The 64,157-nt window shown below is 41.9% G+C and overlaps 1 protein-coding gene across 1 annotated transcript; it reads right to left on the reverse strand.

Annotated features, from left to right (window-relative positions):
• Positions 1 to 8,448: 8,448 nt before the first annotated feature.
• On the reverse strand, positions 8,449 to 53,533 carry Jakmip2 (janus kinase and microtubule interacting protein 2). Its single transcript, XM_050131186.1, has 19 exons — positions 53,049 to 53,533; positions 48,659 to 48,868; positions 46,632 to 46,730; positions 43,161 to 43,307; positions 42,467 to 42,607; positions 40,442 to 40,498; positions 39,413 to 39,532; positions 38,086 to 38,214; positions 36,379 to 36,462; positions 35,565 to 35,627; positions 31,962 to 32,060; positions 30,764 to 30,862; positions 29,921 to 29,974; positions 29,079 to 29,144; positions 25,494 to 25,562; positions 23,130 to 23,207; positions 20,498 to 20,701; positions 14,231 to 14,296; positions 8,449 to 9,308 (listed from the first exon to the last, which is right to left on the reverse strand). Exons 1-19 carry the CDS (start codon positions 53,430 to 53,432, stop codon positions 9,225 to 9,227), a joined length of 2,253 nt encoding a protein of 750 aa, XP_049987143.1. The 5' UTR covers positions 53,433 to 53,533; the 3' UTR covers positions 8,449 to 9,224.
• Positions 53,534 to 64,157: the final 10,624 nt, after the last annotated feature.

The following is a 64,157-nucleotide window of genomic DNA, read 5'->3' on the forward strand; positions in this document are numbered from 1 at the left end:
TTGAGCATATTAGTTATAGACCGAAGAATAAAGCAAAACAATGCCTTTCTACTTGTACAATCCCACTATTAGTACTCATTGATTTTATATGTGTGGAATATTTATAGTGCTCCCTCTACCATACTGAATATAGCAGATTACAAATGTAAGTAAAACAAACAAAATTCAGTGATCATTCAATGAACAATCAAAGGTAATCTGTATGGCCTATTCCTAGTGTTTTTGGTGGTTTGCATGTCCTCCCACCTTAAAGACCTGATTAACTGGACACCCAGTGACACCTGCTATGCAATCGTGTGAAAAACGTAAGCTTGGGATTTAGGTCAGAGTTCAGATTCTGACTTGGCCACGTACTAGCTCAGAAGGTTTGAACAAATCCTTCACAATGTAAAATGTAAGTGCGGGACTTAAGACGTGGATGACTCATGGTGCAGTTGGTATGAAGCATTTTCTCTATAGCTTCAGTGCAGTCAGTTAATATTGAATCTTCAGCCTATCTCCAACGAGAATGATTGCTCAAATTGTAAGGAATTGAGCCTCGGAGATATTCAAGACGTAGGTCAAGGTTTTGGAGGTATTTGGGGGAATGACACTGGGTTTCAAAGGTGGAGCCTGTGATCTGAGATCCTGACAGTGGCTGCATAGTGATATCAAAAGGAAATGCATGGAAGCTCACTTCCTGTGCCCATCAGGGACCCTGCCATTCTAGCACTGCTGTGTATGTAACGAATGATAGATGATCGTATATGTTAATTGTTTTTGTAAGTATACTAGTACAGTTACATATCACACCACCTATGATTCTACAGTTTATTATAAAATGATACAGATGAGTTGATTTCATTATTGTTTTTAGTGAAAAGTTCTCTAACGTTAGAGTCAGATGGTCTGATGCAGGTTTGGCTCTGTTGCTTCCTAGCGCCCTCCCAGCAGGCCGGTCACTTGCATAAACCATCCGCTTATGCGCAGGCATGCCTTAGCCCACTGGAGCCACACATTACTCTTTTGTTCTGACTCTGCTGTTGCTTACTAATTCTCACCGCGGCCCAATGAAGCAAGTGGCATTATCCCTTCTTTTTACATGTAAGAAAACAGAAGGTGTAGAACGGCTAAGTTACTCATAGCTGACGGCATAACTAGAAGTGGTTGACATTAGTAGATCACGACTTGTCTTCCATTTGAAATGAAAAAGAAGCTGGAGCTCCTGGCATACGTGACGTCGTGCTTTCCCGAAGCAGAACCTGTGTAACTGGGGCAATGGGAAGTGCAGAAGCCGGGGTACTGTGCCTGCTACAGTACTGTGGAGAGTTAGGAAGAGTGGACTTGCGGAATTAAAGTGTATAGTGTCAACATTTGTGCAAGTAAATTATTGCTCCTTTTCATCCCCGTGCTTCTTGGGAGGTAACGAATGCCTTAAGGACCCATCCCTAATTCTTTTCTTTGAAAATTCCTTTGGAGAAACAGTATGTTTTGGCAATGACATTTTAAACATAATACTGTAATTTTCAGAGAAAGAGAAACAATCAAAGGTTCTCCCAAAGTATGAGAATCCTAGACACAATAACATGCCGTCCCTGTCTGTTTTTTGGGGTAGCTTATTTCAGAGACAGAAACTTGGGGAGTGACTCTGGCGAACTGCCTTGACTCCCTTTGTCTGTGTCTGGAGCAAGTCTGGGGTATTTGGAGGGTGTGCAATTGGTCACCAAGTTCCTCAGGTCTTTGTGTTGCCCGAGTGAAGACGGCAACTGAACTCCTCCTTCACGGCTGCAACTTGGGATGGTGCAACCATTGTAGAAGAGTGGGCACTCAACACTTGCTGTTAGGCTGGCACTTCAGATGGATGTGGGAAAGAAAAAAAATACAAAACAAACCCCACAAAATACCACAAAAGGTCAACGTTAGTTCTTTGGGTGCATGTTTTTTCCTGGACACATGCTCCCTCTGGTGGCCAGAGAGTAGAATACAAAAGAATAGAAACTAATTGGGAGGACAGCCATTGGGAAAGAGCAGGCATAGTACCCAGAAGGAACAGGCATACAGCACGGTAGAGAACCCAGAAGAAGCAGGTATAGGGCACAGTATAGAACCCAGAAGGAACAGACTCACAATACAGAATGGTAGTTTATCTGCACGTATTTTGGGAATATCTTCTGGTTCATGAAAAAAAAAAAAAAAAAAAACAAGACTTTTCAGAAGCACAAGATGGCAAAGCAAGAAAAGGAGAAGAAAAAGAGAAGGACAGAAAAGAAGGAAGAAAAGAGGGAAAGGACCAGAGGAAAGAAGAGCCTAACAAAACAAACCAAAGCCCGTTTATTTCCATAAAACATCCTGGTTTAGCTCTCTCCTCCTTCAGGAAGCCTTTCTCCAATTATACAAATGGTTATGTTAACCCTTCCTAGACAGTCCAATGCAGAAAACAACAGAACGGGAGTGATTTAGTGATATCCTGTTCAGGACAAGGGCCTGCCCTGGTTACAAAGGTGTGGTAGCTTAAAACAGCCCCCAGGCTTAATTAGGGAATTGAGTAAGAAAGCACAAGCCCAGTAACTTTCTGTGGGAAACTGCAATGGACAGCACTGGGGAAACATAAAGGCTATTCTACCCAAATTTGTGTTTTCAAACTTTCTTACTGATTCATATTCATTGAACACATCGCTGAGTTTCATAAAGACAATTTTGACCATATTCATGTCTTTTCCCGTCCTTTCTCTCCCCTCATTCCTTCTCTTACTGCCACCCCTTCCTTCCCTGTCTCCTTTACACTGTTCTTATGTATCTAAAAGGAATCTGGCCTCAACAAATGTTAAAAACCATATTCATTCAGTTCTTAAAGAAGGTGATGGCTAAGGTACATCGTGAATTGTAAGACTTATGCAGGTAAGGGGGAAATGGGAGAGAATTCCTGGCCAGGACAAGAATAAGTAAAATCTAGAACAGGAATTTGACTCAAAGCCTGTGCAGTTACCAGACCCTCAAACCTGCCATGGCTTTTCACCGCATCAGCTTGCAAGTTCCATGATATTTCACCCAGAGCTTCTAGGACATAGAATTCGACCCATGTAGAAGCTCGTGTAGAACATACCTGCTCCAGGTACTGTGTCATCTGGTAGCTCTCCAAAGCAGAGGGTGGGGATATAGGGCTAGGAACAAGGAAGCAAGATTAAAATGAAGGTAGCAAGCGCCTGGTACAGTCATCTGAAAGGGGATGCTAAGAACCTTAGCTCTTTTCAGGCGTCTGTAAATCCTGCCTTGGTCTCCTCTTAAGCGTGCCTGTGGCAAAGACAGCATAAACTGGAGGTCTCAGAAGAGTGGCAAGTGAAGATATGTGCTTCTTATTCTTGATGTTGAACTTATCTTACAAACTTATACTGTTCATCTTCATTTATCTCACCCTGCTCTTATAAAAAGGTTAAGAGTTGAGTTATAGTTTTTGGAAAAAAAATCAGGCAGAATACAAACCAAATGTTTTTTCTTAAAAATGCAGGTTGTTTTATTTTTCATAGAAACTAAAACACCAGAGTTCATTGATTGCTATATTAAATACATAAATTTTAAAATAACCATTCATAAAACTTTACATACAATAAATGGATTCCTGCCTCTATGGTGATACATACAGTACATGGACACGTCCCGTGAACTTCAGATAATCACTCTACTGCAACCAGTCAAGTTCTGTCTCTCATCAGTCAGCAGTGAAGCAGCCCACAGAGTCATGCGATGAGACAAGAAACACCCTGACTAATGAATTAATGCAGGTGACTGTGGGAATGCATTGGAAACAGGCCCCCTGGCTACACTAACTCAGTAGACACATGAGGAACTGTGGAGTCAAACCTATTCGCTCTAGACTCAAGTCCCCACAGATTTAGACATCGCAGGTTAGACCATGCACAAAAGCTTCTTGAGATGTAAGGTCAGTTGATAAAGCCATAGGACCTTCGACTGATATTAATACTGTAAACTGTGCTGGGTTTGTTTTTCTTGAGATCCCAGGAACAAAAATGTCTGGCTTGGGGCAAGGGGAGTCATTGAAAAGTCACAGGTAACAGGAAATAGTGGCAATGGGAGGAAGGTGGATCAGCCGAACCAAAAGAGGCAACCAAGGAAGGGTGAGTATAGACACCATATGCTTAACAAAACTAAGCTGCCTAGAAACATCAGAAAAGCATCTTCTTTAGAGCCTCTGTTCACGTCTGAAGTATATATCTGTTCATGCCCACACCATCATACTGGGTACAGAATACATACGTGTGAATATGTACATCTCATATTTATAAGTGTTTGGATGTTGTGGGGATACTGTGGGGAGATGGTACAGTTAGTATGGTAAATAGGCACATTTTGTGTGGTGTCCTTCAAACTTAAGTGGCTGCAGTTTCTTACAGGTTCTGGATTTGCTTCTGATTAGAAAATTAGATCATTCATTCTTTAGTAAGTACTCAGAGTCTTCACTGTGGGCAAAGAGGACTCCACATTGTTTGCCTGTTCCACAGCCACCCTGTAGAACTGTATATAGCAAAAATGGAAATACTATGGGTGTAAAGATTTTGGTCCAAAAAAGGCAAAATAGAGCCAGAACCCCTCATTCAGTCAATCATGTGTACCTCTGGGTTTGACACATTAGATTGAATGTAGTAAATTATAATCCATTTTCCTGTCCTGCCCCTTTACATACATCTTTTAAAATTCGAGTCAAGAATTGGACTCAGGCTCTCCAAGCAATAGAAGATTTTGTGTAGGAAGAACTCAATTACTAAAGTCAGGGATGGACTGGAACCTACCCTGCTCAGCTCTGAAATGTTATAATAGAATTTGGTCCTTCAAGAGGCTTCCTGTGAACCAACCCCATTCTCCCATCATGTTGAGTCTTTTTGTAGATATGTCTGGAATCCACTCTCTAGGCAGTTTTCTATATGGGAATTATAAAGTAGTCAAGAAAAAGGAGATCTTTCTCCTATGCCCCTTTTCCCACCTAGACCAGAAGTCCATAGGAAGACTGATGTGGCTCCATCCTGGAAGCAGTAGCTCATGCCATAAACAGTCATCTGAGATCTACTTCCACGCTGGATGGTGGAGAAAGCCTTTAATCCCAGCACTTGGGAGGCAGAGGCAGGTGGATCTCTGTGAGTTCGAGCTCAGCCTGATCTACAAATCAAGTTCCAAGACTACCAAGGCTACACAGAAAAACCCTGTCTCAGAAAACAAAGCAAAACAAAAACAAACAAACAAAAAGATCTACTTCTGTTACTGAAGTAATTCAAAAGTTATTTTTTTTCCACATGGTAAATCAAACTGAATCCCTAAAGCTTGTTATGTTACCAGGGCAAGGATCTGGCGAGATATGGTTCTGTGCTGTCTAGAACACTCGGGCACCTGGGCTCAACTTCTAGCACCACCGTGAAAGATAAAATAAAAGGAGGGAGGTGAGGAAAGGGTGGAGGGAAAAAGGGCAGTTAAATTATCACAAAAGCAATGTAATTCCTAAATGACATCATTGATTCCCACAATCCTTATTCCAGTACACACACACACACACACACACACACACACGCTCACACACACACAAACGTGCGTGTGTGTGTGTTCAGCTCCACTCTTTGATAGATAAAAAGAACACAACTATATGTTTAATATAGAGTACATTGATCATCTACTTTGATGTAACATTGCAGAGATGGTCAAGTTATTTAAATATCAACACATAACCAACAGATATTCTTTTTACAGTTTCTATGAAAACCCAGGCAGATTAAAACAGTAAGCATTTTTAAAATAAGGTGCTTATCAATTACATTGAAGATAAAGCATACACATTTTACAGTGTGTTTATACAAAAAGTTAACAATACATAGGCAGAAGAAAAAGTGGGCAAGGTTTGTTTAAAGTAAATAATAGAAAAATAAATAAGTTGAAATAAAATACTGCAGCACAAAATGATTTGGCAAATTTTATTTCTTCTATGGCAAGTGGAAACCCTTCCTGACCCCAGTGATGACTATACCTCCCAAACTGGGAGAAACCATATCCATCCATAAGAAGGTACTTCTAGAGTGAAAAAAAGAAATCAAAGGGAAGTGTATTCTTTCGTTCTTAAAACCTTCCTTTTAGCCACAGTTTAAGTGAGATGACCTAAGTCAAACAGGGTTATTACTAGTTTAATTCTTCACCTGGGATAGAAGTTAGACGGCGTTGAAAAGGAGAAGGTGAAGTTGATGACAGTTTTGTAGAACGCTCTCAGAAGGAGTCTGTGCATTTTTTCTCACTCAAGGGCATTTCACTATCCTGATGGTGCTAAATGGGAGCTTTCGCTTCTCTTGAACTCCTCAGTCGATTTCAAGAGACGCATACTCAGCTAAGAGAACATAGGTAAGTGAACTCTCACTGTGTTAATTTCCCCTAAATCTCTGGGCAAGTGTATCTGGAAGGTACAGATACAGAAATTCAAGGAATTGAGTGGGAATTATATTTTTGGAAGAAAATAAGAAAGTCATAGCAGAGCTCCCTATTACTCAAGTTACATTTTTGTCTATTCTGAACATCATATGCAAGAAAGCATTCCATTTTCACTAACCTGCAAATGAGCAGAACACATCCATAGTTTTCTCAACACCACTGTAATTGTAGATATGGATGGGATCTGTCAAAATATTTAAACTTCCCTAGTCTAAATAGTAGAACATTCATTTTAAAGACATAACCCAAACCTGATAAGGATATCACAATGTAGCTTACAGCCTAGAGAAATTTCCTTGGTATTCTGGATATTAAACAGAAAAAAATCTCACCCAACACACACACACACACACACACACACACACACACACACGTTTTAGAGACAATCAGCTGCTGCTCTCAGACAGTTCAGTATGGGATTGACACAATTCAAATAACATCAGGGAAGCAGGTATGGACTCTTATTAACATTCATAGTAATTTAGATGTAGTTCTCTGGTATTAAAATTTACCATCAGGCTCTTGCTAGGGAAAGCCAATAGGAGAGAAAGAGGGTGTGTTTGGAGCAGATTAAGTATGGATTTTTTTCAAGTGGGCCCCATAGTGGTAGACGAAATATCATTAAAGAGGTTAAGAAAAAAAGCCATTGGTATATTTGTATACATGACCAAGAGTTATCTGTGTGGCAGGCACAGTAGAAGTACCCTGTTTCACGTCAACTGCACAATGAACCTGCTAATTGCATTTGATCTGGAACTTACCTTAGTGGCAAAAAGAGTCCACGGGATAGTTATGATTTTGTGTTTGCATCAGGACACATCGTCTGGCATTCCTTGAAAGAAATATTCAGATTTCTCAGTTGTTCTTGCCAACCCTTGATTGCGTGGTCAGCTCTCCTGTGATGATGACGGGGTCTTGTTTGATGCGTGTTTATGCAACCAGGAGAGCATAGGAGTTGCTCAGCATTGAAATGACATAGTATGATTCAATCTATTTGCTATAGATGATTCACCATGGTTTTGAATCTCACAATTTATTGCTAGTAATGTCTTAGGTAGCTTGATGGGAAAGCTTCAGTAATGCTATGCTGTTTGAACTAAATTCAATAACTATTTCATTATATAGGGAAATCAAACACGAGAGCATTTATAACAGTTACAAAGCACTTCGTGCTACTTTAAGCACCTCTTGTTCCAGAATTGCAAATGAAACCTTATGAAGAAAAAAAAAGCATTTAACCCCCATTTTGCAAATGAGGAAACTGAGGCACAGAGAGGTTCAGTGACTGGGCCAAATTCTTGGATAAGCATTAAAAACAAGGGCAGAAATGTGGGCCCCAGCATTCTGTTTGTCTTGTAGATTTTTCAGTTGTTCTGGCTTTGAAAAGGCCAGCGCTCCAACTGAAGGAGAATCTGCGCAATTCCCATATGGAAGTATTTATGTAGCGTTTCATAGAAAGAGTTTCTGGCTCCCTACACACATTCTCTATGTGTGGAAATCCTAGCCCCAGAAAGAAAACATTGACTATCTGAAAACTTGAGGTTGTCTTGTTATCTATAGTAAATGAGGTGTAAAATTAGCCTTTCAGGAACATATATTTACTGTCAGTGCTGAATCCAAGACTCAGTAATGCATAACTTAGGAGAAGTACGAGTCATCTGTCTGCCTGTGGTAGAGAACCGCAGTGTCAGTAACGCGTGCCCTCTCTCGAGAAAAGTAGACCCATGGTGTCGCTGTTCGCTAGCTCAGAAAATAATGTTATTGTTCTAAATGACAAGAGTTCGGATTGCTCTGGGTACAGGAGGATACCCAATATCCACAGCTCCCTGGCAAACGCGAATGTTGATATTTGACTTTTCACCTCTACGATGTCACCCCAGTTGGAGAGTGTATTCATCTGCAGGCAATTCGAACTTGAAACTGGAGGATGCAGAGGTGCTCTCTGGCCCTAGTTCCCTATAGCTCTTGATGCTCTAAACAGAGCTAAGTCGGGGAGTTTGTGACTCGTGGGTATAATCTTCATCATTTTCAATATGGATGAGACCAGTCCGTCCACAGTGAAGAAACGCAGGTGTGTGATGCCAGGCAGCATCAGATTTCCGCTCGCATCCCACGTTACACACCCCAGAGTCACTTGACTTGGTCGCTTGGTAGCGTAACTGGGATCCACTTTCGATCCCCAGTTCCACCTTTAGGAGAAACAAAGTGGAGCCTGTTTTTCTACCATCCGTATCACAGATGTCTCTGTTCCTGAGTTTAAAACAATCATAAGGACAGAAAAGCAAATTCCTGGAGTAACAAACCAGACTTTTCAAATGAAACCTTTTATTGTAAATAGCTCCTCATAGGTATTCCTCGTGCTTCATTCCCACCCACCCTCAATTCTTTTTCTTATGTTTGTTTTGTTTTTTTTTTTTAAAATGATGTTTATTTTCAGGAATAGTGTTTCCATGGGGTGTGGTGTTACATTAAAATGACCCCCCCTGCACAGCAGGAGTTGAATGTTTCATTGTAACTTTGGTTCCATGCCCAAGACACGTCTTCTCTTGATCTGCTGAAACTGGTTCCACTGCTGAATTTTTCCTTCACACAATATATGTTTATAGTTCTCTTCTTCTGGTTCAACACACACACGTTTCTTCATTAAATGCAGCATATAATGTAGATTTTTCAACAGGGTCATTATAAACTGTCAAGTAAGAAACCTTGAATAATGGCTTTAAAGCAAGAGTCTTGGCTACAGGGTAGTTCTTAGCTTTTGATTTCCCTTACATCGGTGTAAACAATTTTGCCATCTTTGAAGGTTTAAAAGCATATGCCTTCTGGGGGTATGATCTGTGTTCTTGAATTTTCTGTAAGACAGAGGGAAATAATTTACCAACCATCATCTATGTTAACAGCTAAGTAAGAAAAAAAGCAAACTCTTAGACAAGACAAGTTTTGGTCAATTTCTGGCACCAGAACCAAACCATACTTTTAAAAATAAAGGTAGAAATATTATTATTCTTGTCTTTGTTTTGAGCTGAATGCCTTTTGGGAAATCATATAATATCTCTAGGCTTAGCTGCTTTAAGAGAGAGAAAAGAATGATTTATTTATTCCATGACTTATTGAAATAAGTTACATACAAAGTAATAACAGTTTTTATAGTTATGCCTCCTGGATATGTTAGCTCTTATTACTGTTGCCAGATACTGTTATGCTATCTACAACTTTCTGTGATTTACTTTTATGTCCCTCTTGCTGTTGTACAACTTTAACCACTGGCATGGTTTCTCACCCCAGAGGTTGTGGAATAACTTGCTGAGGACTCTGCAGTACAGACTTTGTAGTTGACTCTGAATTGTCCCTGAAAGTGAGCTGTGGCCACGGGGCTCTCTCCCTGCGCTTAGTATTACTGTCTGGATTTTCACTTAAACAGAACTCTCCTTTATAATGTCCTCTCTTCCAGTGCCATCCAGGGATGGCAGAAGAGGACGTGCTACTGTGCCTTGCTTAAGGACAGGCCTTCACTCTGAATGACATGGATAGAGAAAAAAATTCTTTGTTGTTGCAACAAGCTATTCAGCTTGCTTAAGCAACATTTTTAATCTAAATAAATAATGAAAATATTGACTCTGTAGAAAGATTATGCTACTGCCCCAGAAATGCTGAGCAAGGTCCAAACTGACAGATCAGGAGGTGTTTGTATCTCAATCACATTTTCAAATCACCACATGGAGGCACATTAAGTAGACAAACTCTTGCTGCAGGTTAAGCTAGACGTATCTGTAATATATGTTTGTGTAAACATTTCGCTCGAAACGTTTAGATTAGGATGGTGAGTGTAGTCACAGAGTAGGCGATGGCAAAGGCGTACAATGACTGAGGGGATGAGGTTATGATGAGAGAGGACACAGAAGATGGGCAGGCAGGTAAAAGTACTTGCTGCATAAGCCTGATGACCCAAGTTTGGATCCCCAGAACCCACAAAAAGCTAGATGTTATTGTTAAATAAATTGCCTACTGTTACATTTCTCACTGGCAGAATTCACACTATAATTGACGTCTGTAATTCTCAACCACTGCCATTTTGCCCACATACATTTTAAACTGAGCAGAGTCATTATCACACTCATTTGCTATTGTATTTCCACACTAGACCTTCAGTCTAGAGAGAATGACTAAGTGTCAATTGTGTGCTACTTTGAAGCACATAGCCAATCTTAAGTGTCCCCAGGAACCCCCAAACACTTAGCAGAAACCACAGAGAAAAAAAATAGTTTTCAGACTATAAAGAAAACCTCTTGGAAGAAGAAATACAGCCGGAGGATGGATAATCAAAGGACATAAACTTTCTAAGCCCCTTTGTTTCACTCTCTCCACTTCAGGTCATGCTAAAGCCTTACTTGCTTGTTTCACAGGGAGGCACTGAGGTTGACATTCACGGAGAGGGAAAGAGTCTCTCTTCTATCTTTCTGCTTGCTAGAAGAATAATAACTAATATGAAGCATAAAGGAAAACTCTGTCTAACATAATTTTGCAGAATAATCAAAGTAGAAGTGGTCCATGGAAGTATATTTAGAACGGCCCTTTGTAAACAGTAGTATTGAGATTTGTGGTTTCCATTGCTGATTGAACATTAGAACCACCTGCTATGCGGTGAGATGCAAACCAGTCCCTGCTCTCTATCATTCCCACCTCCCATCAACTCTCTCAGCTCAAGTGGTCTGGCTCATGAAGTGCACGATAAGGCTTCTATGCCTGTTATTTTCAGCACCAAGAACCACAAGCTAGAATGACTGAGGCAAGTGCTCATCAGTTTGGTAATGACCAAAACATGACTGCATTTTTTTTTTTTGAATTAATGCTGAAAGGTGTCTTGTTTTAAAACAGGATCCATGTTCACTTAATACCATGCTTTCCTGACTTCTGATGTGGAAAGATTGGGACAGAGTTGCAATAGTGTTCATAATCGGTTTCTCTGAGTCTTGGAATCAGCATTAGGAGAATACTAAAGGCCCAGTGACATTTTCTCATGTGGTAGATGTGGTAGATACAGACACACAACTCCTTCTGGGTGATAGACAGCCACAATGAAAACACTAAGAGTCACAGACTTTGTGACTTCCTAAGGTACTATAACTAAACTGAGAACATCAGTTTTACACCAACCATACAACTTTAAATTTTAAAAACAGTCAACCTGCATTGGACCCATTTTTCATTTTGTGGCTAACTAAATAAACTGTTTTGTTTGGAAAGGACATGTGATCCAATAACAACATGTAATCTTCTTCTTATCTGCTACCTCTTCGAGCCACAGTGTTGAGTTAAAAGGAGTCTTACCTTTAAGAGGCACCTTGACATCAAGGCCATAGAATGAAGGCAAGAGAGAAGAACAAGAATAGAAACAGAAACTGCAGAAGAAAAAGAAGGAGATTATGTAAATCTGAGCTCTCATCAGCATTCAGGTAGCACAAAACCTCAGCTTCCTATATTCCCTCCTAAAAACAAACCAAAACCACCCTGCATTCACCTATTGTCATGCATTTTAGAATTAATGACAGGGGACAATTGTTCTAGGCTTTAGGCTCTAACTTTCACACATGAGAAAAACCAATCATAGAGTCAGCAAAGGATCCTTCTAACCCCGTACCGTCTTGGAGCGCAATGAGAGCTTTGTACTTTACTGTGCGCAAGGTCTCTCTCTTTCAGGGATGTGAGGGTGTTTCAGAACTGTCATCAGAGATATGTGCTTATTAAGAGGACCACAACATTTACTGTGTCTCCCTCGTGGAATACTTACAAAAAGCACAGGAAACCACAACATTGGAAGCGCTTTGGACATGTGAAGTACTATGTGCAGGGGAGGCTGTGTTGCTTGGTTCGTTGATATCCCCTGATTTACACCCACTGTGCGCATGGAAAGGAGCCGCCCTAGCCCAGCAGGGACACGGTGTGCACTCACTCTGAGTAGGCTTTCAAGGGTTGCAGGAGGAAAATGAAGAGTGCACTGAGCCTTAGCTGTTCCAGTAGGCTGGAAGGCAGGAGGGAGTGAGGTCACATGGGCAGGACACCCAGTGGGAACCTCATCTCTCATTCTATCCTCTCAAGAGTCAACCAGCTTGTTATTTAAGTAGCTCAGTTCTCTACCTTAGGACGGTATTCAACACTAATTGCTGCATTACTTCATTATCATAGAAGACTAGGAAGTTCAGGTCTATAAATATCATGGGACAAAATGGTAGTGAAACAGCCTCATTAAATTCTGAGAGCTGATACAGACTTAGTTCCTCTTCTCCCCAAATTTCCACAGGATTTATTTAGGTAGGTACTGGAGTGGCAATCCAGTCTCTCCGCTTTTGGAAGCCTCCCTTGAAGGGAACCGAATAGCACCCCGAAGTTTCTTCACAGAATTGCCACAGTATCTTCCTGTTTGAGTCAGAGCAAGGGGATTAACTCCAAGGCAGACCAGACTGGGCCACTCCAAAATGTCAGAAATAGACGACACAAGGTGTGCTCTCCAACACGCAGGAATGCAGGGAGCAGCCTCTGTCTTCTGTGGATCTTTACACCAAGTGCAAAGAAACTGCATGTAGCACTTGGATCACTGTAATTCACCATGGCCTCACTCAGTCCTGAAAAACTGAATGGTTTGAAATGAGGGATGTTCTGATATAAAATTCTAAGGAGGACATGTACTTCAAGGATGGGAAAAATTCAGAAGAAGACTTTTAAATGTTTTTCAAGTTTCATATGTGACTTCATTCCTCATGGAACCCATAAGAGGAAGTCAGTTTGGGTGTTGCCACTGCCATTTTATGGACACAAAAGGCGTGTTTGTAGTCACTTACCCAAGGTGACATCAGAAGCAGAAGCTCATCGTCTATGAATGTGAGCGCTCAGGGATATGGCTTCCAGACTACACTAACTCCTGACCTCACATATATGGACCAGGACTCATGCATTTTTGGAGGAGCTCAGTTCTAGCCATAGTCTCAGGAATGCCAGATGGTTTGCTGTGGTCTTCTCGAATCCCGTGGAAGTTACAGCCAAACAACCTATTTCAACCCCGGGGTTTGGGGAGCTACTTCCAGTCAGGGAGGCAGGGACAAGAGAGGGAGAGAACTCTGCTCTCTTTCTGCATTCCCCAGCAGAATGCCTCTGGCCTGTCAGGTAGGACAGGTCTTTGCACCAGATGGAGCCATTTCTCTTCTGTCAACACTCAATCGCCCTCTTTACATCACTATTCTTTAGTTTCACCAAACACAGGACCTCTTGAAAGAAATTTCTCTTTTTTTTAATTTTTATTTATTTTATTTTTTTGTGGGGAAGTGGGTTCAAGACAAGGGTTTCTCTATGTATTCCTGGCCGCCCTGGAACTCTCTCTATAGACGGTTTCTGAACTAAGTGTTAAAGTGAAACTGAAGCCCAGGGATGAAAGGGGATTTTTATAAATAATGGGAAATGTTTGTGTGTTTGATTTTTTTTAATGTACTAAAATATGTTTGAAAGGAAAAGCAAATCAGAGTAACAGAAAAAAAGTATTGGAAATTAAGATGAGGAAGGCAGAGTGAAGGGAATCAAAACTACACATGGTGGAAATATCAAGACTGCTGATGGGACAGCAACCCCCCCCCAACACAAATCCTGGTGTCCTATTCAAGGAGGGCACCACCACGTTCCCCGAACCTATGTCTGCCTGTGCCAGACCCAATAACCGAGAAGAAAGAGATAGCAGAGAAGCCAAACAAGCAGAACTTTCAGATTAACAAAGGAGTTTAATGCGTACCTTTTCCTCCAAGTCCTTTATCTGCCGTTTCTGAATGTCCGTCTTATCCTCTAGGTCACGGATTCTCTGAATAAATTAGGGAAAGCACTGTTAGGTGCTAGGCTGTTGAGGAAATTGTTCACCAAACAAAGCATAATGTTTGCTGTGAAAACACTGATATTAGTGCCAGCGGATGGAAATAGCACAAATACGCTTTTCCCTACCCACAGGGAAATGCATGTCCCAACGCTTATCCAGACCTGTGTTGGGAAAATATTGTCACTGTTAACATGTTTGAGCCAAGTATTTTCTATCTGCTTTAGTTTAGATTTTTAAACACCTTCCCAAAAAAAAAAAAAAATGCATGCTACAGGCATGGTCATTAGCCCGTATGGCTGATGGGAGGTAGGGCTTTTTGGAGGACATTAGGTCATTGGGCATTCCCTTAATGAGGATATTGGGGACTTGATCCCAATCCCCTCTTTGCTTTGACTGCCTCAAGGTGAGCAGCTTTCTTCACTCCTGCTTCTTCCATGATGAACTGCCCCGAAGTAAGGAGCCAACTGTGATCATGGACAGGAACTTCTGAGCGCATGGGCACAGGTGAACCTTACCTTTGCTTTAATTGACTTTTGAGAATTTTGTGACCATAGCAGTGTATGAACAACCCACCTCTTTCTTTCCCCCTGGAGAGGCCTAGCAGGGGTGGGGTGCCTTCCACCACACTGCCGCTGGACTTGGCCAGATTACTTTTGCCCTGGGGAATGCGAGTTTATAGGAAGTGTGGGAATGTAACATCCTTGTCAGAGAGCGGTACGTCCCAAAACTAGTGAGCATGAAGGGGATGCTTTAGTCAGCCCTTTGGATTGATATTCTGGTTGCTTATCTGTACAGTAAAAATGGCTGGTACCGACTTGCAATAGCAGAATGCTGTTGGTCTTTCTTGTCTCCCTGCTTCAGCCCTGTTTGGGGATGAAATTTCCTCACAAAACATGATTGACCAATTCTCAAATGTCAGTGAGAGTACGCTTTAATACAACTTCTCAGAAGTAAGCTGATAAGCTGGGGATGAAGCAATTGTAACAGAACAACATAGCAGCCAAAAATGCAGAAAAGCCTATGTAACCACAATCCACACAGGGTCTCAGAGCACTCAGACTGGATGACTGGCATTACATAGATAACTGTTTGGGAGCAAAAGGAGTCTTCACAGTTTCTCTTGACAGTCTAAAGGCTTCTGGTACCCATGTGCGTTATGATGCATAGCAAGCTTGCTATATAATGGTCACTGTTTGTAGGAGCTAAAACAGTGAACTGGCCCTTCAGCTGGACGCCTACTAGGGTGATAATAATAGAGATTTTTATAATGCAGCATGAGGAGAAATAAGTGGGAGCTAGAAGAAAACATTCTAACATGGAAATCAAGTTTCCTCTCGAAAAAGGGCCAACTAGAGGAAATTTTCACCCTTTCCTGGAGGATGGCAATGTCTGATAATTTTTCAAGTTCATTGGCATGCTTATTTTTTTTTTGGTATGCTTGGCCATTTTATAATGCATAGTTATTTCATGTTTTAGTATAGTGGCAAATGTGTGTACCTAGTGCAAAACTGTGTAAATATTTCTTATTGTCACAACTGTGTTTAAAATATTTAACAGCTCTTTTAACTTAGTTGCAGTAGAAGCCATTAAGTCACATCCCACAATGCAAGAGACATCCTCCCACCCCAGGAATTCAGCTCGATCTAGATGATCTGTCTTTGTACTCCCAAGAGGGAGAAACCCTGCTGTCAATGAAAGGAGCTGAGGCTTGTGCTCTAGTTACCATCTCATCTCCGCATGTTGATGAACGATGGAGATGAAGGTGAGCCTGGTAGCACCAACATATGTGAATGTGTGATGTGTGCTGGAGTGTACTTCAGTGGTACAGCATATAGTCTAAGGCTACACAACCAAACAATAAATGTGCCAGGTATTTCTCTCTTCTTTATACACACAATTCCTTGGCCTGTGTCTATATACAGATATAAATATTGATTCAGGAAACCATACATTCATGAGAGTGCTGAAGCGCTTATTCAGTTTTCAGCTCTGTGTTTGCTGACCGCTTTCTGTCTGCACGTGTACTGAGGAATACAGCTAAGGCATCAACTAAGTCCTGGTCCCAAGGAGCTACGATGTTCTTTGACAAGATGGGATGTAAAATGGAGAGTAACAGAATTAAGAAACAAACGTGCAAAATGGCAAAGATGTAAAACACTGTCACCCATCTCCTGTGTTAGTCTGTAGACAGACTGTTTCACACTGTAGATGAATCCACTATTGTTCATTACATGTTGTAAGTTTGTTTTTTTTTCTTCTTCCCAAGCCATTTGTCATCCAATCAAGAGGAAACATTGTGAAACCCCAAAACATATTCTCATATCCTCTCTCTCTTTTCACCCCTTTCTTCCTCCTTTCGTCTCTCTCTCTTTCTCTCTCACTATTAGGTACATGAACTCACATTTATCTTTTATTGCAGCTGGTGACACAGCTTATTATTAGTTCTTCCTGTCTCTTATTTGGTCCATGCTACATCATGTCAAAATCTGTCTTGTTCACATCATCAAAATGTAGCTAACGTGAACTTGAAATGTGAACTACTCAGGTTGGGGTATGGCATAGCACCTGCCTAGCATGCATAAGACCCCCAGTACTATTCTTAGCTTCATAAGGTTAAGAGATGACAGCAATCCTGTGTCTTAGCGGTGGAGAAAAAAAAGTTAGCTGAGTATAAAACTAAGGCCTGGACTCTTGCAAGGTCCCACACTGGTCTTTATTCTTCATGGTCTCCAGCTTCACCTCTTAGCCCAACTCTGTGCACATCAGACATACCAACTTCTTCTGTAGCTCTTGAATGCACACCAGAGCTTAGTACTTGCTCCTTTTCTGAGATGGTGTGGGATTCCCCTCTGCATGCTGTGAATATGTTTTATTACTATTGGTTAATAAAGAAGCTGCTTCAGCCTATGACTGGGCAGAACAAAACCAGATGGGAAATCTGAACTATATATATAAAGAGTAGGCAGAGTCAAAGAGACACCATGTAGCTGCCGAAGGAGACAAACGCTGGAAACTTACTGGTAGGCCACAGCCTCATGGTATTACATAGATTAAAAGAAATTGGTTAATTTAAGATGGAAGAGTTACTTAATAAGAAGCCTGAGCTAATAGGTCAAGCAGTGTCGTATTTAATATAGTTTCTGTGTGATTATTTGGGTCTGGGCAGCCGGGAAGGAAAGTGCAGTCTCTGTCTACGCTGGGACCTTTGAGTGGTGGCTTCCCTGGTTTTCATGGATCTTCAGAGGTATTCTTGGACTACCTGTCCTAACATGCTTAATCCTTTCTGACTCACATGCACACCCATAGACACTGTCGAAGTTTTTTCCCAGCACTTAGGGACTTCCTTAGAGATATTTCCTGCATGGTTCATTTGTGCTGTGGCTTTGTCTTTTCCCATCTATATGGCAGATCTGATGTCTTCAGTAACTGCCATATTCACAGCATCTGGTGCACATCTAGCCATTAGTACATGACTCTAAATGATTACAAAACAAGGTTTTAAATGTATTAGTTTAAGAACATTTTGTTCACTTTGTTCATCCAGAAGAGGATTCTGGAAGTGGCAAACCTTTAGTAGGAAACAGGAAAAAAAAATAAGAATGTTTGAATGCCATTTTTTTTTTTGGTGAAAAACAGGCAAATAAAGGCTCAGGAATAGGGACAAGTGACACTAGGCTTTGCACCAGAAAGAACTCCTGTGTCTCAAGTCACATCTTAAGGGAGGGATGACCACTAATGAAGGACCTCAGGAGGCATACACAGGACTTAAGCCACTTCAAAAGGGAAATCACAGATGCCCTTGGGCAAAAAATTACCATAAGGAAAGGTGGGAAAAAAAAAACAGGGCTTACTTACAAAATGAAAGGGAGAAAAGTAGGAAGTTCCTACAGTGTGATTTCCATGGCCCCTGGGGGCCCATGGGCTTTTGTTAATGCCATTTATCAAAATACACCAGAATTATTTTCTTTATGCTAATGATCTCCGTCTTCAAATGCTCAGAGGGCAGTGTCCACGGTGAGTGCTCTAGATATCCAGTACATTGACTCTACCACTAGTAGATACATTGAAATGTCTGAACACATGCCTAGATGACAGAGTCAGGTTAGTACAGGGGCACCTGGAAGCCACTCTAATCATGAAAGATCCTGCAAATGCCTGTAACAGTGTGAGCAAAATAGACCCAGGATGCCCATGTCCATGTCTGTTGGATGTGGTGCTACCTAAATTCCCTGAGGGAGAGGACAGAGAAGACATAGGTGTTGCACCCTGAGTGACTTTGGATAAAGCCATTCTGCTGACCCAGCAGATGGAGAGGAGAGATGAGATAAGGACAAGAATGCATATTGTCTTCATTTTGGGGACATCTAAGCACAAATGTCTAATAAGTGGCTAGCAATGGCCTCTAGAATTTACATGTCATAATTATATCATAGTGTCTTTGATACATCCTGGCCAGTGCCTTCTGGAATAACTCTGCTATTAAGCTACTGATTAAAAGGGGAAAGGAGAGTAAGAAGTAATTAGAAAAGGTACATTTAATGCGAACATTTGTTAGAGAGGGGGAAATGTCAGGGAACTCTCTCAACTCAGTCTAATTCAGATAAAAAGTGGAATTCTTTCAAGAGAGGTACTTTAGCTAACAGATTAAAGAGGGACTCAAACTGGGACGCCAGGATTTTATCATGAGCAAATTTCGACTACTATTAGTCCATGCTAAAACAAACACATGCGTACTTACAAGACACAGCTCTCCATTTGCTAAACCCAATTAGACACTTTTGCAACTAAGGAATATGAGAAGATACCCTTATCCCCTGGTGGAAGTGAGACACAAAGAGACAAACAAAAAAATTCCCACGAACTAACCTATTGCCAAAAGCTTCAAAAACTTTCCACTAGGCAAATCTTTTAACTATAGGCTTTCTGTAAAACATATACACATGCTTGTCATCTTTGGGACAAAAGACTTGAGCGCTCTGCTATGTGGGGAACACACAGCCCCTGGTTCTATCCATGCTGTCAGGCTTCCGTGCTTTGCTCTTAGTGGGATCATAAAATAACCACAATTCCGTTTCGACTCCTTAACTTCAACACATGCTCTGTACCTCCTATTTCTTCCACCAGATTGCCACAGCTGAGGACCAGAGTACTATAACCTGGCACAATGAATTCTGAAAATCTCGTGAGTTTGCTTCCTAAACAGGACTCTGCTAGTGCTTATTGGTCAAGTCACAACACAAATGAAGAATCCCAAATATTTTTGGCTGAAAGTTGGTAAAGGGTGCCTACTTCTTGGCTTGCCAGTCACAAATGCCTTAAGCAGCACATGACAGCAGTGTGCAATGGTTAGAACCTAGGTCGCAGGGGCTGGCGTACCTGGTCTGTGATTTTGCTCTGCCTCTTACTGTCTTGAATAAATCATTTGAATACTTCTGTTCTCAATTTGAGATAATGCAAACACTTACCTCTTAGAGCTTCCGTGAAGATGAGCTGAAATGACGCAGGTATAGCCTGCTCTCTTCTTCACAATGTATTTTGATGTATAGGGGGATTTACCTGCATGTATATCTGTCTATTCAGCACTTGCAAACCTGATGTCTGAGGATGTCAGTGGGGGCATCAGAGCCCTTAGAGCTGGAGCTACAGACAGGTTTGGGCCATCGTGTGAGTGCTAGAAATTGAACCTTTGTCCTTTGAAAAAGCAGTCAGTGCTTTTAACCACTGAGCCTCTCTCTGGTGACAAAGACAACCTTCGTATCCCGACTGAACAAATGCCAGGCTGCACAGAGCAGCCTCCAGGTCTCGTTACTCCTTCTGCTTGTTCTGAGAATGAAGGGGCAGATGTTTCCAGATGTTTAACTCAGGCTCAGTGACTGACAGGAACAAGTACAGAAGAGCCACTACCCTGTTTCCTCACACAGATGAGCGATCAGGCTCCGGCAGATTAGTAGAGCCGTGACAAAGTCATTCTAAAAACTGATAGCCACATGCAGCCCCTCTGAAATGTCATTTTCCTCAAGACCAAGTTTTATTAGCAACCTGTCCCCCTGTACTGAGTGATAGTGGGGATGAATCACTCATCTCGCTTGGCAACAATCACTGGAGCTATCCCATTCTGACCTCGAGTGCTTGTTCCTAAATCCCATGTGCTCAGGATTGACCTACAGAGATGCGGGGCTTGATCCTCACCTGGTGTGCTTGCTGTAAGAGCTCCATCCTCTCCTGGAGGATCTGACAGTCGTACTCCCTGCTCTTCCTCAACATCTGCCGCCGTAACTTTTCAACAGCCGTCCGCAGCTCCTCCTGCTGCTTGTCACTTAACAGTTCACCGAACTTGATCACCGTCTCTTGCTGCAGAGCATTGTACAAGGTAGCCTCTAGCTCCTGGATTCTCTGGCAAATAGAATCAGAGAAGTCTGACTTTGGGACTGAGTATTTGGATGTGATGCAGGGAGAGTGTGCGTGGATGGATGAGTCAGGAACATGGTACCTCAGACTCAGAGCATTTTAAAGCTTCTGAGTGTCTCCCGCCTGGCTTCCTTCTGGACATTCCCTTTATGAGACACCACAAGCGTCACCCACACAATGCACAGACTGCTCTGTAAGTAAGTTCATTTTCTTTCTTGGGATTCTGTTAGTTTAGATCCTTGTTTTTGGAGTCCCTCTGTAATAATGATTGCACCTCCACATCTTCTTCCCTGTTCCAGTGTAGCCCAGAATGGGCTTAGTCCCCTTCCTGCTTGACAGACCCTGAAGCTTGTTGGAATCCTATGCCACAGTGGCTGTAGTATCAGGATTAAGTATAAGAAGGAAACAGAAACAAGTACTTGAAATTGAAGAGATGTTTCAGGCACAAAACATCATCTCTTAGTCACATGACAGTACTCTGTACTTGAAGATGTCTTATGGTCTCTAAGCTTTTTCCTTGAAAGAATGGGAAATATGATTCAAGAATGGCCTAGAAGTTTGGATGCTCACCTTACTAGACCTGGATGGAGGTGGGTGGTCCTTGGACTTCCCACAGGGCAGAGAACTCTGATTGCTCTTCGGGCTGATGAGGGAGGGGAACTTGATTGGAGGAGGGGGAGGGAAATGGGAGGCGGTGGCAGGGAGGAGGCAGAAATCTTTAATAAATAAATAAATTAATTAAAAAAAGAGAATGGCCTAGAATCTTGGAGTTTTCCTGGTGTGGTGTATGTATGTACAAATGTGTGTAGGTACACATACACATGGATGTACACTCCTGTGTGTGTGTGTGTGTGTGTGTGTGTGTGTGTGTGTGTCAGAGGTTGGCATTAGTACCTATCGACATGGGGATCTCAGAGACCCTGCAGCTCACTAATCTTGCTTTGGCTTTTCTAGCAGTGGAACTGTAGCACCCATAACTGTGCCTGGTTTATACAACAGAGCTGGGATCAGATCTTCATGCTTGGGTGACAAGCATTTGATCCATTTTCCCAGCACATGGTCCCTTTCTTTTTGCTAGAATGAGATTTATAGCTGCTCAAATGTCTTTCTCAGTTCCCCATTTGAGATATATATCTATATTTATATCAATATCTATATCTATCTATCTATCTATCTATCTATCTATCTATCTATCTATCTATCTAGAGAATCTTTGTGTCTGTGTGTGCTACCTATGTCAAATACAGTTGCCTAAGTCTTATTTACCCATAATTCGGAGAGAAGTGAGTTTCCAAGTCCTGACAGGGGATGATTCTCTACTACTGCTCCTGCACCAAGCATATTTCGTCTTTTGAAATTTAAATATGGCATTCTGAATGAAGCCTTAACAGTTTATCTCAGGAGCCTAGCTTGATTTGTTTTCTCAAGGCAGGAGAGACAACGGGGAAACAATAAGGAGTAGGGGGGGGAAGAAATTGCTGTTTTATTTTCTAATTAGTGCCTATTCTCATTCTCTTGCTTTCCCATTCAGCGATACCGGGGTCTCTTACTCATTTGGGAGAGGGCGGACTAAGCCGTCTTCGATACAAACAGGGATTCAGAGTTACAGTCTTTTCCCAGAATGATAAGAACATTATAAAACATTATAAAAACCTCTATTAGCAAGTTTTGAAATGTTCTACTGGTTTGTCTTCTGGTTCATTACTAAGAAACAAGGAGGGTATGGCATAAGAAGAGAAGAAGACCTGGGGTCCAATGTCAGGCACTTTGCAGTATGCATTTTGTAGAAGGGAAGGAATCTGTCGTGAGCCTCTCTAAGTAGAACCATCTATGGGGAGGAAAAGGCACAGTCCACTCACCACCATGGCCTTGCTTGCTGTGGCGGCTTTATGGACCTAAATTAGTCCACAGTTTCTGGAGGAAGGGCTATGTTACAGCTTACCTACCCTTCTACAAACTTGAGCAAAGGTTTTATTCTATAAACCTTGTTTTTCCTCATATGTAAGTTAAGACTAACAGGATTATCTGTGATTTGTATGCTCATTTTAAAAAATAAATGAATTAAAATATGCCTAACGCACATGAAATCCACTATTATTCTGTACATTAGAGTGCCAGATGATGATACTTGATTCAATAAAATCCCCTTGGATCTACACTAGCATTCAGTATGTCTTTCATCTAAATATTACTTAACAGTATATATTTAAGAATGAATTAAAATTATGTGTAAAATACAAGAATATTATAGCTGCCGCAATCTTAGGGTTTCTGTTCCAAAATCGAAGCAGCCATTAATAACTGCATGCATGCTGTGTGTACCCAACTACATGAAATGATGGATTAGATAGGACATCTTAGGTCTGTTGTGTAGAGTGATGGGCAAGCAGTGTTGGCCACTTACAGTACCTACCATATACGCCTGGTCAAGAGCTTGTTTTCTGTAGTCTAGTTCTTCCTCCAGGTAGCCTTTTATTTTGCAGAATTGTTCCTATAAAGAAGGGTCACATTGACAGATTAGGAGAGCATGCTCGGCTAATTAGAAAGTGATACATGAAAGCAACACAGATGAATGTTTTCTCTAGCACACAAGATAAATCACTAGTGTTCGGAGAACTGTTGTTCTCGTCTAAGAAATTAGTTTTGCTTTCACAGCCTCACACAGAGAATGTGAAAATCAATAGCAAGAAGCAGAAGGGGCATAATAAGGAACCACGTGAGAAGCTCCTAAAGACTAAGAGTGGGTGACTAAGGACAGTTGTTGGAATGGTTGTTAATTAATAAGTCTATCTGTGTAGTACACTTGGCTTTCTGTTTCTTCCAGTTTTATGTCCAGAGAGACTGATATTTGGGGGATGGAAGTATTTGCAAGAAATATCTGTTGACAGTGGCAATTGATTTGATCATCCCTTAGAAACATGGAGTATAAGTATTTATAAAGCAGTTACATTATAAATGGGAATGATCCATAATCACAATGTAGGAATGATTTAAGGTTCATAAGAGTCGTGTATAGGTTATATTAAAAGCTGTGGCATTTTATAGAAAGAACTTGAACTTTGGTCTGTCCAGGGGGTTCTAGCACCAGTTCCCTGAGGACACAGAGGAGAGTTGTGCATTGTTACAGTGTGTTTTTCTAAGAATGTCATAAAATTTAATACGGGGATGTTATAGAATAAAGAAACTTAACTTCTTTAAATCAATAAACACAAAGATGAAGGACATTCTAAAGAGCTAGGGTGAATCCACCACACTGCCCTTTGATGAGTATTTATTGGCCCCTGTTGCAAAGCCCGTGTGAGCTGAGAGACATAAACCTGAAGTTCCTTCACACATCCTCAGTTCATGTTCATCTCTCACTGTGTGACCATCTTGTCATTATTAGTTCAAGCTTTGTTTTGGCATATAAGATATTTATTCCCACATGCAAGTCAATACTTTCTGTGGGTGCTTAAGTGAAGAGAAAAGAACTCTTACAGCTAATTGGAGGCTGAAAACCCAGCTGTGCTTAGTTCTGAGCGCTTACAGCAATGCTGCATGGGGTTCCCTGACCATCGCTGGGTCCCGGTGTCCAAAGCACCCTGTAAAGGCTGACTGCCGCATTAATAGTCGAGTACTGAAGGGGCTTCCCATGGACACTTTGATGACAAGCAGTTCTTGTGTGCTTTCACTCTAGATCTTAATTTCTTGGTAAAATTAAGTGCTATGTATAAGACATTTTGATCCCCAAAATTGTTAAGTTCTCTAAAATACAATTTATTGTTATCATAGAAGTCTATATTTGGAGCTATCCTATTTTAAATTGTGTTAAAATGCATGTGAAATAAAATAATCACTTTAATCATTAAAGAGCATATTTATGTGCTTTATGTATATGGGTGTATGTGAAATACACCCATGCTGTTATGATTTTGCAAAAGAGAAACTATGCCCCTTTAACAATCCTATGTTTTTTGTGTCTCTCAACCCCTGACAACCACACTGTGCCTTCCTTTTGTATGAATTTTATGATGCTAGTTGCTCATACACATGGAATGATAGTGTTTGTCGTTTGGTGATAGTTGGTTTCATGCCTGTTCATCCACTTTGTACCTTTTACTAGACACTATGGATGCTTGTTTGCTTAGACTAAACTCACACATATGCATGCCATACTTTGTTCAACCATCTAATCATCAATAGGTATTTTGGCTACATTCACCTTTTAGCGACTGAATAACATTACTATGAGAGTAGGTGTACAGTGTCCTGCCACATCCCAGTTTCCATTCTTTTTGGTATTGCTGGATCATGTGATAATTCTGGTGGACTTTTAAAGCAATCCCCATGCTGTTTTTTATATTTGTATTATTTTATACCTTGGCAGTACCCTGGGTTCTAACTTCTATACTTCTTTGCCAACAACTGTCACTTTCTATGTTTTTCTGACAGCAGCTATCCTAATGGGTGTGAAATAGCTTACAGATTCTTAAAACCAGACATACCCATCAAGCCTGTATTTTTTTCCTTGTTAATTACTCAAAGCAGAAAAAAAATTATTCAGCTTGAGAGAAAATACCTAATTAAATGTCTTTCAACATCAGTTTTATAAATGTTGGCAATGTACGACATGCTTTGGGGGAGTGAGCTTGAAATTATCAGCTATTTCTGAGACATAGGCCCCAAGTCTCGACACAGATCAGTAGGGCAGTTACAAACTTCCACTGGTGCCAGATAAAAATGGCAGTAGTGATGTTCCGTTTCCGTTATGGTATAATGTTTTCCTCTTTACGCTTACCATGTCACTTTCCAATTCCATCATCTTCTGGTGTAGGGCAGCCTCTGCTCCTTCAATCTGCTGTATCCACTAAAGGGTTAAGAAGACAGAAACATTGGGCGTGAATGCTGCACATGGCATGAATTCTGTGGGTCATTCCCTGGAGTGCCTGGGTTTCCCCCTGAAAATGTTGGTTGAAACCTCATGTGAAGACTTAATGCCACCGTCTCCCACACATCATTCATTCAACAAATGTCCTCTGATGTCTACTACACATCAACTACTAAGGATTCAGTGGTGACTTAAGAGTAGCAACGGTTTTACACCCATGGGAGGATTTCTTGGAAACTGGAGTCTCAAGGAAGAGTGAGGGAATTGAATCTCAAGGAACACCATGCCCCATAGCTCAAGGTTATGAGTAAAGGTAAAATCTGAATATATGAAAATTATTCCTATAATGTGATAAAGAATAACATGTAACTTTTTTAAAAGCACACGAAGAGAACTTATTTCTTGATACTCAGAACGCACCATTTGATGTGGGTATTAATAACCCCTACTGTCTTTGGGTCCTATTATATGAGTATAGTGCATCCATGGATTAATGGAACCAGTTATCCGAATGGGTGTCCATCAGGGTGGATGCCGGCTTAGACCATAAGGGGGTAACTGGGCATAGCTGTGAGAGTGCTGGGGGAGCCCCCTTACCTCCTGTTCGGCTTTAGCGTTTCTTTGCTATGTGGCTTTGAAAGGTAGCCTGATATCCCTTGAATTGCAAATTTGTACATGTCAAGTGATATAAATAACAATGAAAAAAGTTTTCAAAAATTTGTGTGAGGTGACAGTCACTAAAGTGTCCCACTGTGAGGTTTTGTTTCTCTTCAGTGTGAACATATGGCACGGCACATCTAACAATTCTACATTCTAGAGCCTTTGTTCCTTGTGAAGACTGTGATAATGGTACCTAGATCCAGTGGTCAGGAGAGGCCAGTTCAAAAGAAGCAGTCCACAAGTGTTCCCTGAGCTTGAACCGACTGCAGCACACTCAGACTGGGACCAGGGTGAGACTGATGGACCAAACGCGGCACAAAAGCCTAGTTCTTACTGTTTTACCTTCCTAGCCCATGCCTTTCATAGAATCAGCCTACATTTTCTTTGCAGTCCCAAATCAAGGCAATTTCACTCTGCATTAAAGGACTGCCACCCCTCATGTCTTCAACTGCATAAGACTCTCTGATCATTGCCACCGAACAAAATACCTAGAACGGCTGATATGAAGTTTGCTAATTCCTGGGGTATCAATGGATTTATTCATTTACTTCTCCAGAAAGCATTTACTGATAATTTCTTCTCTAGATGCTGGAATGGAAATAGGGGAAATGAAGAGAGGAGGAACAAAGACCACATCCACTTCTTTGGGGTTTGGAGTTCACAGGAATTGTGCTGGTTTGAATGACAATGACCCTCCCCTGCCCCAGGCTCATATGTTTGAATGCTTGGTCCCTAGTTAGTGGAACTGTATGGGAATGATTAGAGGGTGTGGCCTTGCTGAAGAAGGTGTATCACTCTGGGTGGCCTTGGAAGTTTTAAAAGCCCAAGCCAGGTCTACTCTTGCCCTCTGCTTGTCACCTGAAAATCAGGAGGTAAGCTCTTAGCTACTGCCCTGGTGCCATGCCTGCCTGCCTGCCTTTATACTCCTCACCATGATGGTCATGAACTGATCCTCTCAAACTGTAATCAGGTTCCCAACTGAATGATTTATTTTGTATGTTGCCTTAGTCACAGTGTTTCATCACAGTGATAGAACGGTAAGTAGTTAGGATAGGTGGGCAGGGTGAAAAACAGAAGTTTGACCATTTAAACGCAATTGTCAAAACCCAGGGAGGAAAAGCACAGTCACCGTAAAAACATCAAAAGCTTAACTGGGCCTGACGGACTAGGAAGACTTGCCTGCATACGAGGTAGCTGGGTGGCTATTATAGCCAGGCAAAGGTGGAAAGGGAAGACATGAGCATCTCGGTAAAGACTTCAGGGTGAAGGATTACATGATGAGAGGAGGAAGAACAGAAATGCAGAGAGAGAAAAAGATAGTGAAGGAGGGAAAGAGAAGAGAGACAGAGAGGGAGAGACAGAAGGAAGAAGACATGGAAAGATGGAGGGAAGGAAGAGAGGGGGGTGAGAAAAGGGAAGGAAGAGAGACAGGAGGGAAAGAAGGAGAAAAAGACAATAAAGAGAGAGGATGAAGATGATGATGGAGAAATAATTACACAGGCCTTGAAAACCAAGGACCCTTTTGGTAAATTCTGGATTCTGTCCCTTCTGTAGGGAAGCTATGATGCCATTCCTGTGCTGGGGAGGGGAAAGAACAAGTGATCAGCCTTGAAAGTAATGCTGAGGGAAACAGGTCCTAAAAGAGCAACTTCAAATGCAAGCACTTCAATATGTGTTTCAGAGAGAGAAGTAAGGCCTTCCTAAATCTCAAAATAAACAAAACATCCATTTGTTTCATGTTTTTCGGAACCAACAGTTATTTCTCTTATTGTTTGATACTTGACCTATTAAATTAAAATTTTTCAAGTAATCAGCAAAATGCTTTTAGTAAGAACACATAAAAATGGTTTGTTTAAATGAATATCATTAAATGGGGCATGCCAATATTTTGTGGTTTTAATTCTATACCAACTCTTCTTTCTTTCTCTCCCTTTATGTTATTATTTTGAGAATTAGAACATTGCTATTAGAATTGTAGAATTTGATCATTTCAAATTCAAAAGAGCTGATTGTTGCTCAGGGTTTAATGCAACCTTTAACATTATGTCTACGCCTGTCAGAAATAAGACAGAATCTTAATGGATATACGCAATAAAACTTTCATGCTATTCAGGCATCTGCACACAACTCCCTGCTATGTGCAGAATCTCTTCAATTAAAATCTTTTGAGAAAGATTCTTGCTATATAAGCCAGGCTGGCCTTGAACTTGCCTTTCTGTTTTTCAAGTGCTGTCGTTAAAAGCGTGTACTACCACACCTAGCTATGGGTTCACAGACTTGGACACAACCAGGAATCTGGCTTCCCGGCTTTGGTTCTCCTCCGCCTGCCATGTCATTTACCAGCTTTAGACACAAGAGGTCAGCAGTACACCAGTATTGTGCTTTCAGGCTGGGGATGCAGTCAAGCCACAGAATCTATGAGGAACAATAGGTGCGCACGCGACACACACACACACACACACACACACACACACACACACACACACACACTAAAGGGACAGCCTGTAACTAGAGCAACTCTAGTTTCATCAGCTCTCAACAAAATCCTTCTTACTGGCTTCCCAGTTCGCTGGCATTGCTTGAATGATGTAACTGAGAAGGGTCCCCATTTTGATGGTGTATTTTGCAAGTGACTTTAATGTATAAAAAAAAAAAAATCCCCCCATCCCACAGTGGTCTATACATTTCTGCCTGGTCTCACTCTCCTGGGTCAAATCTCATCAATCACATATTCAGTAATGCCGAATCGGGTGCTCAGAGCAGGTGGTGCACTCTCTTGCTCTCAGACACCAAGCCTAACCCTGGGTGACTAGAAACGCCAGCTTTGTTCCTTACCTTCTCCGCCAGTGACAGCACAGTGCTGGCCTGAATTATGGCCACCTGTTCCTCGTTCCTCAAGTTCTGTAAAAGACCAAAGAAGATCAATAAGGTGAAAATGCTTGTGACACGTGCACCGTGGAAAAATGTGTGTGCCGTGAACGCGGCGTGTGTGCAAATAGCCTCTGCGTACTCTGGCTGCTAACAATTCCTCACGAAGAGTCCAGTGCAAAGTCTCGTGCTTGGTGTGACTCTAGGGACACCTCATTACAGTCACGCTAGGGAAGCCCACATTAAGGAGGAGCTGTCCCCTCAACAGTAGTTCTGACAAGATTTCACTGCTTCTCATTTTCAAAGGGGAAATGGCGCGCCATTTTTCCTTGTATGTTCCTCGATGTACTACGTGTGCCATTCACCTTATGCTGCCCTGAATTAACAGCCCTTGGCCCTGCTCAGAGCGAGCTGCTAAGAAGAAGAAGAAGGAAAAAAAAATTATAGCCTCCTGCTTCATTTTATAGGGCTGCCAACAACCCCAGTGTTTAGCCGTCTTTCTGAATGCCTGGCTGATTAATTTTACACTGGCTGCCTGTGAGCGGCAGTCAGAAGGTAATTGGCTGTAATCACTGCAGATGTGGTCTGCATGCCAACCTGAACCCTCGGCCGCATCTCCTTTCTACAGTGACCTTCCGGCCGTACCCATGGCTGTTGTGGCATGTGGGATTCTCTGTGAGGAGGTACATGCTTAGGCAGACATGCTGTCTGACTCGCTAGTGGCTTACACTTGGCACAGAGCCAAGTATTTCTTGACTTTGTGCAGGCCAGTCCACACCTTTGTCACATGTAATTGGTGTGTCACTTACCCCATTATCGCCCAGGATGTCAAGCTGCTTTATGAGATCAGGGATGTTGACATCCTGCAAAATCAAGGAGACTTCAGGTCAGGCACAGATGCGGCAGAGACAAGGGCACGGATGCAGGTACACTGGGCAGCTCAGAGTGGAAGCAGAAAGAGCCATGCAGAAGGTAAAAGGGGCAACCAGAAACAGCAGAAGGCACCCCAGGTGTCCCTCAGGAGGAAGTCCTCAAGTCTTTTATGAGGCCTCCCTCATACTTTGTGGGGAACAGCGCCACACTATCTCAGCCTTAGCATGTAAAATGTGTTCTGCTAAGTGCTAAAGAAAGAACCACATTTGATCATGTAGGCGTCACTTTATAAGGCCTAAGCACCTCTTAAAGAGCTAAGATCCTCCTTCAATTTAATCTATCAAAAGCAGCATGAACGGGACATCAGAAGTCTCATCTCACTCAAAAATCGCATGGCATTGAATTCTATAGCATCTGGGAAGAAGGAAGAGACTCGGGTGACCTGTTCTATCTAGTTGACTTGAATTGTGTTTCTTGAAGCACATGGTTTATTTATATTTTGCCGAGGTAACTAATACCAGTTATTTTACTACATATTCCGATCCTACACCATCCATTATGTTACTCTGATCTAAATGACCCACCTCTGTACTTGCCACTACCCTTTATACCTCTGTCAAACATTTCTTTCATGTCCTATTGACTTCCAAGAGATGTGTGACTATTTTTGCCCTGTACCTAGGGACTGACACACAGAGTGACCACGAGCAGCCGTTCCTTTCCCAGTTCCATTTTCCTAACGTCTGCACACACAGAGGACCCAGCGTCTATCTGCCTACCTTCACACCTTCTTTCATGCAGTAGATCTGCAGGGCACTCACGCCGTCTGAGAAGGGGTGAATTTGTAGATTAAATGGAGGGGATCTCCTTTCTCTCTCCTTGAAAAATATAAGAAAAGAAAAAAACAAAGGAAAGAAGAGAAGCGGTAATGGATTAAACACTAAGCCAGTCGTCTCTTTATACTGTCTCAGCGGTTTATCAATGTGTCATTTAGCCAAAAGAGAAAAAAAAAAACTTAAACTCAAGATGTGCATGCCTAATGGATGGAAGAGAGTTAAGCAGTCAGTCAACTACAAACACGGGAGAAAATTTATAGATGGTGTCATCCACCCTTGAAGATTCTTGTTCGGGGAGATGTGGAAAGTGGAGATGCAACTTCAACACTATGAATATGTATTCCCCCCAGCTATCCTAGGGTGGGCCGGCTCTGGAGGTTTGTGCCAGCACAAACCTCTGCACATCTGATCCTCCCATCCTTTATGGGCGGGATATATAGGCTGCAGGGATGACTCCCTCCTCTCCACTGGGGCATGACTTTACCTCCAGACGAATCTGAAACAACCTCGAGACAAAGATCACTAGCAAAGCAACAGAAAAGTCAGAGGAATCTGCCAGCACCCAGAACCTCTGTCAGATTTTGTAGAATACAATGAAAGTGTGGCATAATGTGTTTTATTTATTAATTTAAGATTTATTTATTTATTATGTATTCAGTGTTCTGCCTGCATGTATCCCTGCAGGCCAGAAGAGGGCACCAAATCTCATTCCAGAAGGTTTGAGCAAATGTGGTTGCTGGGAATTGAACTCAGGACCTTTGGGAGAGCAGGCAAAGCTCTTAAACACTGAACCATCTATCCAGCCCCACGTTGTGTTTTATTTAAGAAGCAAATCCTCTGAAACCACCACCTTAAGTTTGTCCCCATGAAACTAAGTACTTCCTAAGTCAGTCCCCAGCTGTTGGACGAGCACATTCACCATCAGAACAATTCTAAGCATCCTCAAGATTTATCATTACAGTCACATGGCGTGGGCAACAGTTCTAAGGTATTTAGCCTCAATTGTTACAACCACAAAATCTTGAGCTAATTCTGTGGTCTGAATGAGAGCGTGACTCTGAAATGCCTAGTTCAGGCCCAGACCCTAATGCCCTCTGCACATGTCATGATTGTGGCATCATTAGCGGCAGCGTTTCCTTACTTCTAGCTCTAGGTTGCGAAATTCCAGCAGTTCATTCTGGTCTCTGGCGTCCTGTAGTTCCTGCTGTAGCCGGTGGTTCTCTGCTTCCTGTTTCTCTATCTGATAAAGCAAACCCTGGAGTTAGGCAAGTACAGCAAGGAGCACCTTGGTAAAGCAAGCAGGGATGACCTTCATGCGCTCAGTAAGTGGGATTTGCTCTGGACCGTGACAGCCATCCCTAAGGAGATGTGGTTACGGTAGGGTTGGCTTTTCTTGTAGCCGTCTTTCAGGTAATTTTGGGAGGCACAAAGACAAATGTCAAGAAGAGTCTTTCTCTGAGTATGAAGGCTAGGGCTTCTGTGGTCAGTGCATTTGAAACATTCACATGTCCCTTACCAGTCAGACACGGTGTGCTGGGAAGAGATTTAAGGATGTTTATGGGAGCAGCTGACATGCTTATCTCTGAAGATACCAGTTGTCCCGGGGATAATCTGACCACTAATTTACAGCTTATAATTATAGATGTTTATGGCTACAATCTAACTAAATTATGCCTATCAACTCTAACAATCTTTTGTATGGTGACAAGATTTGATATATACTTTTGTAGGAATTCTGAAATACAAACTACTTGCTTTAAACAGCTCATATACACAAAACTAAGAGTTATAATTGTTGAACAGAGTGATGCGAGACTCCACTATATGGAATTCCAACCTTAGAAAACTGCCCAACACTTGATCAATCGGCTTCAAATAGTATCAGTGTCATCTCTACACAGGCATATGTGAACATGCACACACACACACACACATACACACACACACACACAAACACACAATTTAGCAGTCCTGATCTACACTATGAATCCAGGAGCTTTGATCCTCACCCACCTGGAAAACACTCCTCTATCTTCTTTACTACAGAAATCATTCACTTCCCCGACCACCAACCTCTAAATTCCACGCTAGTCTAAAAACTCAGAAATGGCATCTCCTTCCCTGTTGTCCTGTCGAGCTGTTTGCTGTTCTTTTTTAGTTGCTACCAAATTGGTTGGTTTTCTAAGACAGGGTATCTCTACGTGGATCAGCCTGGCTTCAAACTCTCGGTCCCCAGTGATCCTCTGGCTTTATGTTTCTATAGGGTCTATAGTACCCAGAGCCACACTATTGTCCTTTATGACCTTCTTAAGGGCACCCTGTACAATCTGATGAAGCGTGAGACATGGGCTGAAGTCAGATGTGCACCAATGTGCTTACCTTCAGGCAGGGATCACGGCTGAGACCCTGTGCATTTGAGGAAACCCGATGGTCTTTATGCACTGCCTTCTCTGTCTCTAACTATGAAGGAATCACTCCACACCATGGCAGTTTAAAAGCTTAAATGCAGCAATACAAACACAGGAACTTTCATTTTAGAGTGGATCTTACTTTCCAAAACATATAATTGAAAATAAAATATTTAGTGTGTGTGATTTCTTTTGCTGTGTGTGTGTGTTTCTGATTTTGATATAGAAGACAATTCTTTTTGCCAAAAAAAATATATCAAGAGACGAAAGAAAACCAGAAAGCACACTGGAATCAGTTGCTGATAAAGGACCATAACAACACTTCCTGGGACATCTCTGGGACTAGAGGATAACAGCAGCAGAGCAATGGGGAGGAGCTATGTGACATATGGCATTTTCTGATGGGATCAACAAGGGTTTTGTTTCACCATGCACCCTATCAACTTCTCTGTCTTTCTGTCTGTCTCTCTCTGTGTTCCTGTATTCTTCCCACCTCATGCACACACACACACACATGTGCACACAAATATGGGTGTGAGTAGCACAAGAGGCCAGAAGAGGCTATTGTATCCCTTGAAGTTGGAGTTACAAGCACTGTAGGTGCTAGAATTGAACGCTGGTCCTCTAGAAGAACAGCAAGTGTTCCTAACTGCTGAGTCAGCTCTCCAAGACCTTATCTTGGACATCTGTAGTCTAATGAAATTTCAGTTTTTTTTTTTTTATGAATTCACTCAGATCATAAAGGGGGTTATCCTTCTTAGAATCTTATCACTGGATCTGTGATCCGGTATTGGAGGAGATCACCGGATCTGGTGGCTACTGATACAGTCTGAACAGTTGTTTACCAATTTCAATTTATTGCTATGAGTGACTTTTCTTGTCTCTCCTTGTGTCTCTATTTCACTTTTTACTTGTTTTGTATCAGGGACTGAACACAGAGCTTTAGGTGTGCTATCACTACCACTGAATCCTTGTTTTGTTTTTTTTTGTTTGTTTGTTTGTTTGTTTTTTCTTCCACAACAATCTCACTCACTTGCCCAGACTAGCCTTGAACTCCCTGTGTAGCCTCGGGACACCTTCCTGTGTCAGCCACTTGAATAGCAAGCCACTTGTGCTACCAGGCCCCCCTAGCAACATTTCTTTATAGAAACCTTGAGGTCTGAATTTGGGGTACTGGCCACCTCCATACCTCAGTCCTGCTACATCTTCAGAAAGACAGGATGCACTAGCCCTGTCAAACTAGAGGAAAGCAGACAGCTTTTCCGTCCCACTCTGACGAGGACATAGTGGTAGATTTTCACTAGCTATCAGTAAGAGAAAAGATTGGAAAGAATAATGCTGAAATAATTTTGAATTGACCAGCAGAAAAATTCTTCTGTGTTCAAAAGCTTTAAAGTCAGTTTCTGTCAAGGGTAAGATTCTGTTTGAAATCTCTCATTAGACTGCAGAAAGAATGTACCGAAGGAAACTTTAACCTTGAAATGTTCTACGATGTTAAATTACCTCAGATCAAAAGCCTGGGGTTAATTATCTCTATTGGTTAGAAACATATCTTAGTTTGTTGACCAGTTTCCTAGACTTGGTATTTTTTTGTTTTGGATGCCTCTAAAACATCAATCCCTACCTTTAATAAGTAAAAGAAAAGAAGCTGGGCAGTGGTGGCGCAGGCCTTTAATCCCAGCACTCGGGAGGCAGAGGCAGGTGGATCTCTGTAAGTTCTAGACCAGCCTGCTCTACAAGGGCTAGTTCCAGGACAGGCTCCAAAGCTACAGAGAAACCCTGTCTTGAAAAACAAACAAACACACAAAGACCAGCAGCAACAACAACAATAATAAAAAAAAAAAGTAAAAGAAAAGAAAAGAAAAAGCCAAGCTCAGCAAATATGTCTCAAAGTGAGAATATAGTCTGTGAGAGTCAGAGCACAGACATATTCGGTCACTTTCTTATACGGAACAACATGTGCAGTGAGATTTCTTTTTTTAGGGGGGAGGTGGGTGAAGAACCACACAGGAGATGCTCATGAGCACGTGTGTGCACGCACACATCGTCTACACGCACACAGCACACAGCATATATACAGTACATATATATGGTCTACACATCGCTGGGGCGCAGGAATCACGCCCTCACAAGTCTGCAGCCATGCACGAAGTGCCACTTCACTGATGGTGATGGCAGGGAGGGATGGGATGCGGTCGAGCACGCAGCAGAGGACAGAGCAGCGGTGGGGAAGCCTCCCCTTCCCTGGCCCCTGTGCCACTCCTGAGAGCACCCCCTGCTGCTCCTGGATCATCATTCTCTCCTCTGCCCCACTAGGGTGGTGGCGCCCAACATACCTTTTCTAAAAGCTCCTGGTTTCTCTTAATGAAAAGTTGTTTCTCTTCTACCCAGTGTGAGTCCTGTTTGACAAAGAATATCGCGCAGTCAGCATTTCAGAGTGCCACGAAGGAGTCTGTGTGCTCAAACCAGCCGGCCGGAGCCGTGTTCTTCCCACCCAGTTTGCCTGCACAGAGTAACTGGTTCTGGCAAATGGTGCCCACCCTTGCCGGCTACGTTTTTCAAGAATTCTGGGGCCAGAATTTGCCGGGACAATTTAGCCCTGGTTCCAGCGTCACTTACTATCGCTACCTTTTCCAGTCTGAATAATCCAGGACCAGCCTTCTGGGGACTCAGAAGTGACCACACAGGCAAAAAAAAAAAAAAAAAAAAAAAAAAAAAAAAAAAAAAAAAAAAAAAAAAAAAAAAAAAAAAAAAAAAAAAAGTGAAACAGGTCAGAATGCACACGGGCTCGATACATATGGATGGAAAACATTAAAATGCAGAACCATATATGGGGCACGGAGGCAAAGAACACAGCTCGGGGAGGGAAGCTCTGCCTTAGCAGTTTGTGACCGCTCTAGGCCTCGTCCATCTGGGCGCCCTTTCCTCTGGCCTCTCTCTTACCCAACTTCACTCACCGCTGCGGCTGGGTTTGCACTCTGGGAGGATAGCAATGGGGACAGGAATGGTTTACATTCTGACACAGTTTTGAGAAAGGTCACTGTGGTGAGCCAAGCCATGTCCTGGGTGTGGCCCATGAATAAGGTGAGCCAGAGGAGAGGCAGCCTGAACCAGCTGCGCCTGCAGAAAAGCTAGCAACCGAGCACCTACCTGCCCCTTCTGAGCTAGCGTTGCCTCCAGATCTTCGATTTTGGCCTTGTATCTTTGCACCTCTGCCTGGAGCTGCTCTTGTGCCTGGGGGAGATCAAAAGTCCAGAGTTCAATGAGTGACATGGCCATGCCCTTCGCTAGTGCTCAGCAGATTTGTTTGTGTAGGGGCGGGTTATTCCTCTAAGTTGCCTTCACAATCAAAGAAGATCTAGAGTCTTGACAAACGTCCTTATGGTCCCCTTTGTCATCCCACGAACATTCACGCTCTCTAGTTACCACTAAAAAATAGTGGACACCCATCACACTCCAGACTCCACCTTGACTTCACCTTTGGCCCGGTGACATCCCTGCTTTTTAAATCCTTTATGGTAACTCACTGCTAATCTATTTAAATGAACTTCTTTTCTAAGGAGAAATAAGTCTTATTTTCCTCTCTGAGTTTGACTGTTTCTTTCAGAGCCAACTTTCTGCTCTGGTACCTAAATCTAAGTTGAAAACTTTTTATTTTACTTTTCATAATAGTCTATCTATCTATCTATCTATCTATCTATCTATCATCTATCTATCCTCTGCAGTATGATGGGTTAACAGATACTGACAGTGAAAACCTCAAATATGATAATATTGAAGAAAATACATGAACATCTCTTTCTGATAATAGCTGGCCTGTCTGCTTCAAATCAAAGTTTAGTCTTTAGTATTTATCATTGTGTGTGTGTGTCTGTCTGTCTGTCTGTGTGTGTGCGCGTGCATGCTACCACTTAAAAATAGGTACTTGTAGAAAAGAAGAGTACCAATCTATCATCTAAATGACTAAGAGTGGTTGCTGTGGCATCTCCCAGCATCTTGTGATTCCTTCAGAAAGAAAAGTGGAGCAACACCACTGCAGAGATGTGCTCCTTCTTGGCTCTTGCCAAAGTCCATAAGGCAACTTGCTAAAGTTTTTTAGGTGGTCCCAACTCTGCAGCTTAAAGGCTGGACTCAAGCCCTAGCATCAGGACCCCAGGTAACTAATTTAACTTTGGCTGAATGAATTAATAAATAACTTTCTTTCTTTCTTTCTTTCTTTCTTTCTTTCTTTCTTTCTTTCTTTCTTTCTTTCTTCATTCCCTTGTCCATCCTTCTTTTGAAGAAATTCTTATAAATAACAATCATGACATTCTAGAAAGTAGATCCAGTAATACTGGAACAATAATTCAAGTTTTACCACACCTAGCTGTGTGACCTGTAATGGGCAAGTCCATTAATATTTTTGGTCTTAAATTCTCTTACAGAAGCATCTGAATTAGGAGCTGACACAAGGGCTCATTCGAACATTGTCTACGAAATTCTTAGGGAGATGTAGATGCAATGTTTTACACTTTTTAATTAAGAAAAGAAAGTGGCTTAATCAGCACTTTTGAAAAAACAAAATAACTATTATTTTTAAGCAAAGAACTTAATAAAACGGATCATTAAAATCCAACATGTGTTAGACAATTTAAGTTCTCAAGAAGTAAAAATAAGAAACACACACTCAGCTGTCTTTAAAGGAACAAAAGCATTGATCTGTGTGTGGAAGTTTGTTAGGATTTAATAAAAAACAAAAGCCTCGGAGGACAAAAGGGCACAGAGAAGGCTGTGTTGCTGACATTTTAATGTCGTTGGTGCTTTAATGATGCAACCTCTGCAAGTGGATTCCAGGCCCTCTTGCAGGTCCACACTCACCTTGGCTTCTCTTTCAGCATCTATGATGCCTCCAGTCTGCTCCTGCAAGAGGGCATATGCTCTTTGGAGGGCTTGGTATTCTTTTGTTAATTGTCGAAACCGTAACTCAGATTCTTCAGCAGCTAGACTCTGGAGGGTTGAAATGCAAAAAGTCCAAAAGTAATTATGTTATGTCTGCGTCTTATGTTCTGTGTCAACAGTGACATCTGCCTACTTTCATAAAGAAAAGATTTATTTGATTTTATTTTTAATTCTGAATTATCCATGAAAATGTGAATACAGACTATGGTATACAGATAGATGGTGGAAAATATGTAAGACATTATTTTAATGAAAGAAATGGTTATTAATTTTTACAATAATGATCTCTTCCCATTTGGTCTTGAATAATACCCAATTTTAGATCCAAACTAAGAAGTAATACCCAAAGTTTGGATCTAAATTTCAGGCAAGGATTCTTAAAGCTTTACTCTCATTTCTTTCCATGCATTCAGAGACATAAATAGATCACTAGTTTGTGGTTAATATTCATCCCTACTAAATCATGGCACTCCCTCTCAGCCCCAGAACTTAGGTTTGGGGCATAATTCAATTATCTCCAGAGAATTTGGTCAAAAATGTGGAATGAGGAGGTGCAAATGAAGATTAGTTGGGAAAGTGCTTGCCTGGCATACACAAAGGCCTGCTTCACTTCTCAGAATTATATATACATACACATACATATATACATGTATACACACACACACACACACACACACACACACACACGGAGGAGTTGTGGCATCACCTCAAATCTCAGAACTTGGAAGGTAGAGGCAAGAGGATCAGAAGTTTATGCTCATCTTTAGCTGTCTAAGGGGTCTGGGGACAGCTAGCATTATGTGTAACTCTATAAAAAAAATAGTGTGGACTGAGTGATTTCATTCCCCTGATCCTGACTTGGTAGTTGTGTTCAGTGTAGCTGAAGCCTCTGGATAGTTCTGAAGATGGTGGACCACAGAAGAAGGAGTTTACTTAGACACTGCTTTACACTGAATCTAGAAGCCTCTTGGACTTGCTCTCCCTTTTAAGCCTTCCACAGCTGAAGATCTTTGGGAAGTCACTTTTACTGTGAGGTGAGTAAGCAAATTACAGAGCCACAGAGAATGTTTGAGATGTCTCTAGAGAGATTCCATGACATAGATGATGCCTACTTTCAAGAGATATCAAAGTGGAGCATGATCTAAAGACTGGTCAAGGTCACAAGATCAGCTTGTGCTTTTCCTTCCCCTTAGAGGAAAGATTTGGTGACAATATTGTACAGGACCAGAGGAAAGAAAAAGCTTACTTCATCCAAGTCATCATCGGGAGTGGCAGGTGTCCTGTCCGTTCTAAAGGAGGCCATGGATGATGTTTCTGAATCCATGGAGTCCTCATCATAGCCAATGAATGGATCCAAAACAGGCCTCTAGGTGGAGAGAAAATATAAACTTACTAACATGACTAAAATCAGCAAAGAATGTCATATCCAAGCTCCATTCACTATGACAGATTCAGATGAGCATAAGGATCCAGGTTCTTTACCAGTTCTTTGGTGAAGTACAAACACTAAGCAGGAACACAATACCAATCCATCTCTTGCCCATATTTTTCACTTCTGACACACTTAAAGGAAGTGTGTTACTATTTGGCTGTCTTCTAAAGCAATCATAATCTGGTTACATTACCTTCTATGTCATGATGAGTTAATGCATTGTGCCCTTTTAAGTATTTAAAATTGGCCTAAGGGGCTTGGAAAATGGAGCCATCCATGTTAAGGAGGTCATGGGGTCTTAACTCTAGTTTTCCAATCCCACATCCAACCCAAGTGATGTACATGGTAAAAATGAACACAGAAATCAAAACAACAAGCTATGCATTGTAGTGGCTATAAAAATAATGGTGGACTGAGAAGGTCATTATCATTACTTCCCAGATGATAATAATGCAAACACATCAATCAGTTATAGGACAGATATCATAAACTAATATGATTCAATGGAAGATATTGATTATGTATATCTCTTACATGTTCTTAGGATGTAACCCATGCACTTGTCAGAAGAATCTTCTAATATTAAACCCACTGACTTTCCTTTTAGAGGAAATCATAGCCTTTCAGGTTAGGGCACAACAACACAGCCATTTTTCAGACTAAGAAATGTCAAGAGATTGTTTTTTAAAAAACAAAACAAAAACAAAAAAAAACCAAGTAGTTCTCATGGTTAGCTGCAGCTCAAGACCATCTGATCTATCACGTCTTTGCAGGAAGGTTCCTTGACACGCCTTCCCTTCCTGGCTCTTGGTGGCAAATGCCCGATAAAAGTTTCCTCATTACCTTGATTGGCTTCGAGCTTCTCCTGTGCTTTCTCCTACGGATTAGTTTTTCTCGATCCTAGAAACGGAGAAGGACTTTTCAGACCAAAGTTTGTCACACATCTCTCAAGAGTTTTGTTATCTCTTCCTTCTGCCTACAGAGGGCATCAGATCCAAGAGAGCCTCTGAGGATGGATCCGGGCAATAGAATTCACTGGCTGAGCAATCTGTGGCCACTTGTTTTGTTTTTCAAAGAGACAACTGTTCTCCCCTGAGAGATTATATATTTTTATTTGAAGAATGATTTTGTTTTACAAATTTGGTAGTGTTTGGACATGACTTGTCAATATTTTTGGAGTATGTATATTATAATTTTCCTGCCATATAATCAAGAAGTGTGCTGGGTTCCTTCATTTTAGACCTGAAAACAGGGTCCCATAACGAGTAGTTGTGCTCTCTGATGCCCACAATTACGTTGCATTTGTGTGAGAAAATATTGTTCCTAGTTAGAATATACATTTATTTTTTTTACATCTTGTCATCTCTTAGCATAGGCAGGTGTCCCTTGATTAGTTTGGGTGAGGATGGGGCAGGAAGTGGAGCACCTACTCTGTTGTGGTCACTTGCTTTAGCTTCTGGCTTATTTGGGGGAGACATGGCTGTGGTTTTCTGAGAATCTTGGTGAATACCTACGAACTGAGAGCAACTTTGTGACCTGTAAGGTGTAAGCATAGCTATAGCTACTGGGACTACTTGTGATTTAACCATTAAGGACTTAATATTTTTACTGCAAATTTGGGCTAGCTACCTGATCAATAGGAAATCTACAGCTTAATTTGAGGGTTTCAAAGTCAGTATGTCCCTAGTCCGGTGACTCCATGAGATATAAGAGTTATCAAGGTAGAAATGAGAATCCCAAGCTTCAGCTTATGTTTGAATATAATTTAAAACATTGGCATTTAGACTTTACTTTTTGTCTTAATGTATAAAATATTTTGATTGTGGATCCTCACTATAGCTAAAACTTAAAAAAAATTATACATTGTATACTCTCTTAATCTAAAAGGTGCAAATTATATATGAACAATGGATGAATTTTTTCAAGACAGGATTTCTCTGTGGAAGAGTCCTGGTTGTTGGTTGTCCTGTAACTCACTTTGTGGACCATGGTGGCCTTGAACTCACAAATATCCACCTACCTCTGCCTCCCGAGTGCTGGGATTTAAGGTGCACACCACCATCCAACAACAGTGGACAATTTTTAAAGGGAGAGTAGCAAGTAATTGCAGACAGAAGTAGACTCTTTCGCTCCCAACGGCAGTGAAACAAAGTTCACCTATTCTGGAGATTATTGTGAAACAGCCCCCACCCCCACCCCTATGAGTAGTTCAGATCTACAGGCTTTGGATTATTCTTGAAATAAAAAGAAATAAAGATACCATTCTTGGAATAAAGACAGAGAGGTGAAGAAGGAAGCCTGAAGGCTTCAAGAGGTCTTATCCTACCATACTGTCAATAGTAACCTGAATCAGATGCAAACGGGACCTAGTCAACAGGAACTGAAGTATCTATCCATGAAGTGTAGACTGGAATTCCTGCTCTATTCCAGATTTTTGACAATGTTCTTCATTCGCAAAGCCTTTAACAGATTGTATCTATGTGCTATGTGCTGATTAGGTGTTAGAAACAAGGATTATATATGGTCCTGCTTTTGCAGGCAAAAAATTGAATTGCTGAGGCTCAGGAGAGTGACAGTGGAAAGCAACTATAAGATACCCAGATCTACCTAACAATGCCTCTGAAACGTCGCTTAATGGGGCTCATATTCATGCTTCTAGACTAGTTGGCAAATGGTTAGAATTGGCAGGTATAAATCAGTTTAATTATATAAACGTTTTGGGCTAGAGTTTCTTGTCCATAATTACATGCTGCACACCTGACTATGGGCATTTGGAGTTAATCCAAATGATGAAGGGCTTCCTGATGTGTTAGGTGTTGGCTCCCCATCCTTGAGAATGGCTAGGGCTTTGCAGATGAGTACACCTACCCTTGTGAGCTCGTCAATGATGTTCTGTTGCTCTATGACCTGCAGTTTCAGAAACTCTGTCTCTTGTTCTTCATTAGCTTGGTCAAGGTCATTCAAAGACTTCAGTTTCTTTAAGGGTGGGTGAGATGTTATTTTTTCTCTCTAAATTGGAGAAGAAGAAATTACAAGTGGAAACCTCAAAGATCCCCAATTTTAGTAATTGGTAAATTTGTAAAAATTGGGTCCCAGCTAATTTGAATCCTGTCCCCTCTTGGTGACAGACTTTTATATTTACCAACTAAAACCCTCAAGTACATTTTATCTGCTATACCACATTTAAGTCCTTGGCAATGTTTTGGACATTTCTATAGTCAGTTTATTGTGGAAGTCTTTTCAGGAATGTATGATCATATCAGTCATCCATATATAATACAAGCCATGATATTGATTTCCCAGCTATCAAGCAAACTAAAAGGCAGGCATAAACTTCCTCCACATTTCCGTGGCATAGGAGCCACACACTGAGGCTTTTTGCTTCTCCACATATAAGTGTTTGAGGAGTGCAGGTATCCCCTTCTCTTGCTTTCCTTGCTTCTGCAAGGGGAAGTCTAAGCAGAATATGAGAAACAACCTAAGCATAACCCAATAGGTCATGGGTCCCAGGAGAGGAAGCAAAGGAGGAAGCAGCAGTTTCTGCAGCGTCTGTGATACACACCATTTCTGAGTTCTCCTTTGTTACAGCTTTTAGTTTCTCCTCCATGCGCTGCAAAGACACCATCAGCTCATCGTTTCTCTTGGCGAGGCACTTGTTCCTTTCCAGGAGAGGTTTGCATTGCTTTTCTGTTTCCCGCACACGTTTTAACTGGAAATAAATAAGACAAAATGGATTTTTGTGTCCTGAGGAAAGTAGGGCAGGAGGGGCCTAGTGTTAAAGAGAGAAATCACCCCTTCAATTATCTGACCTGTCCCAGGATTGACCACTACATTCCCGTCCTCCATTTAGCCAACCAATAATTTTTAGTTTCATTTAATGATTATTCTCTTCTCCTCCCTCCCCCACTTTCTTCTTTTTAGAAGGAATCGCTATGGAGGTCTAGTAGACTCAGAACTTACTATATAGAACTAACTAGCATGGAATAGGCAGACTCCTCTGGCTTCAGTCTTCCCAGTACTGTGATTAAAGGCCATGAGCCACAATGCCTGGCTCTAGAGCCTTTTCAACACAGTCCTGTCTGCCACCTTAACAGAGGTGCCACAGATGCTCCTGCTGCTTCTGGAAGTGGCCAGGAAAAACCCAAAGTTCTTTATGCTCCCATTGACTTCCCTCACCTCGTTTACCCATGAAGGTCTGAAACCACTTCCTGATCCAGCAAGGACCTCTCAGTGGCTCAGAAACAGAGAGAAGCACAATTGAACTTCATGGTCATCGGAACCTGGTTCCAAGCCTTATCCTCTGCAACTGCACTGCCTCCTTCAAAGGTCTTACTGAAATCTCCTCCCTAAGGCATGTGCTTTTCTGTTGTCACAGAGCCTGTTCTATATTTCACAGGATGCTGAGCAGCATCCCTGCCCTTGTCCTGCTGATGACAGTAACACCCTGCCAGTTATAATGATGACATATGATGACCAAGTTGCCTTTCATTTAGAAGCTAGATGTACGAATGTTGTCTTGTAATCATGAGCAGCCCTTCCTTTCGTTTTCAAAATACTTATGCTTAGTTGATGTACTTTATAGGTCAATCTATATAGACAGATTAGATTTTATGTTGAATTTGTAATGATCAGCTTATTCTTTTTATCAGAAGATTTCAAAGACCATCACCCCTTCCATGGAAATCTATGATTTGGGGAGATACTGAGGAAGGAGAAAACGACCTATGATTGAAAAGAACAAACAAGACTTTGTAATTCTTAGCATTTTCCCAGCCCCATCCTAATCTCAGTTTGAGAACTATAGTTTTTATGGTGATGTCAAAAACATGGGATTTACTTTTAATAAATAATCTGGCACAACATCTTTTCAGTTTTGGTGTCTGAATCAAGGATATTAAATTTTGAGTATGTATAAAGAGAAGTTATTCACTGGGCTTATTATTGCGATATTGATCTCTTCTGGAAGTTAATGCCCTGTGTTTTCAGGAGCTAAGTCTCCTCATAGAATTCACAGGAAATGCACATAAGCATGAAGGGAAAGAACTGTCCAATTGTAGCACAGCATCCAATCGCAACAGTTCCAAAGCACCCAACAGAGTCTTCCCCAAAAGGACACACCTTCATAGTTGAGAGAGACTGAAATTACACATGTATGGTCCATCATGAATACATGTATGCATATATAAGAATAAACAGAGGCTCGTGTAGACTCTAAGAAGCCCTGCTATAGTTTAACTAATAACAGAGAGACCTGAGGTCAAGGAAAGAAAGAATTTTATAATCATAAAGGGTCGATATGCTAAAACCATTATCAAATATTAACTTATGCCTATCAAGTAACATAAATTTAAATATGTATAAGGAAAAATGGACAAAGCTAAGAAGAGGCATATTTGTTGAGAGAAATACGCAGACAAAAATATTAGAACTATATAGAAAATTTAAAACAAGGCAACAAATGAAGGAAAACTTTAACTGAAGATGCAGAGCATTTCTTCCTCTCCCGGGAACATGACATATTTCTAAAGTGACTGTACTGGTTAGTTTTTGCCAGCTCAACACAAACTTGAGAAGAGGGAACCTCAATTGAGAAAATGTCCCCTGGATATTGGCCTGTAGACAAGCCAGGGAGACATTTTCTTGATTAATGATTTGTGTGGGAGGACCCAGTACCCTGTGAGCAGTATTGCTTCCTGGTAAATAGTCCTGGGGTGTATATGAGAGCAAACTTAGCAAGGCATGGGGAGCAAGCAGGTTAGCACCATTCTTCCCCAGTTCCTGTTTGATTTCCTACCCTGACTTCCCTTCACAGTGGACTGAACAGAACATGTAAAGCAAATAAGCCCTTTCCTACTCAAATGGCTTTTGGTCATGGTATTTTAGCACAGCAAAAGACACCAAGTGAAGACGCTGACCCTGTGCTATGGCCAGAAAGAATATTGTAATACTCCCATGGCAACGAAATGTTGCAAAGTGTGGCAAATGTATGAAGTAACTAATAACAGAAGATGATTAGAAAAACCTCTAGAAGTTTAGAGAATGAGCAATACACTTTTCAGAACAAGTTGCATGATATTATTTATGAAATAGCAATACATGAAAACACTCCAAACTTGTGAGAGTTGTCCAAAAAATAAGATTTCAAGAGAAACAATGGCCCCAAATTCAGGGAAAGGCTAAAGTCACTTTTACATAAACAACTTCATCAAGATACTACAGAGCAGTATGTCTAAATATCTAATTTCAAAATGTTCTAAAGTTATTAAGAAAATAAAGCAGAATAGAGAAAGAACAAAATGCTGAGGACAGATTGTAACGGAAGACCAGCAGGCCAGCAGATATTTGACAGCTCCCCCAAACTCCTTAGAAAAGATAAAATCAAAACAAAAGTCAGAATAAGAATTCACCTCATGACCAAATGGTGAAAGGGAATGATTATCTGTCCATGTTGGCAAAGATATGGAAACACTGAGGCCCTCCTGCATTGGCACTGAGAACTGACCACATTGCAGGATCCGAATTCCTATGCCCAGGGGGAAGAGGCACTTCTCTTCATCACCGATACCAAGCAGTCCCTGTCTAAACAGCCTAAATGTGCTTAGAAACTCCAAAAATGTTCCAGAAGAATGGCTGCATGTATTGCAATAATGTTACCTGGATGCTGCAGAGTAAGGAAAGAGAACAATTCCATACAGCCCAAAGGAGATCCTCACAGGCAAACTACTAGCTAAAGCAGCCAGGAACACAAGAATAATATGCAATTATGTTCTTAAAATTATTATGGTAGATACCTGTACAGAAACCAGAGTAGTGCCATGGTTAATTGGGTCTTGGGTTGGAGAGAGGGGTCTTGGTCATTTTTCACTTAGTCATTTGGAAGGTAGTTCTGTGGGGCAGTCACCTTGTGAGGATTTATCATGATGTACTGTTATTACCTGCTCATTTTTCTCTCATGATAAACCAACATAATGCATGCTTTCATAGCCTAACATCCAACAAAACACACGATCGAAACAGTTTGCGTACAACTTACCAGCTCGTTCCGTTCATCTCCAAGCAAGGTGTTCCTATCTTCTAACTTTCTTATAGTGGCATTCAATTCAGCTATTCTCTTTTGATTTCTTCTCAAATCCTATGCATGAAAATTAAAATGAGCATCTCTTAAATATTACTTTTCAAAGCCTGGAATACTATTCATGAAAGCAATAATGTCCTTTCTTGCAATTTGGCCCAGGAAGTAACAGATAAATGTTCTTTTACTAAGAAAAAATGAGTTACCCTTTCTAACTCCCAACATTTTTGCTGGGTTGAATACTGAGCATGGTTAAAATCACAAATGAATTCCACGTGGCAGGCAGAACCCCAGACTTGTGGCATGAAACGTGACGATTGGTTGAAACAGGTTTTTTGTTTTTGTTTTTTTGTTTTTTTTTTTAGATTTATTAAGTATGTATACAGTATTCTGTCTGCATGTCTGCGGCAGTCCAGAAGAGGGTACCAGATCTCATTACAAATGGTTGTGAGCCACAATGTAGTTACTGGGAATTGAATTCAGTGCTCTTAAGCTCTGAGCCATCTCTCCAACCTGGTTGTAACAGTTTTTAGGAGAGCTGTTTGCACTGTGATCAAGGTGAGTGTGAAGTCCTTGTGTCACAAATGTCCATTGCTTCCTACGACACAGACAACTGTCTGTTATTATACTTAGTCACGGAGGGGACAGTTTAGGAAGTAGACACAGGGTTTTCTGAATTTTTCTATACTCTAGAAGAAAAAAGGTCATTGTGAGGGAACATATATTACCTTCGTGTGTGAAAGGCGGGGTGTATAATATAATTTAGAAGAAAATATTTTGCATAGCATAACAATTCTTATGAACCACCTTCCACACAGCGGTTACAGCTTAATCCCATGCTGTAAGCCTACTCTGATTACATGCCTACAATCCTGTTACTCTTTTCATTTACAGAGTGGTTCACTGTTGATAGACAGTTTCACACATCCTGAGTCCCCGGAGTCATCATATCCCAGAAGACACACCAGGACAGGCTAAACTGGGGGTCGATCTGCGTTTACCCAGGTCTTATGGTAGATAGCAGCAATCAAATCTATGAAGCCTAGCCATGTACTAAACGCAGTACTCTACCTTCTCTATATAGCATCGTCTAATTGAGAGAGCAGTCTTGCAGAAACCACCATGACCTGCTCCTTGCAGATAAGGATACTGAATAGGAAAGTGGTTTGCATAAAGCCACTCAATGAATTTGAACCAAGGGGGTCGAACTTCTAAAGTGTGGGTTTTTTTTTTTGGTAATTATGCTATATTGCATATAGGTATTAAGAGAAGATGTGCTACATCTTAGATCAGTATATATTTCCCACCACCTACTAGGGTGTGTCTGTGTCCTGGAAATCAATTCATGAGCTATTCACTATTTTGTTCTAAGTAATACTTTGGAACTCATTTTTTGTTCCTAATTAATATATTTTCATCATCTTTTCTTTTGCAGATAAATCATTTGATAGCATACTACAGGCCAACTTAAGTCTCTCATTGTAACTCTGACAATAATTTCTCGTATAAGATGATGATAATAGAGCGAAGTAAGAGGCAAGTTCATTCAGACTGGAGGCTTTTGTGCTCTGGCTATAGATGATTCCGTCTTTCTTAAAGGCACACACCCAACCACTGTACATGATAACGATAACAGTCTTTGGGCAGTTTCCAATCCAATTGTTCACAGATGGGGAAATTACCAATCTTGGCAACAGGCAACTATTATCATTTAACTTACGGTTCTTATAATAGATTCAAGTTTGATAGCTATCACTAGGCTAGAAAAATTCTGAGCAAGATTCAAAGACACCTGCAGCTCTCACGTGATCTGCTAATGAAGTATGGCCCACTTTGTTCCCAGGATATTCGCTGGTTTTTTTAGTCGGAGGGAGAATTGATTTCTCTGTTCTTATAAACAGGAAAATAGCTTAAGTGAGAAAGCTGAACTTGATCGCTAAATAAAAGATGACTCCGGAGTTGTTAAACCTCAGCTCGAATGGACTCACCGGGCTGCTGCAGTGTTCGGAGCCATCTCCCGCCCTTCCTGGAATCTCTCTCTTCGGGCTGCTCATGTTACACTCGGCCTCCTTGACCAGGAAGAGCTGCTCATCCAAAGCCTCCTTCTGCAGCTGCAGTTTCTGTACATAGCCTGTCTGAGTCTCCAGTTCCTTCTCCAGGGAAAAGATGATCCTGTCCTTGGCTTTGATTTCATCCATCTGAATTAAACGAGACCCAGGACATCTCACTATGCCATACATAAGTCCCATTTTCACTAGGGGAAGTCCTCCTCATCTTGTGATGATGGAAGGTGTTGTCCTTCCCTAGAGTGCTTGAAATGGTCTGGGGGGTTAGGAAAGTTAAAATTTAAAATGGATCACTAGCTTTAAGAAAGATAAATCCAGAATATTCCACTGTTTCTAGGGGACCAATAAATTATTACTGATTGATACTATTAGCCAATAATTTGCAACTGGAGAAACTGCAGGCTTCTTAGTACTGGTCTACTGATTTTCTAGTAAGTGTCAATTTTGGTAGCATCTGGAGGGGGTTCTTCCAACAATTCCTGTTGTGTGGCCTTTCCTTTCCTTCCCACACTTCAGGGCAGCTAGCCTTAGCAATCGTTCTACCATTACTGTTGGAAAAGCATCAGTGGGACTAGAATAGGTGTTGGGAGCAGTGAGACCCCAGATCCTGAATTTCTTGTAATCCCCTGATCTGAGTGCCTAAAGCTGCTCTGAGCACAAGACCTTCAGGAAATCAAAAAGGCAGGAGAGTGGTTTCAGGTGGGTTTGGCTGGGGAATGGCTATCTCTATATAATCTGCCCCTGAACACAATAAAGGGGACATTCTTGGGGAATTCAAGGATGACCCGTGTCGCTGTCTCTTTGTCTGTGTGTGTTTGTGTATTTTAACCTCCAGCCCCCTTGCCCGAAGCTCGCGCACTGGGTGCCAGCGCACAGAGCGAAGACACCGGGGCATGGTACGCAGCAATTGGAAGTCTCCACCGAGATTTCTGCAAATAGGGATTAAAAATGCCTGCTGATTTTAGTCAAAATGTTTCCTTGTAAATCTGTGGCATATAGTTATTGTTTTCAGCACTCATTTCTGTGAAGCTTAGAAGTGGCCTCAAATGTATTAATTTTCAACTTAAGGCACAGGTATCAGTGGATTAGAGTTCCACTGGGCTGGAATCAGTTTGCTGTCCTTAGATGAGAAATATATTATACATGAAATGAATGTCTGTAACTATGACACTGGGTGGAACCTTTTGTCCCATTTCAATACATTCTATGTGGTTACTTAAAATGGAAATAGGAAAAGACATTTAGCACAAATGTCATTCTTCTTTCTCCTTTCTCATATTTAATGACTCATTTAGCATGTTTCTTTGCTGTGCATTTTAGATAAGGAGGAGATCATAGAATCACCTGCTTGTGCAGTCCCTTGCTTTACACATGCTAATGCCAGGCTACTGATCTAGGTCATGCGACTAAATTTTAGGTTAACGTTGGGAGACCACTGCACTAATATCTGCACTGTCCTGTAACATCACCTGCTAACTGAGGAGGGTTGTGATAGTGCCCTGTTGATTTGCAAGAGAATATCAGCCACATTTTCCTACTCCTTGAAGATGGCTGAGGTGTGTTACACTGAGTGCTCATTCATTTTTCAGAGTTGATATACACAATGTTTGCTGACATTTGATACAGCTCACAAACTGCCCCTTCCTGGTTGCTGGTGATGCCTTCTAGTTAGTGACAGGTGCTAGGCTACCAGCTGATTAACACCCTCTTGGAGTTATCCTTACCATCTCTACTATTATAAATGAAATCGTCTCATCTTTACAGTATTGGAAGCACTATAGTTATGCAAGTTATTTGACTTTCTAAGAATGTCCTGCTCAGTAGGTTCCATGATCACCAGGCACCAGATGAGACCCTGAAAGGTTCAGTGTTTGGTCATTGTCCCCTGCCTTGTGAATGATAAAGTCTTGATACTTTAACTTTATCTTCTGAGCCTCGAGCCCATTTATCGGGCACTATGTTACACTGGCTCCAAAATTATTGGCATCCCACTGCCCCCAGATCTTTCCAAAGTGGGTTCCTGTAGAATATCGAGCAATGAAGGGGGCTCTGTTATACAGTGGTTGTGAACACATAACCTGATTCTCAGAATATTACAAAATTAACCGGTGCTTAAGTTCATAGATGAGAAAGACTATATTGCAGAATTCTTTGATGTTTTCTAGAAAGAACAGATTTCATCTCTTTTCCTACAGGCCCCAAAGTGCATATGAGGGTGAGGATAGGGGTAGGAATGGAAAATGAGAAAGGGGAGACAGGGACATGTACATTAAAGAAACACTGCCCCATCTGAGTCTGCTTGTACCCAATGTGTGAGCCACTCTTTAGATGGCTTAGATTTCAGGTGGTTGTTTGGGAGAATCTTTTGTCTACTTTAGCGGTGTTCTTGGGAAGAAGTAATGGGGAAATCATGACCAATTGGTAGATTTACACTGCAAGGCAAGCAACAATTCTACTTCGAGGCTTTCTTTTTAACTCACCTACCTGATTGCTCCACACTTCAGTCTTGAATCCTCCTTCGTCAACCACGGTCATTTCAGAAACCAAAAGCAGAACAGAGACCACTATTTTCTGCTCTGCCTTTGGTCTCGATTGTCAAACAGAACGAATTGCAGTAAATCCCCCCAGGAAGCATGGCAGAGGCAGCATCTCACAGTTACAACACACCACTTTACTAAGAAAATGACACAGGCTTAACCTGTAAAATGTTCTAAGGGAACCACTTAAAGTGGAGATCCTGGAGACATCATCCAGAGAATGAAGTGGAATTCCTGGACATGGTTACTGTGGGTTGGCAGACACAGCGGAAAAGAGTAGATTTTTCCTGAACAGCTTAGAGCAGTGCTTCTCAACCTGTGGGTCACGACCCAGTTGGGGGGGGGGGAGTAAACCAACCCTTTCCCGGGGGTCGCATATCAAATATCCTACATACCAGATATTTCTATTGTGATTCATCACAGTAACAAAATTACAGTAATGAAGTGGCAGCAAAATAACTTTTTGTTTGGAGATCATGGCAGCATGAGGAACTGTATTAAAGGGTCAGAGCATTGGGAAGGTTGAGAACCACTGGCTTAGAGAAACAGTATTAAATACATCCTAAATGGTTTAAACTAATCTTCAACTTTTGTACAAACAGGAATAGAAATTTTCCTTCTAAGATCATGGAACCTAGGGCATTACAGCTTATACATAGACCATGCATTAATTTATTCATTTTAGCATTAGGAGATATCTGAATGGTTGTTGGCTTTGCAAATTAAAAACCAGAAACCGAAAGAAACCAACCAAACTAAAACTAATTCTGTTTGGCGTTCTACTACATGTATGTCAGTGTGAGAATGGAACCAGAACTTGAATTATAGATAGCAGCGAGCTGTCATGTGGGCGTTGGGAACTGAAGCCAGGGCCTCTGTAAGAATAGTCAGCACTCCTAACCACTGAGCTATTTCTCTAGCATCTTTTGTTAGGTATTTTATCACAGCAAGGAGAGAATTCACTAATTCAGAGGCAAAACCGGGAGAGTAGGGGTGCACATTGGGGAATCTGTAAAGCAAAGTAGGAAGTAAGAATCAGAAAGTAAGAAAATCAGAAAAAAATTGTTTTGACATGAAGTGATCAGTTGGGTCAAAATACACAAAGGAGCAAGTCAAATGAGAAGGAAGAAATGACCACTAGAATTGGTAATACCAAATTCATTAGCAACATTACCATAAACATTTTGCAATGAATAAACATACAGTTAGGTTTGGGTATGGAGACAATAAAAAATGTGATGGCAAAAAAAAAAACAAAAAAAAAAACTGTAACAGCAAGTAAGCCATGTGTGAACGACACCCAACCAGAAACCAGAATGGCTCATAACAAATATTCCTCGATTGTTGAGGGGAAAGGAACACGTTTTATAAATGACCAGGGATTTTATAGCTCCATGTTTGTGCTGTGAATCGTTTAGGATGTTTTCATGTTGTCGGTGGCCATTTTCAGACAAATTGTGGCACAAAACAAGCTAAGGTTGGAATGGCTTGTACTTTACAATCTTTCACGAATACCCATGAACAGAGATCGCTGCATGGAAACATATGCACCCAGGAGAAGGCACTTACTATGAAAATGGGGGCTGAAAAACTCTTACATTTTACAATTCCAATTTCTCCCGAACTACCTATCAATCTACTTTGAGCTTTGGATAGCGCAGCTTGCGGAAGCGAGGGTGTTTGTTTATAGCAACTCTCAAGGGAACACCCAGCAAAGCAAATCCCACTGAGCTCTGGCCGAGAGTGGTTTCTGCCCAGCGCTCATTATTACTGACCAGCCTCCGAATGTCCCGTTCCGACTCCCACTTGATCTTCGAGATGGCTTCCTGGTGGGACTGATGCTCACTCCTAAGGTCCCCAGCCTTGATTTTATCCGCTTGGATCATATTGCTCAGCGCCTCGTCCACCTGCTTCTTGGCCATTTTCAAGTCTGTGATTTCCTGCAAGAGCTTCAAGCGCTCTGCATCGAACTGTTTCCGGGCCTCCTCCCGGGCCTCAATGGTGAGTGCTGTCCTTACTTTGTCGCTGCTGCCGTCCCGGAGAGCGCACAGAGCGGACTTGAGTCTCTGGATCTCCCCATCCCGCACCTTCACTGTCCTTGACATTTCCTGCTCGTGCTGCTTGATGAGGTTCTCTCTCACCGCCTGCAGCTCCTTCATCTTCTCCTCATGGAGCTTGGCTTTGAGCTCTGTCACCAGGACCGTGTGTTTGCGCTGCTCCAACTCGCGAATCCGCTTTGCTTCTTGAGTCTTCTCTCTTTCAAGCTTTGATACCTAGAGGCAGACGGGTGAAAAGGATGAAAAAGCATGAGCCTCAAAGAGAACTCGTGCTCCCAGGCAGGATCTTGCAGCTTAGTCTGCTATGATCTCTTAATACCTTATTTATTAAAAAAAAAAAAAAAAAAAGCCGAGCTGCTGTGTGCTCAGAGGAAAAGGAAGCACCGGCCTTAAAGCAGAGTCTATACTGTGTAAAACAGGGAAACATCTAATATGTTTATCTTATCGTGTTCAGACAAGTACTTGATGTTCCCGGGCCTTGTAAATAGCACGTGGTCCACGGATTAGCAGCTCTAGAGACACCCAGAAGCTAGTTGGAATTGTAGAATCTCCGGCTCCCCACCAAACCCATAAATCAGAATGTGCCTTTTAACAATTCCCCAGGCAACTGGTTTATCCAGTCAAACTGGGGAGCTTTGCTGGTGTGGTTCGCCCATTGGTGGAGGAGATTTTACAACTACCACCTGCACAAACCTGGCTCCACCCAAATCAATACAAGTGGGCATCTCTGGATAACTCAAAGTGGGATACTGTAAGAAGGCAAACAAATGGGTGCAACCCTTTATCATATGGGACAGGACGTGCTGGTGGAGAACAAACTGCTGACAATGGAGGTTTAAAAAAATGAAGATTAACCAGGTGGTGGTACCGCATGCCTTTAATCCTAGCACTCAGGAGGCAGAGGCAGGTGGATATCTGTGAGTTTGAGGCCAACCTGGTCTACAAGAGCTAGTTCTGGACAAGCTCCAAAACTATGGAGAAACCCTGTCTCGAAAAACTAACCAAACAAACAAACAAAAGATTGTTATAATATTGACTTTATCTTTCTTTGAATAGTAACCAAGTTCCCCTCTGCAAATTGTATATATCCGTATACAGACACACTAGGCAGCCAATCAGCTGACACCCCCTAAGTCTGGTGAGTTCTGCTCTGATTACAGGGCTTTACTGATGCTACAGGAGGTCTCTTAGTGTCATTCTCTAGTCTCACTCTTATCCCTTGACCTTACTGCCACCCAAGCCAAACACTCCACATAGTGTAAGAATTTCTTCTAATCTTTCCACCTTCCAAGAATTCTCCTGGAAATAATCTCCTGGGTTTCCTTACATTTCCAGGGACATTGTTAGTTCTTCTGGCCGGTTTGTGCAACCTAACTCTCTGATTTAACAGGTTGCTGGGATGTGGTGGCTGGCCACCTGATTAGTATGAAAAGGTCCCTCTGTGATCCTGTGCGATTCCCTCCTCCACTCAGTTCCTTCTGCTGTCACCTGCCTATGTCTTCGACCCCATTTCCTTCACACACACACACACACACACATGAGAGAGGGAGAGAGAGACAGAGAGACAGAGAGAATCTGAGAAAGTGAAGACAATTTGGAAGCCCCAGGGGCATTACCTAGTGATTAATTCCCTAGAGTCTCCACCACTTCTCCAGTTGGAAAGGTTTAATAATAATATATTTTTAATTTTTATTGAAAATAGCCCTTTTCCCCATACAATATATTCTGATTGCGGTTTCCCAAAATTTGAGAGATTTTCAACCTAGCAGTGTTTGAAGAGTCAAAGTCCCTTTTAAAGTAGTCGTAACTACAGTATAGAGAGCCTGGGGGTCACACTTACCTCAGCCACTTACCTAGCGCCAGCTAGAGCAGTGTTTTCTAAACGAAGTAATGTTTGGAGAACATGTTATTGTTTAAAAGGTACCATAATTAATCTCACAGTGGTTATCCTGGAAGGGTGGAGAACCCGAGAGGACTTGGAAAAGCAGTTGTGAGCTGTGTTCAAATGGCTATGCAGAACACTTGCAATATTGTAAACTTGAAATTTGCTCCATGCGCAAAATACACTCCAGATTTTGAAGATTTGTCACAAGACAGAGTTTCTTGTTAGTCCTTTTTAAATAGCTGTATGCTGAAACGATGCTATTTTCTATGAATTAAGTTAAACAGACTTTTTAGGGAAAGCAGTAGATCCCTTTCACTTTTTAAAATTTCATTCATAAGAAAATTTATCAAAGGTCACGTATCTGGCACGCAGAGTCCACCATCCATTTCTTTTGGCTCCAGAGTTCTTTGGGGTTCCAGAGATGCTCCAGAGTTCTTTGGGGTTCATTTGGAAAATTTTACTTCCTTTATGCTGCTAGTGATGGTCTCTCAGGAAACCCCCATCCTGGCAGGACTCCTGTATCTGTTCTAAGCCTGGAGACTCCTCCACACTGAGGACGGAATCCCCATACTTCAAACTTGCCAATCAAGCCCCTTTGCAGGTTGGCTTAGAGGACTCCCTTCCTCCTTCCCCTCACCCACCCCTGCTCCAGATACAAGAGAATATGCTATTTTCTGCACCTGGTTTATATTTGTACCTGTCTGCCTACACTTGCTTTTCCCTGGTGGCTCTTCCCTTGACTCTCTGGGAATCTCACATTCCTCCTGGCCCAGCTACTTACCTTCCTTTCCTGTCACGTGACCTTATTACCTAGGATTAAGCTCAGGTCAACTATCTTTGTCTTCTCTGTGCACTCTGGTGGTCCTTAGTGCATTTTCCTTCATGTTACAGGTTGTGTGCACGCTGCTCTCTCATCTGCACCCCCTTTTATTCTGCCCCCGTGTGGCAACTCCTACAAGACTACCGCTGTATATTCACTGATTGCTGGCACAGCACAATAATGAGCAAGAAGGCACAGGTGCATTTAAAGGCCATATGCCATTGTTTCCTAGCTAGCCCCGTAAGCAGAGTCATGAATAATAAGCCCTGTCACACAGGTTAGAAAACATAGGATTAGGGAGTTACCAGCATAACTCTGTATCCACTCATCCCTTGTAAGACACTACAGTAAATCACAAGACCTCTAACAGCTAAGGATAAGAATGCCTATTTCTCTCTCTCTCTCACTCACTTTCTCTCTCTTATTTCAAGACAGTGTTTCTCTGTTTTTTTTTTTCTGTGCTTTTTTTTTTTTTTTTTTTTTTTTTTTTGTTAGCTCTGTCTGTGCTGGAACTCACTCTGTAGACCAGGTTGGTCTCAAACTTACAGAGCTCTGCCTGCCTTTGCCTCCCAAGTGCTGTGATTACAGCCATGCATCCCCATTGTCAGGCTGCCTCTCTATTCTTGACCATCTAGACCTCGTTCTCATCTTTATAGAGTAAAGAGAAAATGATGTCCTCCAGGAAGGAGGTGAGGAAGCTAGAGCCTGTAAGCCAAACTGTCTGTCTTTGTGATTAAAGATCTGTTGGAATACAGCCATGCCTGTCCATTAGCCCATTACTTAGGGCTGCTTTCATGATATAGCGATCAAGCACATTCAGAGACTGTCTGGTCCACAACCCTCAAATATTTAGTGTTTTCCACTTTGTAGGAAGGCTTGTTGATTTCTCGTCTAGATAATGTATTTATTTTTAGTGGAAGGGATTTTATTTTTCTAATTTAGAAGTTGAGTTTAGCTTGCATAGAAGACATTAGAAATATGTCTTTAACTTGAGTGGCGGGAACTTGGTTCTCCTCCGTCTTAGCAGTAAGTGGTAGCACTGGGAAGAGCGACATCACCACGAGGCCACAGGGCCACAAGGGAAACACTTTGCAAGACAGTGACAAATGATAATAAATAGGGACAAAGGGCAAGGTGTTCTGGGTTTCTGTTCTGTGTTGCCAGCTAAGAAAAGTGTTCAAAAAATGCCTGTAATAGATGTTTCCAGGCTCAGTTTAAAATGCATGGGAAAATGACTTACTGTAAAGTCCTATGGCATAGAGAGCAATATCAGATATGACAGGAGACACTCCACCCTAAATGACTTATGTCAGATTCTCTCGAGGTGCTTAACATAGCATCTCCTTGTGATTCTGTCTGAGACTGTGTTGTTTCTCTCAGATTTTAAATAGTAATCTTTCATGCATGTCGGAAGGGAGATTAAAAGAAGAAAGAAGTTAGGTTATGAAAATACAGCTGTGTGGAGAATATATTCCAACCCATGGAGAAAACTAACATAAACAGAAGCTGGTCATGGTGCCAATCACTCGGGGGAATTCACAAAACAAAGAAACGGTTCACATTTGTTCCAGTTGCCATGGATACTGCCGCTATTTGCAGGATTTCTTGACATGACTTGTTTGTTTCCCCTTGAAACTCCTTTGGGGAAAGTGTTTCACACTTTGAGGGGGAGCCAAAGGATGTGATCTGGGGGACAGACGTGAGAGGCCATAACAGTTGTGTGGTGAAGTCTCTTTCTGGACTCATTCATACAGACTTAGGCATTAAGGCCGAAGATTTAAATATCCTGATACAACTCTTGAGATGTGTGAGGACACAAAAGAGCTATTGCTGAGTACAAACGTAAATACGAGCATGAAGATATTTAGAAGTTGAAAATTATTTAGTAAATGAAAATGATTTTGAATAGTGAGGGTGTTTTGCAGCAACAGCTTAAGCCCAGTCATAAGTGTGCTAGTATTCTGTGTATTTTACTGCAATTGACCCTGTTCTAAATAGGCATTGCATGTGTTAGTACATTCAGCCTCCAGGCCAGCCCTGTGGTATTTGCTTCTGCACAGTTTCAGGGGAGACAGTAAGGAACAATCTCTACATGAGCTTATAAATTAGGCCGGTGTGGCCAAGAGCCAAGTCCAGCCTACAGCCCAGGCCTGACTCCTCTCAAACTTCCGGCAAACTCCTTTCCTTCTGTCGGCCTTTTTCCCCATTGGCATATTGGGATGATGTCCTCTTTCTCATCTGGTTGTGGTGAAGATGACTCAATATGTATCAAAAGCGAGTGACTAAGCAACAGTAGATACTATCACGTTCATTTCGAAAATATTGATGCATATGGCGATATATTATACAGTGTTATAGCAAGCCACCACCAACAAAAATGCAAATGACCATAATGTATGACTAACATTGCAATACCACATTAAGACTGTAGTAACTGTTTCCCAAACAGAGATGGATGTCCAGAGAAACCCGGGTTTTCCTGGGATGCCCTGGGTTCCCTGCTGTTGGTAATGTAGGGTCTTGACTTGGAACACACTGGGAATGCACATTGCCGTAAAGAGTGGGGGTGGCGGGGAGGCAAGGACAAGGGGCACTGAACAAGGCTGTGAAGATAAACTTTCAAATCCTTTCTGCCCTTGAGATTCTATGGGAAGAAGAGATCACTAAGGAAAACTAATCCTTGTGTTAAAGGTTTCAGTGGGACACAAGGAAAAGGAGTCCTGACTGCTTTATGCAGAGCTCACGCTGTGCTTCCTGTCCATAATTCTAGTCTGGCCTTTGGAAATACCCATGTAAATTGTGCCAAGATAAGCTTGGCGGTGACGGGAGTTTTTAATGCACTCTTACAAATCGAGGATTAAAAATCACAGGGTGAGGAAAGGGCTGTGGGTTATCTGGGGGGGGGGGGCGTCAAGCTCTCAGGAGCTGAGGCTCGGATTATCTGCTTTGCATGTTCCTGGAGAATAAATTCCATCAACCAGCGGGAATTATCACCTGAGCCAAGGGACTTTCAGACACAAGGGTTCCGAGGGGAAACAGCAGCAAGCCGGCAGCTTTTATGGGAAAACTTTGAAGACCTGGGGGAGCAATCCCTGCTCTCCTTTCCTCTTCCCCCTCCCCTCCCATTGCCTCTCCCCTTCTCTCTTCCCTTTCTTTCTCTCCCCTCACTTCCCTCTTCTCTAGTATCCTGAAAACAGCAGCAGAGGTCCAGAAAGGAAAGAATACCACACTCAGAATCTGAGCCTCAAACCGGAAGCTCTGAGGAAGAAGGATGAGGAAGGTTGGGTGTGATTTTTTAGGGGTGGTGGTGGGCGTGGGCAGAGGTTAGGTGATAGAGGAAGGTCATCTGTCTATGTGTTACTTTCATTGGTTAATAAAGAAACTGCCTTGGCCCTTTGATAGGACAGAAAATTAGGTAGGCGGAGTAAACAGAACAGAATGCTGGGAAGAAGTAGGCAGTGGGGCAGATGCTATAGCCCTCCTCACCAAGATGGACACAGGTTAAGATCCTTCCCGGTAAGCCACACCCTCGTGGTGCTACACTCATTATTAGAAATGTGTTAATCAAGATGTGAGAATTAGCCAATAAGAGGCTAGAGCTAATGGGCCAAGCAGTGTTTAAAAGAATACAGTTTATGTGTAATTATTTCGGGTAAAGTTAGCCAGAAGCTGGGTTGCAGCCACAGCTCCTTTTATAGTTAGGTGTCTAAGCATTCTCTTGACCTCTTCTATTTCCTAGAAGAAAATTGCCATTTTGGAGCCTCCACTTGCTGCCACCAGAAAGCAAGTGAGTTGAGCACAAGGAAGTTCATTTTCTTCCCTCAGTAAAATCAAAATGGGAACCACAGGATGCCCTTGCCCCAAACATCCTGTGAGGACCAAGAGGCCATGTGTCTACGCTTTGCAGCCTGAGGGACTGTGTCCATTGACTGCTTCTATTTCTATTTGAAGTCACTGATTCCTAAACCCTGAACCATAGGCTGGTTGCAGCCTACTCCTCAGAACCCTGTCCTCTGTTCCATCCCTTCGTCCCTTACACCACCTCACCCATGCTGCTCATTAACACTGTATTCCAGCTCTGAAGGAAGGCACATTCCCTGCAGAAGCCAGTGGGTGAGTTTCTTGTCTCATAGCAATCCACAGTGAACATGGTGTCCACAGACAGGAAAATACTCATGTACTTAGTATCTTAAGAGTACTAGTTCAGCCATGTCATGGTGGCACAGGCCTTTAATTCCAGCACTCAAGAGGGAGAGGCAGGTGGATCTCTGTGAGTTTGAGGCCAGCCTGGTTTACAAAGTGAGTTTCAGTTCCAAAACAGCCGGGACTATTATACAGAGAAACCCTGTCTCAAAAAACCAACCAACAAAACAAACAAACAAACAAAAAAAAAACAAAAGCAAGAACAAAAACAAGAGTGCTGGTTCAAAGAAAAGACAGGCCTTTCTTCACTCAGGCCTGAGTTTTCTTTTCCAAATACTACAATAGTAATGCGAGCACAGAGATGCCAGGAAAGCATTTGAAGAGTCATGCAGGTTCTTTTAGTAAGCAGTTTTGAGCACCGCCTACACACCAGGTGGATACTCTCTTCATACAGATGGCAATAACAACAATGCCTACCTGAGAAGGAGGAACTGAGGGTCGGCTGAGATAATGGCATAGCTCCCTTTCCAGCTTGATGCCAACTGACTCCTCCCACCTGCCCTCCCTCCTTTTCACAGTCATCTGGAGCAGGTACTTCTGCAGTGCCCCTTGACAGATAGGGCATGAAAGCAAAGAGGAACGCAAAGACCAACTCAGGGTCAGCCAGGTGCTGAGTGTCAGAGCTGGGTCTGAGCCGGGATGAAGTGCACATGTTGTAGCGTGTGATAGCGTGCACCGGACAAGTCGTAGCTAGCTATTTATAGAATCGACCAAAGCCTTTACAATGCACTGTGTTCGCTTCACACGGGGCATTCTGTAAATGCCAATAGAGTTATGTGATTTGCTGGGAAAATGAGTAATGGCCCACCAGCCTGAAGGTTTTCGGGCTTTACTCCGTTCCCTCCCAGTAGCTGAATTGTCATTTCATCAGAAGGGCCTCGGGGCTAAGCCGAGAGTGTAAATTCCTACCTTGGCTTGGATCATTCTCTCCCCCAGAGCCTGCTCTTTGAAAACACAACCATATTTATCTATAATGAAATTGCTTTATGATTCTTTTGCCCTCAGCTGTCCCTCCGCTGCACGCAGGCTTTGCCCTGTACACAGCCTGCACTGAGGTTGCCACTCACTGTAAGCGGAGGGGAAGAGGGCAGGAGAGGGGTGAGAAGATGCGTTCTTGTCTAAGAGGCCTACTTCCAGAGCCTAGTCAGAGGAAGAAGGGATGACACATGGCTGCCCATGTGGATGCTGTTCCAGACGCTGGAAGACAGGCAGCTGCATTCGAACTCAAGAGGTATCCATTTTAGAAAAGCTTAGATGTGTGGGATGCTGGGATACCGGCAGTGGTGAGATCTCTTTTGGAATCTTGTGTTTTTTTTTTTTTTTCTCTCCTAAGCATTCCCGTAATCTCATTTGTCATTTACTAAAAGGAGCCTGGCTCCCTTCAGATGTTACTTTGCCCCAGGGAAAATGAAACTAAATGGACCAGACGGTGGCAAGACCTGGAAAAGCTCTTACAGTGAAAACTAGTCCTCAGGATGGAGTCCCCCTTATCTGAATCTCCAATGCTGTTTCCTTCCATCACCTACTTAACCAAAATCCTTAACTTGTGGGTTCAGGAACCTCAATTTACCCCAGGCTCTCCAAGGTTATTCTCTTGCAGAGTAATGTGTGGGAGATGGTTGTGCAGGAAAAGAATCAGTCATCAAAATGACAGCCAGATACACTGACACACCCAAGAATGTTTCCAAGAAGAAGAAAAAATGATGCCTCGAATTTCTGATTCACAAATTAATGCCTTTTAAGAGTTAGAACGTGCATCCCTTTGTTCATGGGGATAAAGATCTGTCCTTTATAAACTTCACATTGGAGTTTACTAAAAATGGCCAAACTTAGTTGACATGGGAAGAAATAGCCTCCAACTGATTCTGAGCCTATTTATTATTTTCTTTGAAATGGGGTAAAATAGGTTTGTGGTAAAATTAAATTTTCTACAGTGATAGAAGAGAATGCTGAAACACTGAAATAAGACATTTGTCACTCTGTGATCAAGAATGTTCTTATAATAATAGTTACCTAAATGATGCAATTTTATATTGATATGGTTCTCTCTGGGCTGCAGGCATCAAAGCCCATGATTCTAAGGAATTTCTGAGTTTGATGCACATGAAGACAGCCAGGGCTGGCTGGAGCCATGACCCCAAGCAGCCCCTACTCACCTTGGACTTCTCTTGGTGCAGTTCTATCTGGATGTCTGTGAGTTTGGTCCTGAGGTCTTCGTTGGCAGCTTGAAGGGCAACAATGAGTGCCTCGGGCTTCTCGCCCTTATTTCGCCCCTTCTTGGACATTGTTCCTTTCTAAACGGAGTCTTTGGGGGTTTTAGTCCTCTCAAACAGGCACTGCCATGTTACTCTTTCATTTCCCGGAGTGAGATGTTGCAGCAACTACTGCGTGGTGTTCCTTGTTAAGGTCTTCTCAGTCATTGCCCCGGAAGCCCTAGGGAGAGACAGAGACCAGAGTGACTCTTTGGTGAGAAATGGGTTTGTGCCAGTCTATCCACTCCCAGCCAGAGTGGCCGAAAATGCCATCTCCCGAGGCCCTCCAGCCTCCAGAACCTTCTCTGTGCTATATTTTGTATCTAACTCACAGTGACACTTCCAATTACATTGCCATCTGCTTAGGATCCGTTACCTAAAACACGTGTATTTCACATTGCCTGGTGCCGTTCGTGGGAACACCAACCCATTATTTTGTCTTTCTCCATGTCACTCAATAACAGTTTGGGCATGAAAGTCCTTAAATAAAGGCACACATATGGAGATGTCCTAGTACTCATTCCTCAAAAATGAGAAAATACTACATATTATTCAGTAGTTAAGACTTGAACAGTGGGGAATAACTAAGTGGATTCCTGGATTGAATCACTCACTCAGTTAATATTGCTATAGTTACTTTAAAATGCTTTGCTAGTACAATATGTTTCTTTTTTAAGTCAGAGTTCTATGACAGAAAAATAAGTTAACTCCCCATTTATCTGCTACCTATCACCTATCTACCAAACCTCTATCTATCTATCTATCTATCTATCTATCTATCTATCTATCTATCTATCTATCTTCTATCTATCTTCTATCTATCTATCTATTTATCTATCTATCATCTACCATCTATCTACCTGAGCCACACCTACCTCCATCCATCATTAGCATTATTATCTGTCTTACCTCTCTGGTGTTTTGATTGCTTTATGTTTTTCTTTGATACAAGGTTTCACTATGTATCTCTGGATGGCCTGAAATTTGCTTTGTAGACCTGGCTGGCTGCAAATTCAGAGATCTGTCTGCTTCTACCTCCCAAATGCTACTGCTAGTATTAAAGGTGTGTGGCATCATACCTAACTCTAATAACTGTTTTTACAAAACAAGCACAAAGTATTTTACAAGAATAGACAAGAACCTTTCTTTCTACCTTCCTTACATATTATTAGGAAGTGTGCCAGAAGACAGCATCCTTGGTCTGGTCCATGAGGAGCGGATGGGTGCTAACAGATGTTGACACAGGTGAAGAAGCATCCTGGGTCAAGGAAATGGAAGATACTGTGTGTGATACAACAGCAAAAAGTCACGGAGGGTATTCTGGAGAAGAATAAGATCTAAATAAGTATGGCCCTAAAATGGCCAGTAAACACTAATACTGGGAATAGTAGTTGGTAGAAGACACAGAACAATTCCAATCTCAGAGTGTAGGACTCATCTTCCAGTAAGCAGTAGAGGGGGTGCCGAAGTCCCTGACTGGTGAGTATGTAGCAGGGAAGGGTTTGGATGCTGGTATTCTGGTGAGAGAATGGGGAGACAATGGAGACATGAACACTGGAGAGGACCTTGCTCACTTTATCTTGGTAATGGAAGCCTAACCAGAATCCTGACGAGAGGAGAGAAAGGAGGTGTAGTACATCTTATCTACAGGTCTTTATTCTTTATTT

Source organism: Alexandromys fortis, unplaced genomic scaffold (assembly GCF_014885135.2).
Source record: "Alexandromys fortis isolate MF-2015 unplaced genomic scaffold, M_Fortis_MF-2015_v1.1 scaffold_368, whole genome shotgun sequence".
In the NCBI taxonomy this organism is placed as follows: Eukaryota; Metazoa; Chordata; class Mammalia; order Rodentia; family Cricetidae; genus Alexandromys; species Alexandromys fortis.

What these genes read in the sequence shown, in the direction of transcription:
- Jakmip2 (XM_050131186.1), bottom strand. Translation starts at nt 53,432, where the DNA reads ATGAAGGAGCTGCAGGCGGTGAGAGAGAACCTCATCAAGCAGCACGAG. An exon ending in CCGATGATGACTTGGATGAA is followed by an intron (nt 38,215 to 39,412) that starts GTAAGCTTTTTC and finishes TCAACCCTCCAG; the next exon opens with AGTCTAGCTGCTGAAGAATC. An exon ending in TAAAGGACTTGGAGGAAAAG is followed by an intron (nt 9,309 to 14,230) that starts GTACGCATTAAA and finishes TCTGTCTTACAG; the next exon opens with AAAATTCAAGAACACAGATC.